The sequence below is a fragment of the Tursiops truncatus genome, chromosome 7 (genome assembly GCF_011762595.2).
Source record: "Tursiops truncatus isolate mTurTru1 chromosome 7, mTurTru1.mat.Y, whole genome shotgun sequence".
NCBI classification, from domain to species: Eukaryota; Metazoa; Chordata; class Mammalia; order Artiodactyla; family Delphinidae; genus Tursiops; species Tursiops truncatus.
Genome location: NC_047040.1, coordinates 48450180 through 48522268, shown reverse-complemented (window position 1 = coordinate 48522268; position 72089 = coordinate 48450180). Strand labels below are relative to the sequence as shown.

At 35.1% G+C, this 72089-nt stretch overlaps 1 protein-coding gene across 1 annotated transcript; it reads left to right on the top strand.

The window, feature by feature from the left end:
- The first annotated feature begins 29562 nt into the window (after positions 1-29562).
- On the top strand, positions 29563-36274 carry ZNF804A (zinc finger protein 804A). The gene is made up of 2 exons (XM_019931474.2): positions 29563-29996; positions 32316-36274. Exon 2 carries the CDS (start codon positions 32335-32337, stop codon positions 35551-35553), a length of 3219 nt encoding a protein of 1072 aa, XP_019787033.2. The 5' UTR covers positions 29563-29996; positions 32316-32334; the 3' UTR covers positions 35554-36274.
- Positions 36275-72089: the final 35815 nt, after the last annotated feature.

Sequence of the window (72089 nt, the reverse complement as noted above, 5' to 3'; positions counted from 1 at the left end):
TCCAAAAATGGGCAGAAGACCTAAATAGACATTTCTCCAAAGAAGATATACAGAGTGCCAACAAACACATGAAAGAATGCTCAACATCACTAATCATGAGAGAAATGCAAATCAAAACTACAATGAGATATCATCTCACACCAGTCAGAATGGCTATCATCAAAAAATCTAGAAACAATAAATGCTGGAGAGGGTGTGGAGAAAAGGGAACCCTCTTACACTGTTGGTGGGAATGTAAATTGATACAGCCACTGTGGAGAACAGTATGGAGGTTCCTTAAAAAGCTACAAATAGAACTACCATATGACCCAGCAATCCCACTACTGGGCATATACCCTGAGAAAACCATAATTCAAAAAGAGTCATGTACCAAAATGTTCATTGCAGCTCTATTTACAATAGCCCAGAGATGGAAACAACCTAAGTGTCCATCATCGGATGAATGGATAAAGAAGATGTGGCACATATATACAATGGAATATTACTCAGCCATAAAAAGAGATGAAATTGAGCTATTTGTAATGAGGTGGATAGACCTAGAGTCTGTCATACAGAGTGAAGTAAGTCAGAAAGAGAGAGACAAATACCGTATGCTAACACATATATATGGAATTTAAAAAAAAAAAAAAATGTCATGAAAAACCTAGGGGTGAAACAGGAATAAAGACACAGACTTACTAGAGAATGGACTTGAGGCTATGGGGAGGGGGAAGTGTAAACGGTGACAAAGCGATAAAGAGGCATGGACATATATAGACTACCAAATGTAAGGTAGATAGCTAGTGGGAAGCAGCCGCATAGCACAGGGAGATCAGCTCGGTGCTTTGTGACCGCCTGGAGGGGTGGGATAGGGAGGGTGGGAGGGAGGGAGACGCAAGCGGGAAGAGATATAGGAATATATGTATATATATAACTGATTCATTTTGTTGTGAAGCTGAAACTAACATACCATTGTAAAGCAATTATACTCCAATAAAGATGTTAAAAAAAAAAAAAAAAAAAAAAAAAAAAAAAAAGAATGGTTGAATAATAAAACTTGAAAACATGTCAAAAAAAAAAAAAAAAAAAAAAAAAAAAAAACAGAAACAGATATAAACAACAAGACAGATTCATTCAAAGAGAATTTTGCTGACTGTTTTCTCATCCAATACTAGTCTAAAAGCAGTTTTAATTCTGCAGCTAACCTTTCCCAGAAAGCTCTCAGGCTATTTAATTAAAATGATTCTGAACTAGGAGAAGGAAATGTTCTTAAAGTTTTCAACTTTCACAAAGAAACACCATGGAACTTAACTTACACCTTCATTCTCTTCCGTCCAATTTTAAAGTGTTCAGTAATCTCATTATGAAAAAGCAAGTAAATCTTAAATTTCATCTTCAGTTCAACTCCTTAATAAACGTCCTCTTCACAAAGTATATATGTTTTTACTATACACTTTATTCTATATGGACATTAAATTCCTCTTCTTTTAAATCTGTAATTCTCTATTCTTTAGGAATGTAAGAAAGGTCGATTAGAAATATACATTGTGGTAATATAAAAATGCATTGAGTTATTACTACTATGAGCATATATGATTAGAATATCAAAGAACTATAGTCTATTAAAATGAGATATTGTTCAATGCCATTTGCAATATCTTATTAATTTTCCTAAGTTTTATGCAGAATTTTGAGTGTTTGAGATAATAAAAATGACTGGATTATCAAATCAGATTCACACAAAACAGAAGTCTTATGTAGTATACATCACTACTAATTATTTCAGGAATACAAATACTCATGTACAATAGATGAAGCAGAGGTCTGGGGCCCGAAACACAGCTTCCCAGGTCCTCTATTTACATGTCAAAATGCATCCATGTCCCAAATTTATACATGAGGTCTAAGTAATATGTGCGATTCACATCACTTACACATATAGGACCATTCAGGTCATGAAACATCTTCATGTTGTACTCAGATAGTGACAGACCTTACCTGACATTTTCCAGAGAGTCATTCCTCTTAAACCAATAGATTCCTGCTTTGTTTGCCATAAGCGATACTAGACAATCAGGTATATCCTGCTAAAAGCATTCTGTAAATAAGAACTCTACTACTAATAAATACTATGAGCTTGTTTGCCAAGAGGTCTATTATTAACATGGTTTGTTTTGTTTTGTTTTGTTTTGCGGTACGCGGGCCTCTCACTGTTGTGGCCCCTCCCGTTGCGGAGCACAAGCTCCGGACACGCAGGCTCAGGGGCCATGGCTCACGGGCCTAGCCGCTCCGCGGCACTGTGAGATCTTCCCGGACCGGGGCACGAACCTGTGTCCCCTGCATCGGCAGGCGGACTCTCAACCACTGCGCCACCAGGGAAGCCCTATTAACATGTTTATAAGAAGATTTGTCTGGGTCACAAGTTCCTTTATTCTGAAAACCTACCACTTAACTATTTATTTACCGCATAGACAAAATATGATCCATCAATGACAGTTTTCATTTTTTCTTGAAAAAATGCATTTTTTTTTTCTTATCAGTCTAGCTAGTTAATAGAGTGCAGTGTGGAATAAAAGTAACCCTTACTCATAAAATACGGGAGAAACATCTAAATTCACCATTACATCTGATGTTTGCTATTAGTTTGCATTTGATACCCTTTATCAGACTAAAGAAGTATTCTTTAATTCCTTTTTGGCTAAGAGTTTTATTAAAAATGGCTGGTAAATTTTATCTGCACTTCATATTTGCTGAGATGATTATTATTTATCTCAGCTAATTTCTAAATGTACTGAGTTTTATTAATTGATTGTTTTATGTTAATTCTAACCTGAAATCCTAGAATAACTAAAATTATTCATGTGGTATTATTTTTAATATATGCTAGTAAACATTTTTTAGGATATTTTCAGCTATGTTTATGCATATGATTAGCTTGTAATTTCCTCCTTCCCCAAACTGATCTAGACAGGTTTTAGGATGGGGATGAGAAATGGTCCCTCTTTGTCTGTACTCCAGAATAATTGTACAAGATTGGAATTGTTTGTTCCTTTGATATTTGGACTTTAAAAATATACTGTTTGTTTATTAACTTATTTGTTTTATTTGTTTATGGTTTTTCATGTTTGTGAATGGCAGGGAGGGAATTTTAATTACCTACTCAATATGTTGAATAGTTATAAATCTGTTCAAACATTTATTTGCCCCAAGTTAGTTTAAGTGGCATTGCCTGAAATGTGTCCATTTTGTATACATTTCACCTGTGTAAAGCTGTTTGTAACATTTTTCTTATGACTTATCACTCTCATTTTGACAAGCTTACCATGTTTGTCAGTTCATTAGGCCTTTCAAAGAACCAGTTTTGACTTCTCTGACAACATCTCCCCACCACCCGCCACCACTGTATATTGTATGCTGCATCTTTAATTTCTTCCTACATACTTACTATTTTCTTTCTTTTGTTTTCTTGAATTTACTTTCTTTACCTTTTACCACTTTCCTAGAAAATTCTTAGAAAGTTTTAGCCTTTCTCACTTTCTAATATAGACATTTAGGTAAAAAAACTATCTTCCTGTTTTTGCTTCATACTATAGATTTTGCTACTTGTTACATAGCATTTTCATTTCATTTCTGAATATTTTCTAATAAAATTATTTTTATAATTTTATGTTATTTATATGTTTCACAATTTCTGCACATGATATATTTTCTTCTCATTATCTTTTCCCTCAACTGTTATTAATATATTTTATTCATAAACAGTTTTAGATTTACAAAGAAAATTGAGCAGATAGTACAGTGTATTCCCATATACATGCATTATTCTCACAATTTCTCCTATTATTAACATCTTACATTGGTATGGTACATTTGCTACAATTAATGAACCAATGTTGGTATATTGTTATTAACTAAAAATCTGGGCACTGGATATGCTAGTTTATTCATATTTCTTTAGTTTTCACCTAATGTTATTTTTCTGTTCCAGGGTTTGGAAATCCAAGATACCACGTTACATTTAATTGTCATGTCTCCTAGGCATCACTTGGCTGTGACAGTTTGTTAGACTTTCCTTGTTTATGGTGATCATTATAGTTTTGAAGAGTACTGATTAGGTATTTTGTATAATGCCTCTCCACTGGGATTTGCCTTATTCTTTTTTTCATGATTACACTGGGTTATGTTTGGGAGGGGCATATAACAGAGGAAAAGTGTCATTTTTGTTACATCATTTCAAGGGTACATACTATCATCATAAATTATCATGAGTTGATTTTGACTTGATCACCTGAGTGAGGTTTGTCAGGTTTCTCCAATGTAAATTTACTCTGCTTTTTCCCCTTCCTATATCTTAATTTTTTGGGTGGAATCACTCTGTGCAGCTCACATCTAATGAATGAGGTATTATGATCCGCCTCCTTGGAGAAAGTATCTACATAAATTATTTTGGAATTTTACTAGTTGGGACACTTGAGCCTTCTTCCACATTCATTTATTCAGTCATGTATTTACATCAGTATGGATATTAGTTTTATACTTTGGGTTGTAATCTAATACTATCTTATGTTCTCGCTCAAGTTATTCCAGCTTTGGCCATTAGGAACTCTTTCAGTTGGCTCTTATATTCCACTCACATACCCCCATGCTCCCTTGGTTGTTGTTTATTTTTTCGTGTGTTTCTTCCTTTGTTTTTAGCACTACCTAACCTTCTAATGGTCCATGCTTTTCTTTTATATTTACTGCCCCAGACCTAGAATCAGCCATTTGCCCCAAGGGGCCCTGATTACTTTTATTGGGGAATAGCATCAGAAAGCAAGGTCTGGGCTCTTGTTCTGCTCCTTGCCAGATGAGTGTCAATGCTCCTAGCCTTCTCAGCTGACAGAGCAAGGAGATATGTACGTATATAGTAACCCATGTTTATTTACATAAGTATAAATCCCTACACTTTTTCATACCCTTAAAAAATTTTTTTTATTAGAGTATAATTGCTTTACAATGTTGTGTTAGTTTCTGCTGTACGATGAAGTGAATCAGCTATATGTATACCTATATCCCCTTCTTCTTGGACCTCCCCCCACCCCAATCCCACCCATCTAGGTCATCACAGAGCACTAAGCTGAGCTCCCTGTGCTCTACAGCAGGTTCCCACTAGCTATCTGTTTTACACATGGTAGTGTATTTATGTCAAACCTAATCTCCCAGTTCATCCCACCCTCCCCTTCCCCCCCGTGTCCACACGTCTGTTCTCTACGTCTGCGTTTCTATTCCTGCCCTGCAAATAAGTTCATCTGTACCATACTCTCTTTATATAACCATCTGTATTTATGTTAAGCTGAATATATGTTTATGCTGCTCTCCAATTATGATCTATTAAGATGTAGATTATTCTAGACTATTCCTCTTGTTTATCTGTATATTCCCACTCCACATTGAGAAACTTGGTCGCCATTATCTGTAATCTATTTACGTAATTGCTCAATTCCAAAATACAAGTATGGCAGTGTCAGAATTGCTAACTCATACTCCGTGGGGAACTCTATTAACTAGAATACAGTACTTATGCAGTTTCTTTTACCTTTAGGCTTACAGACTTCATCAATTATCAAAGTTATTTAGGTCAGCACCTTTTCCCACACCCCTTCAGTGAGATTGTTTCATATATTTATAATACAATTAGATTTTCTTATCACAGTCTGTATTCTTCTATATCTCTAACTTCCCAAATGATTTTTTTTAATTTGCATATGTTAAGTTTTACTCTTTATGTTGTAAAGTTCTATGGGTTTTAGAAAATACACAATGTCATGTATCCACCGTTATATTATCACACAGAATAGTTCATTGCACTAAAAATCCCCTATGTGCCATCTATTCATCCCTCTCCTCCTCCCCTTGAATGCCTGGTGACCACTGATTTTTTTTACTATCTCTGTAGTTTTATCTTTTACATGTCATATAATTGGAATCAAACAGTATAAGGCCTTTTCCAACTGACTTCTTTCACTTACCAATATACATTTAAGTTTCCTCCATATTTTTTAGTGACCTGATGGCTCATTTCTTTTTATTGCAAAATAATATTCTGTTGTATGGACATAACAGTTTTTCATCCATCCAGCTAGAGAAGGGCATTTTGGTTGCTTCTAGCTTTTGGCACTTATGAGTAAAGTTCCTTACAAATATCTGTGTGCAGATTTTTATGTGGGCATATATTGCAATTGAATTGTTAAATACCTAGGAGTGTGACTGCTGAATTGTAAAGTAAGACTATGTTTAACTCTCTAAGAAACTGCAAATTATATTCCAGAGTGGCTGTACAATTGTGCATTCCCATCAGCAGTGAATAAGAGTTCCAAGTCTTTTGGCTAAATATCAAGGAACACAATTGCTGGATTGTATGCTAAGAGCGTCTTTAGTGTTATAAGAAACCACTAAACTGCCTTCCAAAGTGGCTACACCATTGTAAATTCCCACCAGCAGTAAAAAAAAGAGGTTTTGTTGTTCCATATCCTTGCCAATATTTGGTATTGTCAGTTTTTAGTATTTTAGCATTTCTAAATGGTGTGTGGTGGTGTCTCACTGTTGTTCATTTTGCAAATCCCTAATGATAAATGATGTTGAGCAATTTTCACATGCTTGTTCGTCATTCGTAGTATCTTTTTGGTGAGATGTGTTTTCAGATCATTTGCCCATTTTTTAATTCATTTGTTTGTTTTCTTCACGTAGAGGTTTAACAATTTATTGTATATTTTGGAAACAAATCATAAACTAAATGTTTTATTATTTTAATGTATTATAAAATAAGTCTGTGTTTATAGTTGAAAATGCTTACCTCTGTGTTATGCTATGGTTAATGAGCATTAGTAATACACAGATAATAAAGAAGGTAAGAGAGCATAAGGATGTCACCAAATTTTGCTATGGGGATGCTTTGCAAAGATATTTGAATATAGGTTAATTATATTCTCACACTTCACATATTCTGCAAAAAGAATATGAAGCTACACTGAGTGGATAAAGCAGTGATGAATAGTGAAGACTTTTCTATTGTTACCCTCTTCCAGTTCAATAGCTCTTTGTTTGAAATCTGTGTTGAAAATTTGCTCTACCACCTCTTTAAGGAAGATAGATTACCAGCTCCAAAATAACATTTTTTTTAATACAAACTATCTTTCCAGGTCATACCTAAACTGGACTTGGAGAGATGATAAAGGATTCATATTCAATAGAAAATTTCTCACATGGTGTAAGAAATCTTTATAGCGTGAAGAGACTGAAGAAGCATATGAGAAAATTGTTCAATTTGTTTTTATTTCACCTTATTTCAGATTGAATTTAAGTGGCTTGTAAAGATGGAATTTGAAAATACTGATAGTTTACTTTTATATAGGGTATAAGATTCTTAAGTATAGTAAGAACATTAAATTTTTGTTATTTTCTCATAGCCTAACTCTTCTTATTTCTCCCAAAGGGAGAAATACTTACAGAAAATACTTCAATGTTGAGAGTCATTTCCAGCTTTATAAATGTAAAATTTTCTCCCTTATACATTTTTTACATATATAAAAGATGGTAAAGTTCTGATTGCATACCTATTTACATGTCTATTATTAGTGGTAATTTTAATGTAATTAATTGACCTAGTGTTTATAAATGTGGTTAAACAATACACTTTTTAAACTAAATATTGGTAGGTGTTTAATTTTATATTTTTTAGATAATCATTGTTTATAGTTGTGAAATTAAGGTTACTCAATATTTTTATATAAGGTAAATCATGTCAAAAGACTTTATTTAATACATTGTGAATATTAATCATTTTAAGTGAAATTCCACTTTGTATTCTAATTAATCTATTTGCAATTTTCACTTCATAGCAATCTTTTTATGTACGTTTAATTATAAAGCATGTATGTGTGTGTGTGACTATTTGTAGGAATCAAATGTTGCCTTTTCAGTTGACGTAATATACAGAGATCACTCATCGAAGTCATTATGAGTCCCACAGATGTTAAAAGCATATAAGTGTATCTATTATTTCTAAAATTTCTTTTTTATAGGTTAGGTAAAAATAAAAATAAAATTCCTATTTGTGTTTTTGCTAAATCCAAGCAAGCAGTTTGTGAATGGATTAGTCCTATTTATTTTCCAAAAGCATGGTGTTTTTCATGGGTGTCCTAATGAAGATGGACAGGTTCTGGAGGATTAAAAATGTGTGTGTGTGTGTGTGTGTGTGTGTGTGTGTGTTTAAAATAGGGAATATTTGTTGGAACACTTTAGGTGAAACTATGTTCTGCAATCAAAAAGTAGAAAGAAAAATATATTTGCATATTGCTTTTTTTAATCCCTGGATTGAAAAGTCTGTAGGAGTGAGGAGGCTAGTTGGCCTATGCCATTTAGGGCACACTTCAAGTATAAGGGCTGGGGTAAAGCCTATCAAAACCTTAGACCTGTCATACAATTTGGCAGGGAAAAAGTAGATGCTAGATAGATGTTCAGAAATGTGCACTCTAATAGCAACTACTGCCCCTCTACTTTTTTAATAGTTCAAACAATTACTTGCTATTTACTCAAATCGTGGGTGTATTGAGTCTCCAAAAACCAGAGGCCAAATGAAAATAAATGTTTAATTGGGGAGAATAAATATATGTTTACTGGGGTAAACACCATGAAGGATATAAAGCATGGAGCCAGAGAAGGCCGGGGAAGCCTTTCAGACTGTGATACAGGTCTAGCACCTGTGAAAGAGACAGGAACAAAAGGAAAAAAGATTGTGTTAGAAGAGTCCATCAGATCCTCTGCTCTTCAGCTCTGTCAGCTCTTCCACTGTAGGAGATAAAGGCATCTTGGCTCTTATAATTTGCCTTTAACTTTTGTTAATGTATGTCAGTTTTTCTTTATCCTTCTGTAGAACTTCAATATAACTTAGTTTAACTAGCAATGATGCTGTCCTTGTAGGGATTAGTCACTCCATATCTTCAAATGCTTGAAACATTGTACTGCTAAGGGCATTCCACTTAATCAGGAAGGAAACCTTTAGCAATTAAGCTCTCACCTTGTGCTGAGAAGTATCTATACCTCCCACACTACTTACCCACCAAGCAGTGATTGAACCAGTTAGAACACTCCATCTTACCATCTGTTTTCCCAAACCACTCCTGGCAAACTTGTTCTTCTTTGGGTTTTCTATAAAGCTCACTATAAGACAGGATTAGACCTTCAAGATATTTTTTGAAACAAGTGACTATAAATGATAACGAAGAGGAAACCAGAGAAGGTAGGAGGAACCTTCAGGCCACAATGAAAATCTGAAACCTGTAAGGATGGGGGGAAAGGAAGACTAATTGGGTGGTTAGGTCTAAGACTGGAGCAGGATATAATGAAAGCTTTGGCCAGGCTTATGTGGGAACTTTAAGTCAAATTTAGGTGTTACAGAAGTCCCAGGTCTTACAGGAATGGGCCTGCATTAGTACTGATGCCATGCTCAGTAACGGACTTAAAGAAGCTGATAGAAAAAAAAAAAAAAGAAGAAGAAGCTGATAGGAAGCAGAGCCTCTGCATGAACATGGTGATCATCATGGCAAGCAGCTGGGGCCGTTGATCAATTATACTCTCCTCAGCAGGACAACTGAATGGTGAATTTTCGTGGCTATCACTCTGGGTACTAATCTCGAAAGGCATCAATAGGTTGTTATGGTATGAAAGACCTTTGTGACTTCATAAACTATCAATGACTATTTTACTCTAAATATTATCATAAACTCTAGTAAACTGTTCATACCCATGAATAATCACGGAAGTAATGAGTTTTCTTTCTCTTATTAGTTTTTTTTTTCTTTTTTATGCTTTGTTCACTACAAACCTTTGTCTTGGAACTTGTTATGTTTCTAATGCCATATTTTCAAATTAGAAGTGAGAGTTGAGGTAATTTATCCGTGTGTGTGTGCCAATGCACACACATGCAATATTGCATGACACTTTAGCTTATTTTCCATTTGTATACATATAATGATTTATTAAATATCTCCAAATTATATACACATTTGGCTACCCTTTTTCCCCCAAGTGCACTTAAAGACAGTACCAGAATGTGACTCATACAGATTTGGTCCCCTAGTCTCTGAACATACATTGTTTTGTTTTGGTGTTGTTCTTATATCTTAGTTGCCCCCATGCAGTCAGCAGTATTCTCTAGAAATAAGTCAGAGGTCCTTCATTAGGTTTATTGAAGTATTATTGACAAACGCAAGTTGTGTATATTGAGGTTCTGCAACATGGTGTCTTTAAGGTATATAACATGATGATTTAATGTAGTTATACACTGGAAATGATTACCAAATCAAGTTAATTATCACATAGATCATCTCACAGTTACATTTTTTTTGTGGTGAGAACATTTAAGATCTACTCTCTTAGCAAACTTCAAGTATACAATATAGTATTACAGTATGATTACCTATAGTCGTGCTGTACATTAGATCCTCAGAACATATTCATCCTACATAACTGAATGTTTGTACACTTTGACCAACATCTCCACATTTCCCTCACCCATCCCACCCTAGCCCCTAGAAACCAACATTGTACTCTACTTTTATGAGTTAAACTTTTTTAGATTTCACATAGAAGTAAGATCAAACAGTATTTGTCTTTCTGTGTTTGACTTACTTCACTTAGCATAATGTCCTCCAGGTTCATCCATACTGTTGCAAATGGCACTGTCATCAGGGAAATCCAAATCAAAACCACGATGAGATATCATCTCATACCTGTAAGGACAGCTATTATCAAAAAGACAAGAGGGCTTCCCTGGTGGTGCAGTTGTTGAGAGTCCGCCTGCCGATGCAGGGGACACGGGTTCGTGCCCCGGTCAGGGAAGATCCCACATGTCGCGGAGCAGCTAGGCCCGTGAGCCATGGCCGCTGAGCCTGCGTGTCCGGAGCCTGTGCTCCGCAACGGGAGAGGCCACAACAGTGAGAGGCCTGCGTACCACAAAAAAAAAAAAAAAAAAAAGACGAGAGATGACAAGTGTTGGAGAGGGTGCAGAGTGAAGGGAACCCTTGTACACTGTTGGTGGAAATGTAAATTGGTACAGCCATTATGGAAAACAAAATGGAGGTCCCTCAAAAACTAAAAATAGAACTACCATATGACCCATCAATTCCACTCCTGAGTATACATACAAAGGAAATGAAATCAGTCTTTCAGAGATATCTGTACTCCATGTTCACTGCAGCATTATTCACAGTAGCCAAGATAGGGAAACAACCTAAGGGTCCATTGACAAGTGAATGGACAAAGAAAATATAGTATATATATCAATACAATAGAATATTATCCAGCCATACAAAGAAGGAATTCTGCCATTAGGAACTATTTTCATAGGAGTTGACTACCACTAGCTATAGTTTTTCCTGACCATTTAAGTTTGTGAGTGATTTTTTAAATGTAAAACAGGTTTTAAAGGTTTAATAGAATATGTACAAATAGTTACAGCATATAGAATGGTCCAGAATTATATATAAAAATCCTGTCCTTATCTCTTCATCTCATTCCCAGACCCAAGAGATAACCGAATTTAACCATTTAAAAATTATTGGCCACAGGGCGCAGAGGACGCGGGCGGCCATGTACTGGCTCCCCGGCGTGGGCCTGGCTCTTGGTCTCCTGCGGGCGGCGGGGCGGCGGGGCCAGGCCCACCCTGCGCGCTTGTTGACGGGGCCGGCGGGAGGCCGGACGCCCGCGGCGGACGTGCAGCCGTGTCGAGGGGCGCCGCGCGGCCAGGACCCGGGCCTGCTGCCGCTGCTGGCAGCGCTGGACTGGTCCTCGAGGCCCGCCCCGGCGGAGCAGGAGCGGGAACGGCGGGGCGCAGGCGGGGCGCAGGCGAGACGGTGGCCGGGGACGCGCGGGCCGAGGCCGAGGCCGAGGCTGAGATCATCCAGCTGCGGAAGCGAGCCAAGTTGTGCATCATGAAAGATGAGCCAGCAGAGGCAGAGCTAATTTTGCGTGATGCTCGTCTTGCCTATAGGAGTGATAACAAGTAGAAAGCCTCAAAGGGCTACTTTTAACTTCTTGTGAGCTTTCTTTGATTCTTTTTGATAATACTCAACTGCTGCTGATTTTTTTTGCTCTGGCATGTTTGAAAGTATTTTTTTTTTTCCTCTCAGCATTTGCCTGAGTATATAAAATTCTGGCTTTTTTTTTTTTTTTTTTTTTGGTTTTTGGTTTTTGGTTTTCTGTCATTCAGTGTCAGTTTCCGTCTCACTTCTTTATAGGTAATGTGTTACTTTTTTTCTCAGGAAGGACTAGGATGATCAGTAGAGAGAGCTGAGTGCAGATTCTGGGCTTCGTGTTTATTGGCAAAGGATGCTTATAGGCATGTTTCCATCCAGGGTGATTTTATGGTGAATGTCCAACTAGAGGAGATGGGCCCCTCTTTCACTGCAGAAGTAGGACGTCCTTATTTTGCTGGATGAAACCCACTGGTCTAGCTATTCAGAGTCCAGTTTTTAAATTAGTCTAATAATTACATCAAGGTCCACTCATCACTTTTCTATTTCTGCACCAGCTTGCAGATTCTCAGGATTTCCCTTTGGAATCGCCACAATTACCTCAGTGTTCTGAGCTGCTATGTTCCTTATCTGTATTTCCTGTCAATCCAATCTCATTGGCCTTATAGCCTAGATTTCTTCAAACATTCAGGACCACTTCTGTCTCATTTTCTTGGTTTAGAGAGCATTTATTATTTTTCTTAATTATGTTTTGTAATCTTATTTGATCACTGGAAAGAAAAGGAAAGAAAATATTTGCTGAATCAGACATTTTTCAACTTATTTGAAATCGCTGGTTTTCTTTAAAAACTTCATAAAATACTATATAGGTGGTTTGTTGCCCCCAATTTTGTATAATTATAAAATAGAATCCAAGCATTTTAACATAATATTCAAGACTTTCTGTACTTAAAAATAAGGCATTCCTTTTCAATATCATCATTTCTTTATTCCTGTGATAGGTAGGATTCTATATGACCCTCAAGATTCCTGGCCCCTATGCACACACATCTTCTCCCTGTTATTCAATCATGATTTAATCTCTGTTCTACTGTGAAGTAATTTTGCAGATGCGATTAGGACCCCAAATTAGTTGACTTTAAGATGATCTCATTAGGCTGAACCTAATCTCATAAGCCCTTTGAAAACAGTTTTCTTTGGCTTGTCTAAGAAGAAGTCATAGATGCAAACAATAAGGGGAATTTGGCATGTGAGAGGTTCTCAGTTACGGGCTTTGAAAGTGTAGGGAGCTCTATGGCAAGGAATGCTGCAGCCTGTAATAGCTCACAGAGGTCTCTGGGTGACAGCCAGCAAGGAAACAGGTATATCAGTCCTACAACCACAAGGAACTGAATTTTGCCAACAAAAAGAATTAACTTGGAAGCAGAATTTTTCCCCATAGCCTCTGCATGAAAACTCAACTCTAACTGACACCCTGATTTCAGCTTTATCTACCCGGAGCAGAGAACACAGCCACTGTGTCTGACTTTTGACCAAAGGATCCGTAACAAAAAAGTGTGTATCATTTTAATCCCTTAGTTTGTGTGATTTTTTAGGCAGAAATAGAAAACTAATATTGGTACATTCTCTCACCATTCTACATTTGTTATGATGAACTCTAAACATTTCTTCTGTGTCTTCATGTCTTTGTTTCTGACTGAAAACTACCTGTAACATCCTTTCTTCTATATCGTAAAGTTTTTTGTTCATTGTTTTGGGGTTTTTTTGTTTTGTTTTTGACAATTATCCAAAGCTTACTTACAATTCTTCATAAATTCTTTTTGGGAAACATGGTATCTCCCTATTCTGAAAAAATATTATTTTGTATCTCATATATGATATATTTTATTCTGCCAAATATTATATTGCTGAGAGCAGGAGGCATTCCTTTGTCCACACTTTGCTTGCATAGCACTTTCAATAGTGTCTTATGCTTAGGAAGTAAGCAAACTATATTGTTAAGTTAAATTGTGACCCTCCAGGGACAAACACTGTAACAAGCTAAACACTCCTTCAAATAGATGAAAGACTTTAATAGAAAATATCATATTGTTGACTCTAAAATAAATGAATGATGATAGAGGTTTAGGCTTTCAGATTCAAATTATCAGAGGTTTCGTCATCTAAATAATAAAACAGCAATATTATATCATATAATTATATAACATTTTGTAGTTTGAAAAACATTATCATGTTTATTATTTTGATTTTCTAAAAAATTATAAAAGGTAGGAAGTTCATATTTAATAGCTGAGGACACAAACTTTTTTATAATATGATTTATAAAGTTACACAGATAACTGGTAATGAATCATATACTCCCAATCTATCTTGTAACTTAAATCGAATCTTTTCCTAAAACATCCTGTACTCCCCTGTTATGGTAAGTTTCTGCTAGAAAATAATTATTTCTTAGGTACTGTATTAATTTTCTATTGCTGCTGTAACAAATTACTATAAATTTAGTGGCTTAAAACAACACAAATTTATCTTATAGTTCTGAATGTCAGGAGTCCTGAAAGCAAGGTGTCAGCAGGGCTGTGTTTCTTCTGGAGGCTATGGGAGAGAATCAATTTTCTTGCCTTTTCCAGCTTTAAGAAGCTGCCTTCATTCTTTGGCTCATAACCCCTTCCCTCATCTTCAAAGTCAGCAACAGTATAGCATCTTTAAATTTCTCCCTTTCTCTCTCTCTCTCTCTCTCCCCCTCCCTCTCTGTTACCTCTGCTTCTGTCATCACATCTCCTCTGACTCTGACTCTCCTGCTCCCTCTTTAATTTATAAGGATGCTTGTGATCACATCTGGCCCTACCTGGCTGATCCAGGAACATATCCCCCCAGCCAGGGTCCTTAGGTTAAGGACATTTGCAAAGTCCCTTTGCCATGCAAGGTAATATATTTGCAGCTTCTGGGGATTAAGACATAAACACTTTAGGGGAACCAGTTTTCTTTCTATCACATATACCTTTGCTTAGAACTCTAAGAGAGTTATATCAATAGGTTTTATCTAGTATTAAGATTAGCAGACTTTAGGAAGACTGTTCTTTACTAAAATCACTAAATTTAAGCAGTTTCACGTGTTATAATTAAAGAGAAACTTAGTAGAAAACTATAGAAAATTTACTTTATTGAATGAACTTTGTTTACCTAGTATAATTCATGTTTCTAATAAACAGCTCTTCACAGTTTTTCCATCATGGCACAAAATTGGGTTACAAACAGAATGCAAATTGCCACTCTTTTGTTTGAATTTAAAGTGAATATTTTTTTTTAAATATTTTTTTGATGTGGACCATTTTTAAAGTCTTTATTGAATTTGCTACAATACTGCTTCTGTTTCACGTTTTGGTTTTTTGGCCGCGAGGCATGTGGGATCTTAGCTCCCCAACCAGGGATTGAACCCTCACCCCCTGCATTGGAAGGCGAGGTCTTAACCACTAGACTGCCAGGGAAGTCCCTAAAGTGAATATTTTTAAATAGATACCCAATAAAAGAGGTCAGATTAACATCGGAGTCATAAAAATAAAGGTAAAAAACATCACTTGCCTTTGTTCTATAACTGAGCAAGTTTACAGCTAATTTTAGTTTTTGGAGGTGAAATGTCATCACCGTTTTTTTTCATACTTATAATTCTATAATTTGAAAATTTTATATGATAATTCCTTTGGAAAATGCTCAAACTGATTAAAATATAAACTGCTATCTTTTAATTAGAGATTTTTAGAAGTCATCTGTGAACAATTAAATACTGTTCTATCACCACAAGTCTGTTTTCAACAGAAAACATCAGTGAAGTAATACTGGCTCAATCCCAGATGGTTTCATTAAGAAAATGTAGCAAAACTACCAGCTAAATTAAGATGAAAAATTAAATGCTTTATAGGTAGTTACTGAGAGCATTTATTTATTTATAATGATTTATACGGATAGGCAACAGAAAATATTATATGCATTTTAAAAATAATTTTATTTTTAATTTCTTAGAATCTACCTGTATGGATCATTGCTGCAAAAATATATATAAGAATCAAATTGACAAATGAAATATGATGTTGATTTTCTAAAATATAAGGTATAAAGTGCATTCTAAAATGTCTTCCCGCCCTCAGAAATTATTTAGTATCTGTATGTTACACAAGTGAAATGCATCATATTTATTAATAAAACATATTTATTTACACATTAAACTGGCTTAAATCAAAATGTTTCTGATATTTATTTCTTTACACAATTATGCCTCTTGATTAATTAGCATTTTTGAAAAAGAGGTTTTTTTGTCTAGGCTTACAAGATAAAGTAGCCTCTGAGTCAGTGAATTCCCTCTCAAGTGGGATGTGTATACAATACATAAGCTTCTACCTTTTAACTTTTGGGTTAGAATAAGGAAGAGAAAGAAACCGATATTTACTGAGTAGAAGGAAGTATATGTGCTTTAAATCATTGTTTTCTTCCCCATTTTACAAATGGGGGAAGGATCACTAAAGGTCACACGGACAGCAAATGGTGGAGTCAAATTTCATCTCTTGAAGTGTTCCCAAATTCATAATTTGTCCATTATAAACACTGTCTTCCTATAGGTTTAATTTTAATGACATAAGTTTTTAGTGGAAACTAATGTCAACATATTACCATGGAGTGTAGAATTTGGGAAATTTTCTGGATATACCTTCAATTCCAGTTTTATTCGGGATAGTAATACACAAAAATACTGAAAATCTAGCCTCCTGGAGATATCCCACATATTCCTGAGGACAAAGTGGCAGGAAAGAAAGTCCCTAAAATATGTCTGTAGCTCTTAGGAGTCTTCTGAAAACCACTAAGAAATATCTATAGTTATTAGGTTACATACTATTATAGGCATTTTAAATTACACTGGCCATAGGCCAGTAAAAAGCAATTCTTTGGAATGCACAATACTTATTTATTAAAAAGAGAGAAAGAAAACAATGTAGTAGTTTTAATGTCAATGATTTTAAATAGATCAGATTCAACTAAATGTGTAAGCCAAAACCATTTTTATTTTATGTCTATTATTACTTTCTCACATCTTTTGCCCCTCATACTTCTACATTCTCCCAACTGGCAATTTTGCTTGAGGGTCTCAAAACTAACTCATTTTGTTTTAACTAATTAAAGAAAATCTTGGATAAAATGCTGATTATATTAGAAAATATGAGAAAAATCAATGCATATTTTACTTTTTAAGGTGAAACTCACATAACATAAAATTCACCATAGTAAAGTGAGTCATTCAGTGGCATTTAATACATTCACAATGTTATGAAACTACCATCTCTATCTAGCTCCACAACATTTTCATCACCCAGAAAGAGACCCCATACCCTTTATAGAGTCACTCCCCATTTCTCCCTACACGAACCCCAAGCCACTCTGCTTTCTATATCTACTGATTTTGCTATTCTAAATATTTCATATAAATGGAATCATACAATATGTGACCTTTTATGTCTGGCTTATTTCACTTAGCGTAATATTTTTGAAGTACATCTATGTTGCACATTCCTTTTCATGGCTGAATAATATTCCATTGTATGGATATACCATAAATTGTCCATTTATTATTGATGGACACTTGGATTGTTTTCATCTTTGGGCTATTGCAAATAGTGCTTCTATGTTCATTTGTGTACAAGTATTTGTTTGAATATTTGTTTTCAAACACTTTGGGTATATACCTAGGAATGGAATTGCTAGGTTATATGGTAGTTATATGTTTAATTTTTGAGCATCTGCCAAACTATGTTCAATAACAGCTGTCCATTTTACATTGCCAACAGCAATTAACATGAGTTCCAAGTTCTCCATATCCTTGCCAACATATGTTATTTTCCTTTAAAAAAATTAGCCATCCTAGTAAATATGAAATGACATCTCATTGTACTAAGCATACTTTCTTGTCCTTGTTTGCCATTTGTATATCTTCTTTGGAGAAATGTCTGTTCAAACATTTTGTCCATTTTAAAAATTTTGTTGTTGAAATTTTACAGTTATTACAAAATATTGGCTATATGTGTTGTACAATACATCTTTGAGCCTATCTTACACCCAATAGTTTGTGCCTTCCATTCCCCGTACCCTATATCGCCCCTCCACTGCTCCCCACTGGTAACCACTAATTTGTTCTCTATATCTATTAGTCTTCTTTTTTGTTATATTCACTAGTTTGTTGTATTTTTAGATTCCACATATAATTGGATACTTGACCCTTATAAGATATTTTATTTGCAGATATTTTATCCTATACTGTAGGTTATCTTTTCACTTACTCTGATGCACACAATTATTTAATTTTAATGAATTCCCATTTATCTATTTTTTTTCTTTTGCTGCTCATGCTTTTGGTGTCATATGCAAAAACCATTGCCAAATCTGTGGTTGTGAAGATTTAGCCCTATGATTCCCTTCAGAGTTTTGTAGATTTAGCTTTTCTATTTAGTTTTTGATCCATATTGAACTAATTTTTATTAGTGTTGGGTGTCTGACATTCTTTTGCAAACTTAGCTTTTGTTGTATTGAAAACTCTGCCCTGATATACCTTTGTGCCTTACCCTTCATGTAGTTATTGTTATAAATTACATTTTTGTACATTGTATGCACAATGCATAGATTTATAATGATACGTTTACGTTTTAAATCACATAGGGGTAAAAGAGGAGCTACAAAGTAAAATACAGTAATACTGACTTTTATATTTACCTATGGAGTTACCTTTACCAGTGTACTTTATTTCTTTGTATGGCTTCAGGTTACTCTCAAGAGTCCTTTAATTTTAGCCTGAAGGGCTCCCTTTAGCATTTCTTATAAGACAAGTCTACTGGCAACAACTCCTTTAGCTTCTGTTTATTTGGTAATATCTTAATTTTACTCTTTGTTTCTGAAATATAGTTTTGCCAGTTATAGTATTCTTGATTGACAGTTTGTTTTTTCCCCAGTTAGGTAGGAAAGACAAGGGTGAATTAAAGTGCCACAAAGCTCTCCTACTGTGTTTAAGTCATCTTTACCTTGATTCAGCAATTGCTTGGTTGCTATAAACGGTTGGTTATTTTCCGGAGTTTTGACAAGTTGATTCTGATAATTTTTACTTATTTTTTTGTTTCTATGGAGGGTCAGGTTCTTGGAACTCTCTACTCTGTCATTTTCACTGACATCACACAATAATAGTTTCTAAACATTTGATATCTTCATGTAGCCATGTAACTTTAGATTCCCAACATCACATTCCTGTAATGTTTCTTCTGATGATCTAATTGTGGCCAGTGCTCATTTCTGGTTTCATAGATCCCTCTCCTTCAGACTCCCCAAGCTGATTTCATCCCAAATGCTCAAATATCACATTTATGTTTGCTCTTCTGGCTCTTGGCTGCCTGTGTCAAGATCTCCATGTTCTCAAGGTGTGAAGCAGAATTCCAGCAGCCTCCAGGATGAAGGTCTGCATCATCACCATGCCCAGCTCTGGTCTCAGTGCCTAGAGGACACAGCATACCTTGACTTGGCCCTTCCTGCCACATGTGCATCTCTGAATGATTATTCAACATTAGAATTCACTTAGAAAGTTATCGGCCAGCATCACACACCAGGTTTTTTTCTCTCCAGCAGGAGTTCTTACGTTCCCACAGCAGTTCAGGGGCTCTTTCCCTTGGCATTTCAAGTTACAATTTAGTTGCCAAGAGACGAGATCACATGGATGGATGTGGGAGCCACTGTGGCTTAGAAGTTTGTCTTATCTCACAAATAGGAGCAATTATATCTTGCAAAATGTTCTGTGGGTATAACTTCTATGGTCCTGGCAAGGGACAAACCTAGTTTGCACTCAAGGAAATCACCAGTTAGGGCTTCCCACCAAGTATTAATAAATCCTTCACACTCTTCCCAACCCAAATGCAGTTTGCGAAAGAGGAGTTATTTTCAATCATAAGCAAAATTGCCTAATAACACAACTAATATTCCATCTTTATTACATGCCTAAGAAACAGCTGTAAGTTACACCAAGTTTAAATTACTCTATAGAGAAGATGTTTGCTAACCCATTACTCATTATTTCATTACATATACATGATAAATCATTCATAATTGCATATATAAAGATAATTTTGAGAGAGAAAAAGAATATATCTATTTCTATATAATGTGATATTATATTTCTCATAGACTTTGACTACTATTGTCCCTATATATTATTTTCCCACTATACTTATGCCAAAAAGATGATTAAAATATTAACCAACCCACAATCATTCCATGTTGTTAAAGATCATGTGTGAAAAAATTCACCAGATTTATTTTATCCTTTTGTATTGGCTATAAGGATTTACTTATACATGTTTAGAGAGCTTGGCAGTATTTGGAACAGTCTAGTTATTTATTAGGCCATAAATATGAATGTGTGATAGGAAGAGCCATACAATGGTAATTTTTGTTTCAGTTTTAAAATATATCTAATTTTTATATTTCAAATTGAAATTTAAAAATCTCTTCTCAAAGTAAAACATGCTAGTGAGAAAAAAATGGCAAAATACCATATAATGGAAAACGAAAGTATAATTCTTCTGATTTTTACCTTACGAAGAGAAATATTCATTGACATTTGTGTATTTTCTAGCATTTTTAGTCTATTTCTATAGATGCAGATACATTTAATTATATTATAAAGTTATTAGCATGCTATTTTTAAAACTAGCATTATAATACAACAATATTCCTAATATTTTAAACTCTTAGCATTATTGGTAGTAGCTGCATAGTATTTTCTTATAAAATTGAACCATAATTCTTAACTATTCTTCACTTTAGGCCACTCAAGTTGTTTGTATATTTTTTAAAATAAAAGTGTCAATATTTCTTAGACTCAAGTTTCCATTGCTTTCCCTGTATACCAAAGATCTTAGTGAGATTTTTGTTAGCAAACTTTCAAAGCTTCCTATTGTATGAGGAAGTTAATCACTGCCATCCTGTGCCAATTCAATTTGAGAAGCATTCATGAGCACTTAAAATGCATGAGACACTTCTCATCCAGCACTTAAGAAAATGAACTGAATGGTTGGAAAATCAGTTTTAGACATAACACATACAGATTGCAAAGACTTTTATATTAGAACTAGAATGAGATTTTTGTCCACAAAGAGAAACTTGAGTTAATGGAATCTAAAGAATGAGAGGCCTTGGGGAAAGATATTGTTCAGATCTGATATGCCATTAAGAGATTAGATGCTTTTAAAGCTGCCAAGAGAAAAGTCCAAATGATACACATTCATGATAGTAATGGGAAAAGAAATTTAAAAAAGAATCTTCCACAGATTCACTCAGCATAAAGCCATTGATTAAATAATGACTAGAAGGAAATTACACATTGAAGTGTGATACCATTCACTTGAATAACAACCTTCCCTGAAGAAATATATTTGCTAACATTCTAATAGAACCCAGTGCATATTGTCTTCCAAGAGAGTTAAATTGATTCAAGAAATAGAGATGGTGATTTAGTTGTAATTCTTTGAAGGTATTGCTCTATGTAAGACAGAAAGCATACTTAGATTTTTCAAAAATCACTGAAAGCAATTCTTGATAGAAACAACTATTGGGAATTTAAAGGAAATTTTTAGCCTGTGGAAACAGTAATAGTGAGTAACATATTAACTTACTAAGATATATGAAAATAGGAACAGAAGTATTGGACCAATTCAAAGGAGTAATGGATTTACTTGTAGTAGAGAAAACATTTAAGAAGGTAATTATTATTAATGTTCTAAATACATATTTTATTTAGTAAAAACTAACTCCATCTTAAAAGATGACATTGAAAGCATCAATCTTAGGATGCAAAAACTAGAAGGGACTTTATACATCATCAGCATCTTCATCTGAGGAAAGGTCTAAGAATTTGATATTAATTATCCAGTCACGCATCTAGTAAGTAGGTATATAAGCCAAGATTACATTCAGCAGCAAATAAAAGTAAACTCAGATAAAGTTGACTTTTATTTATTTTTTTCCAAACTACATAGGTAATCAGTCCTAGAATAATGCAGTAATTCAATGATGCTATTGGGAATGGGGATCTTTTCATTTTTTGCTCTGCTATCTTTAGCATCTAGGCCTTCTCTGCCAAGCTGACAACCTTACGATTGAAAGATGGTTGCTTCCCACCTAAGACTCCCAATTACACATGGGTAAGAAATGAAAAACATGGTTAAAAAAACATAAAGAATTTTTCTTTAATGAGGCTTATTTTTTTGTAGACATATCCTCCTCAGAAGCACCTGCTTACAATTCAATTAGTGAGGCCTGTATCACATATCCACTCTTATTACAGGGAGGCTGAAATTTTTATCATTTTAATTGAATATCTTTCTGCCCGCCCCACCTCCCCCCAAATTGGAATTCTACTAACGAATTAGAAGGATGTAATTGATAATGTGAAGGCAATTTGCATTGTTCACCACAAACATCATAACCAGATACCCATCTTCTGGTGAAAACCTGTATTAATCAGAGTTCTCCAGAGAAACAGAGATAATAGAATATTTATTTATCTATTTATCTATCAATCTGTCTATCGCTCTATCTGTTGACTTGTTTTCAAGAATTGGCTCACACATTGTAGGAGCTGACAAGTCCAAAATCTGCAGGGCAGACTGCCAGTTTGGAAACCCAAGAAAGAGTTGATGTTGCAGTCTCAAGTCCAAAGGCTGTCTGGAGGTATAATTCTTTTTTCCTGGGGGACTTGTCTCATCTGTTAAGGCCTTCAACAGATTGAATGAGGCCCACCCACATTATGGAGAGTAATCTGCTTTACTAGGATTTAAGGAGTAAACCTGCTTACTCATCTGATTTAATGTTAGTCTCATCTAAAAATGATCTTAGATGAGATTAGCATCTAAAATCTACTGATTTAAATATTAGTCTCATCTAAAAAATTCCTTTACAGTGACATGTAGTCTGGTGTTTGACCAAATATCTGGGTATTGTGGCCTAGGCAAGTTGACACATACAGTTGACCATTATAAGTCTGTCTCTTATCAGTTTGCCATGCATAGATATCTCCTTAAACTATACTCGATCTCCAGAAAAAGACAACAACAGGCAATATGCTTCCTAACATGATACAACTATCCTGTATACAATTGAAAATGCACTGACTTGCTCCCCAGAAAAGGATACAAAGTTGTTAAGTGATGTTCACTCTTCTTGATATCCTGTCACTTAAATACTATGATGTAAATTCAACACATCGTATATGATAAGAGAATAAGAGACGAAAGAAAATATATATATATATTTTTTCATAATTAAATGAGGAAGAAATACCCATGACAATTACAGTTCTCATTTCTATAACTAGTCGTGGTCATAGTTGGTATTTATAACTGCTTTATTCCGCTACTCATTCCCTTTGCCCTCAGCAAGCACCTTATTTGGTCATGGTTCTTTCCATGATGGAGTGACTCAAACCTTCATTCCTGAGGGGTCTGGGCCATTAGTAATACTGCTTGAATTGGGTGTAGTGTTTCCATCGACTTTAATCACAGGGCATGATAACTCTAAGAGACACCAAAGGGATCTCCTGTATTTCAGACATAATCTTCCTTACCTCCACTGTGGCTACCAGTTCATTGTTTCCTTGGTAATCAGAATCAATTATCTCATCTAGCACAGTACCTCCCTTCATTGCCTGTTGATACAGTGGCATAAGAAGCCCAAAGCAGCAAGGTAGCAGATATAACTTCTGACTCAGTGGAATACTTGATGTGTCTCCTGGTGGAATTGTTCTGCAATTTGGAACTAAGGCTTCTAGTTCAGAAAAGCATACGGTTGTGGGTACAGAAAGCAAAAATTTTGCTAGTGGACCACTAGGGGTAATACTGAGTGGTGCCACCTCAATTTCCACCCCTGTATGTTTGAACCCTTCAATCCTGGTTATGAGAAAAATAGCATCATATACTGGACACTAATTCAGAGCATATACAGCCTCCTAGAGAACATTGCTCCAGCCCTGCTAGGTATTGCCACCTAGTTGAAGATATAACTGAGTCTTCCAAAGGTCATTCTACCATTCTATCAAACCAGCTACTTCAGGACGATGGAGAACATGGTAAGACCAGTGAATTCCATGAGAATGGGCCCATTTCCACATTTTTATGTTTTTGCTGTGAAGTGAGTTCCTTGATCAGAACAATGATCATAAATGTGGAGTATCATGATGGTAGAAATGGCATTGGGTAAGTCCATAGATTGTAGTTTTGATAGAAGTGTTGCATGAAAGGAAGTTAAGTTCACATCCAGAGTAAAGGTCTATTGCAGGAAGAACAAAACACTGCCTTTTTTTTTTTCAAGGAAGCTGTCCATCGTAATCAACCTGCCACCAGGCAATGGCTGATCACACCTGGGAATGGTGTCATACTGGGGGCTCAGTGTTGATTTCTGTTGCTGGCAGATTGGGCACTCAGAGAGTAGTCCTGGCTGACAATCAGTAGGAAGCTGCAGCTCTCAATCCTACAACCAGAAGGAAATAAACTCTACCAACAACCTTAGGGAGCTTGTGAGATGATTTTTTCCAAGACAAGCCTCCAGATGAGAAAACATCCTGGCTAACACCTTGACTGAGCAAAGAACAGGCATACTGACTTACAGAAACTGTGAGATAATAATGTGTGCTGTTGAAAGCTGCTAAGTTTATGGTAATTTGTTAAACAGAAATAGAAAATAAGCCTAATAGAAAAACTTACCTAATCACTCTATTTGAAATTGCTATCCCTCCCCTTACTTCCTGCACCCTCAGCTTAAGTTCATTTCATCCACAGCACTTTTCACTATCTACTATACTATACAACTTATTTACATGTTTTAATGTCCATTTCTCTCAACTATGGTGAAAATTTCATGAAACAGAGATTTTTCCTCCTTTGTCACAGATATATCAACTGTGCTTAGAATAACAGCTGACAAGTAATGGACACTCAAGGAGTACTGGCTGAAAGACAAATGAAAATCTGTATCACATCCCAATAAGCCTGTCCTAAAGAGTTAGAAAGCTTGAATAACATATACAAGAGTAAATATAGGAGATAAGTCACAGGAAGTGTTCCTGGAAATCCTGATTCCAGTCCGGTTCTACCACTTGTACGCAACTCTGAACAAGTCTAAAACTTGCTTAACTTCAGTTTTGTCATCTCTGAGTATGGACGATAATGCTAGACCTGTTTGCTCACATGCTTATTTTCAGAGTCAAAGTAATGTATATAATATTGCTTAATAAATTTTAAGGAACAATATTAATTCTAAATGAAGAAATACAGGTGGCCAATATATATGTAAAAATATTTCTGCTTCCTAGTAAACAAATGAATTATAGGCAAAACATTAATGATATATCATGTATTGACTGCCAATTAAACAAATTTAGTAGGGATGCTACCCAATATTGTGTATATTCCCAATATACTGTTGCAAAGAGTGAAATGATGGTATAAAGCTATGAATAGCAGTTCGGAAAACATCAAAAAAGTGCATGTTTATCTTTTATTCTAGCAGTTTTTCTTGTAGGAACCTGCCTTTTGGGTGTAATTAGACTAGACAGGTGTACAATATATAGATACAAGAATGTTCATAAAAGTTTTGTTTGCAATTGTAAAACAATGTAATTTACCTAAATTGTTTAAACACAAACTGATGTGTTGTTTAAATGGTATCTTTCTCTCTCTCTCTCTTTTTCTCTCTCTCTCTTTCTCACATTGAATAAACCTTTGCCACTGTCTTAACACCACCATTAACCTGAGGCTAGGATCATTATAACTTTCCCAACCATCCAACTCAATGGGTTTTCCTGAGACCATATCTGAGCGTTAATGACCTGTGTTGCCCTTGTGACATTCTGTTTCTCTATAGACTAAGAGAAGTAAATCAGTGGGAAAGTAGAGTAGACCCTCTGAAATGGTATCATAACCAAATAATATTGATTCTTTGTTTTTTCATTCCCTATCGCATATTTTCAAAGTGTACATTGAATTATATGTGAGCGTACATTATAATTTGTTTTGTAATGCAGTAGCTAGGCCACACAATTTCCTTTTAACATACTTTTAATTTTCTAATTCTTGCTGACTGTCATTCTTATCTTGACATTTATCACTAAGGATTTCTTTTGAGTGATTCTCAGTAAATTGTTGAGGAAGCTTTTGAAATAGCATTGATATTTCCATAAGCCTCACAGGTATTATCTTGTATATTCATTTGTGTGGAACTTAAGTTTTCTTTCCATTTGGCATTCTCAAAAGAATTTACTTGGTTTCTATTTTTTGCCTTTCAAAATTACTCTACTTGATATAAAATATGATGTAGGACTTTATCTTTCTGCAGAAAAATGCAAGAAAGTATATAAAGACTGATAAATGTTATCCTAAAACTGACCAGAGTATTTGACCAGGCTTATAACCTCTGCAACTAAATAGTCCCTAAATGTTAGTCAAGTTTATTTACCTTGGTATCCGGAAGTCTGTCACTGAGATAAGAAAATTATGTGTACATAGAGGGAGATTGAGATCAATAGGAACACTTGAATGTAGTTTGGTGCTCCTTGACAACCTCTACAAGACTAAAACAACATTTGCATTCTTCACTTTGCTGTATACCTGAAACTAACACAACATTGTAAGTTGACTATACTCCAATAAAATTAAAAAAAAATAAATAAATGTACACAGTTCCCTAAATCATCATTTAGGGGCCGATTCCAGCCATATCAATCACCCGGTTATATCACAGATAATACAACACTACTGGCATTTGATAATTGACAGACTCCTTGCTTTTTAACTATTATGTCAGTGGAAATGGATTAGGTCAAATCATAATGGTTAATTTGAAACAGTAAATAGTGAAATTCTTGGCGTTTCATATACTTGCTTTAGAAAAGCTTAGCTTTTTGTTAGAAGCACTGTACTTTTAACTTGCATATATATGCATGTTTATATAATAGAAATTAACATTTATTCTAAAAATTTTATTAAAAATAGTCAAGTCTCTCTTTCTTGATTGTTGTCTCCAGTTACCCAAAGAATCTAGTAGGAAAAAAAATTATGTCTGCTTCTTAAAATATCACTATTTATAAATAGAATTTTTAAAAAATCTTTGAATGTTAGTTACTTTATTGGTATTGCAACTTTCTTGCTTTATTTTACTTGGCACTTTGATTCGTTTAAATGTTTATTTTAGAGAACTAATCTTCTACTTTCTTTCAAATCCTCTGTTAGCATCCTCCTCCTAACCCAAACCCTCTCTTGATTGAATATCTGTTTCTTACAGTGGCAGGTGGTATTTCTCAGTAAAGGTAATGCATATCCTTTAGGTCACTCAATTATACGCATCCAATAAATCACTAATTTTACTTTTCTTCTCCACTGCAACTCCCTTAGAAAAGGCTTTTATTGTTTCTTACCTGGTTCATTGTGATATTCTATTTATTGGTTGCTTTGTCTTTAATCTTGTTCTATGGCAAAGTTTCATGCATACTGATGCCAAAAGAATCTTAATAAAATAAAAGTCCTACTGTGGCACTGCATTGTTTAACTCCTTCAATGTTTCCTACAGTCACATTTAGTCATATGATAGACAGGGTTCCCCATGATTTGGTTGGACCCCATAATTCATCAATTCTCCTTACTTCCACAAATACACTCTGCTCTAGCCATCCTTCTTTACATCGTGTATTTTTCTTTTAGAGTATGCATGCTTTTATTTCTATGTTTATACAAAAGGGTTTTCTTTTCCCCCAAATATCCTCTCACTTCCAACATCCAACCCTTCTTCTTCATGCTCTTTTATATCCTTTAAGACCCAGATCAGATGTGACTTTCCCCAGGTAGCCTGCCTGGGGATTGTTGGGGCACCCCTGTTCTGTCCTCGTATGGCACAATAAGAATACCTCAACCACTGATTGCCATTATCTCTTCCTGAGTGTCTTTTCTCCCTATTTCTGTAAAATGCATATAAACATACACTCACACACACTTGCCCACACATATAGTCACAGACACAGAGACACACACCAGATAAAAGTAAAAACATTTTCTTTACTCTTTGAAAACTATCCCAGCCATTTACCAGAATGACCATTGCTGGTGATCAATAAATTGTTGAATGAGTCTTGATATGACTTCAAGATTTTAGGAAATACAGATGACCAAGACTATGAATATTTAAAATCTAGAATTAAAACTTTCTTGCCATAGTATCTCTAATTCTACATATTTTTAATAACAAATAATTTAATATGTATTATAAAATTGTAGCTACATTTGTTATGATGCAATGATATATGTCAAAATTTTACTTTCTATGAAATACTAGTACAATTTAGCTATTTATGACGTGGGTTATCTTTTATTTAAATTCAACTCTAAATAAACTCCTTCACAAATATGTCAATGTAAATGATCTCAAAATATCTTTGTGCTATGTTAAAATAAATATTCTAGAGTAATCTCATACATATATAGGCATATATATGTATATATACCTTATATAAATCCCATTAATTAAAGTATTAGAGATTATTTGAAGTTTAAGTTATGGTTCTATGTAGGAGAAATTGAGCAGACACAATCTAGGTTGACCAAGAATCTAATATTATTTCATTAGCATGACTTTTTTTTTTGGCCGCACTGCACAGCTTGTGGGATCTTAGTTCCCTGACCAGATATTGAACCCGAGCCCTTGGCAGTGAAAGCATAGAGTCCTAACCACTGGACCACCAGGGAATTCCCTAGCATAACTATTTTTGAAGTAGGAAAATACTTAATTTGGAGGATCTAAGTGATTCTACGTAAATCAACAAATATTTACTGAGTAGGTCTTTTATAGATCAGGCATTGTTCTAAGACCCTGGCATACATCAGTGTATATACATAAGGCATTTATTAAGATTTTGTTCAACCACTTCATAAAAATGTGATTAGTATATGTTTTATTCTCGTAAAGCCCTATTCTAAGACTGATGTATCACGATTGCATAACAACATGAGCTCCATGAGAAGCAAACAGTACTTTAATCATTTTTAATGACTATATACTGTCTCTGTGAAAGACTATAGTGAAAATATTTGGGGCATGGGACCACTTTGGGGTATCTTAAATCATGCTACATACATGGCTATTTATCAATTCTACTCAAGTTGACATGTTCTTTTTCTGGCCTTCAGCCCCCAAACTGAGCTCCTTTGATACAGAAGAAACATATGCTCAATATAAAAAGAATTTACACAAAGACACTTAATTTTCTTCCCAGATCTTGAATTACTTGGGAAATATGCCTGGTATTTGAGGGGAGGGATTATTTTAAATCACATTAGTAGAGGGTATTTGCCTTATGGATTAACATAAGACATTTACTCTTAAAAAATATGAAAAGGATCAGATACCTTTCTAATATAGAGCACATCAAAATATGATGGAATTTATTATATATAACTGAAATACACAAGCTTAATTGAATTTATTTAAAAATTAGGGGTTTGTAAGACTCCAACACTTCGTCTAAATTAGGCAGAGAAACTTGGCAGGAAATAATAAGTAAAGAAGAAATTTTTCCTTTCCAATTTACCAGGGTATAGGTGTATCTTTTGATACAGTGTAATAACATGTTTTGGCATTTTTTACAAGCCAAAAGTGCAAGAAAATATTTTCTTAGCAGTGGATGGTCACAAATGCTGTGTTTTCCTTAGATGAGATCAAAGATGATGTACTGGAAAATTCCAACAACAACAATAGTAACTTTGACATTGCCATACACCTAAATACTGTTAATTACTTTTGTATTTTTTAATAGAGACTCAAAGAACTAAAACAAAGGGAATTTGCTCGAAATGTAGCATCTAAATCCAGGAAAGATGAAAGAAAACAGGAAAAGGCACTCCAACGCCTGCACAAGCTGGCCGAGCTAAGAAAGGAAACTGTATGGTGAGTCTACAGTAAAATGTTAAGTTTTCTTAAAACATGACAACAACAAAAAAGGAACTGAATAAAGGGCACAAATCTATCTATTTCTGTACCCAGAATAAGATGCTCACATTTTCATGGCTTTCTGTGGGCAGTAAACAGTAAATTGAATTTGAGTTTTATGCAAACACCTGTTTAATGCACATTTCAATAAAAAGCCAAATTACTATAATTTTAGTTTGTAAAAAAATTAATTTTACATTATTCTTCTCTTTAAGCTATCTTAGTTGAATGCTATTCTATTTCTTGGTGAAATTCAAAGCATTTGATTGAAGAAGAGACCAAAGCACCACCTCGTAGACTTTGTTATAAATGGAGTTTTAGGAGGAACTTATTTTTTCATTGAAAATTTGGAGAACTTTTATTTGCAATGATCTTTAGAACACATATGGAGTGAAAAAGAGAGGTTCCTTGCTCCATATGTATTCTTAATATATAAAGGTCAGGAAGGCCCTATGCATGTCAGAGGTAGGTTGAAATTAGTTTCACTGTGAATGAACTCTAACTGGACTATTAAAACTTTACAACTCTTACACTTTGACCTGCTTCTAACAGAGAGCAGCTATAAGGTTATAAATCAGAACTTAAAAATTCAGGCCAGGGCAATGTTATGAAAAGACAGCCACCCTTAGGGCACCCCCCCCCCCCATTAAATAGGCCTCTCTGATTATTGTTTAAAACAAAGCTATTTTATGCCAAATTTATTTTATACAGAATAATGTTAGGGGATATTGACATATCAAAACATTGTTTGAGGGCTTCCCTGGTGGCGCAGTGGTTGGGAGTCCGCCTGCCGATGCAGGGGACACGAGTTCGTGCCCCGGTCCGGGAGGATCCGACATGCCGCGGAGCGGCTGCGCCCGTGAGCCATGGCCGCTGAGCCTGCGCGTCCGGTGTGCTCCGCAACGGGAGAGGCCACAACAGTGAGAGGCCCGCGTACCACAAAAAAACAAAAAACAAACAAACAAAAAAAAAACCCACAAAAAAAACCAAACAAAACATTGTTTGAGATGTCAGCTTTAGAAAAGTCAAAATAAAATTCAAATATATCTTGAATCCTATAGTGAACTGTTAATATCAAACATAACCTCTGTTGAATTATACCAACCAGATAGTTTTATTCTGTGTAGTAAAAAATGAAAAATTATATAAGTGCAAGTTTACATTTCATATTATCTCGGACCTGTGTAATTTAATTCATTTGTAAATGTAAAGTCTAATATATTAAGAGAAGTAGAGCTGATAATAAGATATGTACAAAAGAAGCAAAACTTCTTATCTAAATTACTTTTCTTAGCATACATAAATATTTCACATTACACTGCTCCCCAGACACATGATTTTCCCAGTAATCTGGTGCCTCTAATGAGGTGTAAATTAAGTAGTGTTGCTTCTTAATACCAAACAAGGTAATAAAACAGTCCACTGTGTTAGATATTGAAGAAATTATTCGATTAAAAAAATTTGGACAATTTATAACTTCTGAGAAACTAACTTTTTAGAAAAGCATGGAAAATTCTGCATAGCATAATTCTTTTCAGGTAAAGATGATACTTAGGTAGTTCTTTGTTTATGTGCTGGACAGTATCATTCTTTTAATAAGAGCTCACTATTTATGGTATACTGTAATTCCAAATAAATGGAAACCACATCGTTAAGTATAGTCTTTTCCTATATTTACTCTATATAATTATGTAATGGATAACTTCAGGATAATTTTTAAATATTAAGAACAGCCATTCCAAAAGACTCAGAGCTCTCATTGAGCATATCACCTGGCCTGTGGTAGATGCTCAGTGAACACTGGTTGAATTGAATTGTTGAACTGAATTCCCAGCCCTGCTTACATCATGACTGAGAGTTTTTCTTTAACTTCCTTCATATTCTCCATATAGGATCAATGGTGTTGAGTATTTGTGAATTAAAAGTAATTTTATTTTAGAGAGTTCCGTATTCTAAAATGTCACTGAAGAGGCCATGGGGGTAAAAAAATTCTTGGTCTGGAAACAGTGGCTGAGAGCATAGAAATGTCTTTGACTGTTGCTGTTAATAGCTATAAAAGTAACTTCAAGACATCATCTCCAAGTTATCCCAAACAATATCCAATAACTAAATTAAACTGTAGTTCTATGGAAGGCAATTGCACTACATGAAAGTAATTATCTTACAAAGATTTTAAAACCTGAAAAAAATCTTATGCTGACATTTCTAAGTTGTAAGTGTTTGAGTATTTTTCCTCAAGTGTCCTTTATGAAAACACACTTTTGTTTCTTTTTGTAGTGCTCCTGGAAGTGGTCCTATGTTCAAGTCAACAACTGTTACTGTGAGAGAAAATTGTAATGAAATTTCCCAAAGAGTTGTTGTGGATTCAGTTAATAACCAGGAAGATTTCAAATGTACTTTGATTCATAGCCAAGAGAATGCTAAAGGTGTTACCACTGTTGCTACAGATCCAGAAAGCGTGAAAAGTTATACCGCCAAAAAGAGCCAACTTGGAGATCAAGCCCAGGGGATTCACAGACACAAAATTGGCTTTTCTTTTGCATTTCCAAAGAAAGCATCCGTGAAGCTGGAGTCCTCAGCTGCAGCCTTCTCTGAATACAATGATGATGCCTCTGTGGAAAAAGGATTTAGCAGAAAAAGTAGATTTGTCCCCAGTGCTTGTCATCTTCAACTCTCTTCACCAACAGATGTGCTTTTGAGTTCTGAGGAGAAAGCTAATTCTTTGCATCCACCAGAAGGAAGGTGCACTGACAAAGAAACTGCTCAAACTCAAGAGATGAAAGAAGTTTCTAGTGAAAAAGATACATTACTATTACCTCCATTTTGCCAGTTTCAACTCCCTTCATCATCTGTTGCAGATAATTGTCAAAATTCAGTCCCTTTAGCAGATCAAATTCCACTGGAAGATGTTATTATTAATGAAGACATACCTGTAAGTGGTAACACTTCTGACTTGCTAGGAAATAAATCCATAGTTCTTGATATGGCTAATGACTGTTTGTCTTTGCAAGCTACCATAGAAGAAAGAGTTAAGGACAATGATGCACCCACGACTGAAGCTGAATATAAAAATCACAGCCCTGACATGTTGGCCCCTTTAAATTCTGAAGAGGATAATATAACCCTACATAAAAAAATGGATTTATATAAAAGACCATGTGAGCCATTTGTACCCGTACTTAACAAAGATGGATCCACAGTTCTTCAGTGGCCATCAGAAATGCTGATTTACACAACTACTCAACCATCAGTTTCCTATAGCTGTAATCCTCTCTGTTTTGACTTCAAGTCCACTAAATTAAACAACAATCTAGATAAAAATAAGCTGCCCTTAAATGATCTTTCTTCTCATCAGAAGGGAGAAGACATTTGCAAGAGACCAGTTTTAGATTGCAAGGACGCATCTGTGACAGGACTTACTGATCATGAAATTGGAGGTAGCAGAAATGGATATACCCAAGTCACTCCTCTTTTTGCTGATGATACGCTCTCCAATAGCTGTGATTCTGGAAAAAATGAGAGTATGAGTCAGAGGTATAAAAATATTTCCTGTAGGATCAGAAAAACAAAAAAATATACTTTTACTAAAAATCAGATAAAACAGGATGTTCTTGGTGGCAAATACAACAAAATAAGATTGAAAGATACTAACGAACTCTGGTTCCATAAAAGTGGAAGAAAGAAAAAAAGAAGAAAGTTATGTCACCATAATTATGGAAAGAAAACCAAAGAATCAGAAACGTATTTCAAAATGGAAAGAGAAAATAGTTACACTGATAAAACTAGGAAAAATCTACTGGAAACAATTTCAGAAAAACAGTATTTAGCTACAGAGCAATTATTAGACTCACAGCAATTACCTGATAAAAGGCCCAAATCAGCATCCATATACTTAAGTGAAAATGAAGAATTGTGTAAAACCCGGAACACTGAATACAATAAGAATATTATCAGTTCTAAAAACCACTGTAAAAAGAGCTCAGTTGTTTTAAATGGACAATCCAATTCAACAATGATACATTCTGTGAAACATAATTTAACATACTCCAGAACTTACTGTAGTTGGAAAGCCAAAACGTCCAGCTGTAGTCAAGATCACAGATGCCTAGTTCTTCAAAATGAAATGAAATGCATGAGTCAGAACCAGGCAGTTAAAAGAGGTTATAATTCTCTCATTAATGGATCAGAAAGATGCCATCAAAAACGTAGACAACATTCATATTCTTATTCTTCAGATGAAAGTTTAGATCAACAGAATTATCTACCAGAAGAATTTTTGAGGCCACCCCATGCTTCTGCTCCTTGTAAACCTAAAAGGAAATGGAGGAGAAAAAGTAGATTCCACACCAGTTTTGAAGCTTTGGAACTCAAAGAGAAGACAGATTATCCCAGGAAAGGTAATTCTTTCTTACATCACCCGGATGAAATAATAAGTGAAGACAGAAAAGAGGAAATAAAACCACAAGAAACTGCAAATGTCAAAAGGAACTCAGAACAAATGGACCAAGTAGAAAATAAACTGTCTTTGCCCGCTAACAGTCCCCTTCCTTCTGAAACCAATGGTGAAACTGAACAGGTCGTAATGGAGACCACTTCTGGTGAACTGTCAGAGATTTCCAATGAACCCACCACTTCAGTCTACATAGCTAGTGCCCCAACAAAAGAAGAAATGGACAGTACCTTGCTTGAACACAAAGAAAGAAGTGAAAATACAAATATTAATGAGAAGCAAATTCCTTTCAAGATGCCTAGTATTGAAAGGAACTTTAGACAGTCACAACCTAAATCATACCTTTGTCATTATGAACTGGCTGAGGCCCTTCCACAAGGAAAGATGAATGAGGCATCAACTGAGTGGCTGTGTTTTAATTCAGGAATCCTTAATGCACAACCACCATTACCATTCAAAGAAGCACATGTCAGTGGCCATACCTTTGTAACAACGGAGCAGATCCTGGCTCCGTTAGCTTTACCAGAACAAGCATTATTGATTCCAATAGAAAACCATGACAAGTTCAAAAATCTACCATGTGAAGTCTACCAGCACATCATTCCGCCGAGCATGCTGGCCAACAAGGTCAAATTCACTTTTCCTCCAGCTGCCCTCCCACCCCCTAGCACACCTCTGCAGCCTTTGCCTTTGCAGCAGCCCTTGTGTTCTACCTCTGTAACCGCTATCCACCATACTGTTTTGCAGCAGCATGCAGCAGCTGCTGCAGCCGCAGCAGCAGCTGCAGCTGCAGGAACCTTTAAAGTGCTTCAACCACACCAACAGTTTCTGTCCCAAGTCCCAGCTCTCACCAGAACATCGTTACCTCAGATCTCAGTAGGACAAGTAGGACCAAGGCTTTGTCCTGGGAATCAGCCAACTTTTGTTGCTTCTCCTCAGATGCCAATTATTCCAGCTTCCGTTCTTCATCCTAGCCATCTGGCTTTCTCACCTTTACCCCATGCACTCTTTCCTTCACTGCTGTCCCCCCACCCATCGGTCATCCCGCTGCAGCCCCTCTTCTAGTCATCACTATGAAAGGGAAAGAAAATATTCATGTGAAAACTATTGCTCTACATGTTAATGCTCATCTAAGTGGATAATTGCCTATTTAAATGGTGGAAATAAACTAGGCAAAATATGGCCTCATTGATATGAAATCATTTACTGTAAGTGTAATGATGCAAATAAATTCTTAAGTTTCTGATATATAATATTAGTAAGGCACTGAATAGTTTGAAAATCAATATAATATATGCTGTATATTAAAATGATGTCTTAAGAGTATGTATAATGTATATAAAATATATTTATAGTACTGTAATTTATGTTGTAAAGTATGCTCTTTGTTTTTTTTTAACCTTTGTGTATTTGCACCTATTTAATGTTTAGACAAAGCTGATGGCACTATGTTTTGTACCATGTTCCTTGAAACTGTAAATTCAGTGAAAAAATCTCTCTTGCAATAAATTTTTGTTAAATATTTAAGTAAATCAAACCCTTGTTTTTAGTTGGTTTTCACTATTTTGAGACTGTATAGTAACAATAGATTTTGAATTTATATTGTTTCTTCTGTTTATTGGCATCTCTGAACCTCAGAGGATCAGCAAAATATCTTCGGCGCTCTGTCAATACTTAAACTGTAATACTATCTTTCAGAATAAGTTTAAGTCCGTTTGCTTTTCTGTTTGTCATAATGTTGCTTATACTCAAAGTTTACTATGTTTCATGAACACTTGGCCCTCTAGATAATAAACCATGGAAATTCTTGTTAAAGTAATGTTAGCATTTGGTGCAGTGGGGGGGGGGGGGGCGAATAACTACAAAACGTGCAAAGTATTTAGTGTCGTTCCGGGAACTATTAAACAGTACTAGTAGGTAAGAAATAGCAAGTAACCAATATAAGTTCTTATAACATTTTTGTATGTCAAAATTATCAAATGTATTGTGTTTATTTTCAATTGTTGCGGAGAATATACATATATAAGAATGTTGGCATGGATTAAGGAATAGGTTTAATTAATCACTAACCATTATATAACATCTTGGGAAGAATGGCATAAATACAATCTGGATATACTCTTAATTGAGAATCTGGAAGTGGGAAAGAGAGTGAATAAATAACTGTTCCTTCTGCAAATCTTTCTGGTAGTCATGTTTCTATCATATTTCCAAATCACGCAGGAACAATTAGAAAGTCTCCATCCATATCACCCTTCCAGATTCTGCTATATTTTTAATGACCACTGCATTCTTGTTCACTCAAGTGCTGCTTCTATGTGTACTAAAGAATATAATTATTTAATAGAAAACTAGGGAACATCACACTTCCCACAAGAGTTTCTAATGTGTACCTGCCTCAGTCCATGCCACTGGTTAAGACAAAGTCTGCATGCCTGGTGGAGAGGATTCAACTCACCATGTGCAAATGATAATGGATTATGGTAGCCTAGCAATGAATCCAAGCAAAAGAGAGGCCAACTGAGTCCTTCTAAAGGAAGAGCAACTTTTAAGTGATGCTGTATTGAAGAAATACTTTTTCATAAGCTTACTGTAAGAACTGGGTTTCCCTAAAAATATTGAGCATAAGCATATATTCCCATAGCAGAATAATATATTGAATTCTATTGTAAGTAGAGTAATAGGGGAAAAATCTATGTTGTATACTTTCTTGATTATGTGCCATAATAATCATTGATTTAAAGGTTTTCCTGAAAAACGGTTGTGAAAGACTGCATGATTGACAAATAAGAAGAAAAAATAATAAAAGAAGAAATTTTATTTCAAACACTAAGATAACATGTTCCAAAAATGGTAACTAGAATTGGAATGGGTGATTTTTCCCCAAGCAAAATATTTGAAACTATCTTTGAAGATAATATAGATGGGAATATCTACTGAGGAATGCTGACCCAGTTTTTTTTTTTTCCAGTTTGTTTTTAATATCAGAGCAGGATTGTTTCTGCTGTTTAAAATCAAACCAAGTGTTTCACTTTAAAATATGCAGATTTTCCCTCTTTTTTTGTCATCTTCTGGCTATCATCCCACATGTTCACCTCTTACCTCTTCTTTTTATTCTTTAACTCCTTTTTCTCCTGATCTTTTCCTTCTTAATTTCACTGTATACATCATTTGTGTGTATCCTCTGCTTCTTTCTCCATGCTATCATTACTTTTATTTTGTCTTCAATTCTGTTGCTCTCCTACATTTATTTTTGTTAAAATAATGCATTTAGGTATGCTTAACTTTTTAGTTGTAGCAGAATATACTTACTTAGTAACTATATAATAGAAATTTCTAGAAAGTTTGAGGAGGAAAGTTCTCACCTAAGAGTAATTGAAACTCAACTTGGTAGATAAATTGATTGGTTTTTGTGGATACCAGTGGCTGGACAAGAAAAGAAAGTTAGCTGAGTATGTCGAAGCCATTTTTATTACAAACAATTCATTTAAATACTTGATATCTTTGGTAAGATATTGCTCACATAGTCTGGGCATCTGTTATAAGTTCGGGACTCAAAATCAATGTATGATGATGCACTTGTTCATCTATTCTGATAACACCAACTCCAGAATCAAGGGAATCAGGCCAATGGGCTGAAGATCAATGATAAGCAGAGCAATTAGACAGGTAAGTCAGGGTGGACTCACCAAGCAATGAGGCTGTCAGAGGACCACCAGTCAAGCTCATATTAGTGGCAGCAGGAGTCAGGCCAGTGTAGCAGTCATACACTGGAAGTAGGTTTGGAGACGGCCAATGGCTTGTCCATAAATCCTGGAGCTAAAATCCCAGTCCCATCCAGATGTAAATTATTATACATTCTATATAATTGGGGAATTTAAATGGTTCTAACACTATCTCTTACCCACCATCTCTGGTCTGCTAGTTATAGGCATTGCTATAGATTTGTTATTGTAAATCTGAGTGGTTTGGAATATAGAATAAAACCTGAATGTAGAAAGTAACAAGTAACTACTGTAGCCAAGTAACAAAGGAACTCACATTGGATGACAGGAAGGAAACAAGGAAACTCATCTACTACTACTTCAACTTCTCTCTCTCTCTCTCCCACCCCCCACCCCCGCCCCCGTCTCTCTCTCATATACATGTATATCCAAGTCCTTTCATGTGTTGAAGCCCTGTATAAACTGTCCACAGGACATCTCAATCTAGATATCTGTTATGTATTTTGAACCCAAAACTCAAATCTGTGATCTTTCTTTATAGGTACCACTGAAACCTATTATTTGTCCTTTGTTTCAAAGCTCTGTGAATATCATTATAATAACAAAAAAAAATTTAAAAACTGTTCCAAGTCAGAAGCCAGGGTATTATGCCCACATAAAAATTAATCAATGAACCCATTTGGCTCCATTTCCTTAAGTTTTTCTCAGATATTTCTCACCAGTATACTCTATATAGTTCTAGTCCTAGTAGTTCATAATCTGAATTGCTGAGTTGCTGTTATAAATTAATGTCACTTTTCCCAATTTCCAATTCATACACTCTATCCTCCCCACTGCTGCCAGGGCTCCATTTTTTAAATGTAACCTTATTATGACACTCCTCTACTTTAAAATCTATTATGGGTACTCAATTATTGTCAAGATAAACATCAAAGTTCTTAGCAAGTCATGGAAAATCTATGGTGAAGTAGATGCCAGCCTCCCTAGTCAGGACCATCCATTCCAGAATTCCTCTAGGCCAATCACTCTAATCTACTTACAATCATCTTCAAGTTTGTGTGAGCATGTTCTGTTATCCTGCAATGCTTTCCTCCCTATGTTTCTTCACTTGACTAACTACTAATGAGTCACAATTCAACTAATGTCAAGTCGGTTTTTTTTAGGAATTCTTACCCAAATTCCCTCTGCCTCCAGATGTTAGCTTCCTGTCCTCTATTTTCACCTGGAATACTGTGCTCAAATATTGTTATGAAGTATTCTCTGTGTTGAATATATGGTCTGTTCTTCAAATTCACTAAATTAAGAGCTCCTTGAGTCAAAGTAGCATTTGATGCATAGTAAACACTCAATAAGTTTGTTAAATGAGAAGATAGAATGAGTTGGGAAAATGTAATTAAAAACTATGCAGATTGTATTCCAAAGTTCCAGAACTGTTAACCATTTTTACTCCAAACTTGTTCTAAATCAGTCTGAAAAAATATATAATTTTCCAAAATAATTAGGGCTTCAAAACACCATTTAGCATGAATAACTTATTTTTTAATGGTATTATGAATTATTTAAAATAGAACTCAGTGGGGGACTTCCCTAGTGGCACAGTCGTTAAGAATCCACCTGTCAATGCAGGGGACACGGGTTTGAGCCCTGGTCCGGGATGATCTCACATGCCATGGAGTAACTAAGCCCGTGCACCACAACTACTGAGCCTGTGCTCTAGAGCCTGCAAGCCACAACTACTGAGCCCATGAGCCACAACTACTGAAGCCCGTGCACCTAGAGCCCATGCTCTGCAACAAGAGAAGCCACTGCAATGAGAAGCCCACGCACCACAACGAAGAGCAACCCCTGCTCACCATAACTAGAGAAAGCCCATGTGCAGCAACAAAGACCCAACACAGCCAAAAATAAATAAATAAATAAATTTATAAAAAATAAAATAAAATAGAGCTTAGTGAGCAATCAATCATCAAAGCATGATTTGAACCCTTTCCCCTGCCCTTGGAGAAAAGCACAAGCTCCTATCTATCATCTGTCTATCTGTCTATCTATCTATCATCTATTTTTCATCTTTCCATTAGTACTTGTCACCAAACATTAGCATATTATGTGTCTGACATTAAACTAGATATTGGGATAAATGAATGAATAGAACACACCTACTACTCAGATATTCAAGTCCAGTAAAAGAGGCAGACATGCAAAATCTTATGTTTAGCTATCCAAAGTTTGCTCTTTCATTATGTATTGATTTATATTCACCAATGTCTTTTTTTCCCACACTACTGTATTCTCCATTTCTCAGTCTTGTTTCTATTTTTTTTTCCCTCCATTTATTTGCCTAGCTAAGGCACTGTCCTTGGGAGTGAAAGTTGTCACCAGGGATGCTTTCCAATAAGTTGTTTACTTTCTCTCACAAATAAGATGATAAAGGCTTAAAGCTTACGTATATTATCAGTTGAGGTTCAAGTGTTGATTTAAAGCCTGCAGTAAAATGCTATGCAATTTGTTCTAAGTTACTGAGTATGATTGAAATCTAGCTCACCAACTGGCAGCCCTGTGGATTGTGTCCCCCTCCCCCAGACCCAGCATAGGCTACACTGGTACAGAGAAAGCGACTATTTTTCCTTTGCTCAAAGACACCATTGCTCACTAAGCCAAATGCCTAGAGCAATAGCCTTTTATTTATTCTCAGAGGCATCTTACAGACTAGCACCTGCCCTGAGCTTCCAATGCTTGGGAACATAGGATATGGAATCTACTTGAACCGGAAGCTCCTGGTAGAAAACTCTGAGCATAACAAGGTTTTTCTTTTCTTTTAATCTCCTAAAATCTTATTTTTAAGTAACTGAATTATTTTTAATTTTTTTACATTTTTGTGGTAATATTTTGAATATATTATTTACATATTTTACTAATATTTCCCTTTTTTAGGATTCTAGTTTTAACTGCTACATTTTAACTTTTTATAAATTACTTCCTAACATTTTTATGGGGTATATTTTCTATGTATTTACTATCTTCAGAATATTGTATAATATATTTTAATTTTAAGAAGTAGGTCTCATAATATTCAGTGGAATTTATCATACTTTGTGGTTTAGTATTATTACCTTCCATATCTAGCTTGTATTGATTATCTCTAAGACTATTTTAATTCCCTCATTGAATATTAATTTCATTTCATTCCTCAGTATATTTATTCAAGGTACAGGCAGAAAGCATAAGTTTTTGGGAAGTGCCCACATATTAAGTAAAGGATCTTTGATGACATGCTTACATTAACCCTTCAGACTTCTCCAAAAGGTTCTCCTATTCTTTTCACTACTTAATTCCTATAACCAGGAATTATACCCAGAACTAAATTTTCATTTTACCTACAAGAACTAGGATGTAATGCTCATCTAAATAGCCCATTTCATCTTGCTTCACAGGCTTAGTTCAACAGCTGGGCTTCTAACTGGAAAACCCTCTCAATGCATAAACTCATTGGTTACCCTACTTAGTCCACGATCTCCTTTAGGACAAAACTAGATCTCAGCTCCTTCCTAGCTCTCATCAGCACTACACTGTGTTCTGGTGTTTCCCCTTTTCTGTTGCACCAATTAATTCAACATTTCATTGTTGCCTAAACTTGCTACCTGGACAGTGTCTTGATCCTCCTAGTTGTACTTGGTGAAGCTAACCTCTGTACTTGAGTTAATTATGTGGGTCCAAAATGCTTATTGACTTACATGACATGTTCCCTTCTTTGTGACAAATTCCTATTATATCCCTGGTCTGAGCCTGCCCAAATTGTGACATTTTAAATTCAAGGAGAGTGAGTTTTTAAAAATCCAACATTTCAGCTGCCTTACTCTTGTGGACTGTATTAAATTTCCCACACACTATTGAAAACAACTAAGTTTCAAATTAATGCTTTGAATTTAAGGTAATCTGCTTATCTTTTTCAACTATTTTTAATCTAAATGATTTTAAAGTGGCTCTTACTTTAACGTATATAAAGTTGGTAAGTCACTAATCTTCACATTAAACTAGTAAGCCTAAAACTAACTATAGATTTTATTAAATGGCTTCTACCTCCAGAACAGTTGTACTGAAACAAAAGTGATAGAAATATTAATATGTTCTACTGAGATGAGAAATCTATTTTCTGTCCTGAAGTGCAGCGGTCCTGACCATGACCTATGTGAAGCCATAACATTTGTTAGGTAGTGTGAAACGTAACGTAATATTTTAAATACATTTTAGACATTAGCAATTATCATTGCATTTTGCATATCCAAAGATTGCCAGGGTGCTTTCTTATCTGCTATTCTAATATGTAATAATAGTTCAACACGACCTTTTTCAATTGCCAAACAGAGATTTATTTGTAAAATTGAGAATCAGTGTTTCTCCAGTATTCATATAACATTATTTTTTCATATAAATAATCTTTGCCTAAACGTGTCAGCATAGAAAGGACTCTACAGAAATCCATTATACCGATAAATCTAGCTACAATTGGAGGTAACTATTAAAACTTATTATAGTTGTACTGTCAAGTTGTTAGAGTCCCCATCTATGTTAAGAACTGGGTTATGCATTTTGACTGCAATGATACTTTACTGACAGTAAAGATTTTTTTTAAATGGCTATGAATATAGAGTTTTAGATGGAATAGAAATATAATACTCTCTCTACATGAAAAATAATACATTATAGTATTTCCATACACAAATTTAAATTGAATCCCCCTATAAACAGTGAGCTCAGAGCTTAGTGAGGGAAAGTGTTTTTGTTTTTTCATCTCCTGCGTTGTTACTTGGAAACTTGGAAGCTATTTACAGTACTGTACTGAATGATTTTCCCTTCCCTCCCAAGATCCAGTCTCATTATACTGCATGCTAGTCACTGCCTGGAAGTCCTGGACATTGTCCCTTTGACAATGCTGCTCTCTCTTTACAGTCACAGTCAAGAGGATAAGTGGAACAGGCCACACTGCTTCTATGTCATAATGTCCCGTAATGCCTTCCAAGAAGAACACATGGAACTTTCTGAATGGAAGTATTGGGACATTTTGAGGGGGGGTGGAGGGATTACAAAGTGAGAATGTAAATGTTAAAAATCAGGCGCTGAATACAGACTTTCCTTGGTAATAAATTCAGCCATTCACAAGAAGTGAATGTTTTAGTACCCAGTCGGGCTCTTTGCACTCAGATGTGCTGCGTCCCTCTCCAACTCCCTTCAAATCTTCATCCTATTTTGAGAGATACTGTCATTCTTGCTTCAGCAAATAATACATTTTCTGAAGCCCAAATCATTCAGTTAAGATTAGCACTCGGGGAGGATACCGGCAGACCGTTTTCAGCTGGTCGTCATTCCTAATTCCACCAGAACACAGAGATTGAGACATTGGTACTCCAAATTCGAAGTCTGCAGAATGAGTTTTGTCTCTCCAGATATACTTTGTGGAACACACACACACACACACACACACACACACACACACACATATCTTCCAAGAACTGCCTAATTGTTGCTGCCTGGAATTCCTGGATGTTTTTCCCTAAACAAGATGCTACCCTCTGTCTCTCCACAGTCACAGTCAGGAGGTGGAATGGGATATATTCTCAGGTACATAGAGTCAAAGATGTGAAAAAATTTTCTTAACTGCTTGGAAAACTGTAAGATGCCTTCCTTTTCCATGTCATCATAAATCTCATGTTTCTTTAGGTCTTGCATGGAAAATGCCATGATAACTATTCTAGTAAATTATTGAATAACTGGCTAGTGAGGTGCTTGTCCTCAATTTTGATCAGCAGTGAGAGGACTGAATAAACAATTTATGGCTAATAATATAATTTCAGGCTATGACTACACTATTCTCATTTTGAGACACTCCTTCAATTTATTAACTTATTTAGGAAAACTTGTCTCATGATCATTTATGTCTACTATGTTCCAGGGTTCTACTAGGCTCTGGAGAGACAGAGCTAGAAATAAAACCTATCAATAATAAGTTTAGAATTGGGAGGAAATAGATAATTAAATTGGCAATTTTAATATGATGGGCTGCATAACATAATAAATGTGACAAACAATATGTTATGAAAGAGAATATGCCACATTAAGGAAACAAAAGCGTAAAAAGGGTTCTTTTTGATAGATGAGGCTGAGAGATTAAGCAAGACAAAAGCAGATTATTAGGACTTTATAGTTAGGATGATAGTCATTAACAGTTTTTAAATAGTGAGATGACTGGCCTTTATCAGAGTTGCAGATTACAAATATCACTAGGATTACATAAGGAAGAATTAACTAGTATGTGTGCATTTGTTTAAGAGTGTTGAGCATGTCAGAAAAATAAAAAGGAGTTTCAAGCAGAAGCAAGCAAATAAATATAATGTTGGTTTGATAATCTAGAAGTTAGATAATCTAGGGCTATTTAAGAGTAGACTTTATAGGAAAAGTTTTTGAAGAGAGTAAGAGAGGATTTAAAAATGAAATTTGAGTTTCAGGTCTGGTCCATTTGACCAATGTGATTATTTACCAATAATGAAAAGACAGAAGACAAGAATGGAAGAAAGTTTATAAAAGTTGGAAAGTTTAGGGGAATGGAAGATAATTTTTTTTATACATTAAACTTGAGGCACCTAGAATATATCCAAATAGAGTTATCTTGCAAATACATGAATATGTAGTAAAAATTCTCTTACCTGAAACAATCAGAACTGGTTTGTTGTTAGTTATTTGAATAAAGTGAGAAAGCACACATCATGGCACGTATGCACAATGGGACAGTCTAAACATTGAATATTAACTCGTTATCTTATTGTGTATTAAATTCACCAATACTGTGCTGTAAGCCCAAGGCCTTTTCTTTGAATATCTGTTTACCCATTGAAGTTGTTAGTCATCTTTTCTTATATAATCCACACTCAAATAATCTATGACTTCCAGACTTTAATTTAAAGTACACTACTGAACAAATCCAAAGAATTTTTTACTTATTTATTTTTCTCCAGTCTTACTTTGTTGCCATACCCATGCCATAGTTGACATCATTTATTTAGCAACTCAGCCTAACTGAGAATTTCTAAAGCATTAAACTTCATTGTTGTAGGAATAAACTTGATCTCCTGGTACTCATATTTCATCACTTGACTTAACACTGAATTAAATTATGTGCTTGTAGTAATAAATGCAACATGCACAAAATGATTTGAGAACAAACAAATTTGAATCTTGGCAAGCAAATTATTAACTGCAGTGAAGATAACTACAATGGCATCACACATAATAGCTCAGTAGCTTCACATTATGCCTTGGGCTTCAGTTTCATAGAAAATAAGAATTTAATCACTCTGAGATGGAAATACAGATCTTTTGAAAGAGAAACTACTGCACAGGTCTAAAGTTCAAAAGAGATATATACTAAAAAAAATTATCCTGAAATCATCACCCTGATCATTTTAATTAAAGTCTTAGAAGGCTTGAGATAAGCCCCAGGGAGAATGTATAAAGAGAGAAATGGATCCTAAAAATACAAGCAATATTTAAGCTTGGAAAGAGGAGAAAGAAACTATGGAGGACACAGAGAAGTTTCCATAGAGCTAGAGTATAAACTAGAGAATTATAGTACCATGGAAATAATGGCAAGAGATAGTTTTAAGTAAAAAGAGTATGTTAAGAGTTGTAAATATCATAAGGTAGTTAAGTAAACAAGAACTATTCATTTTTCATTTAATGACCTAAATCATTTTTGTTTATCAATTTTGACATAGTAACTTTACTAGAAAGGTGAGCCAAGAAGCCACATTTCACTGAGTTTAACAGAGAATCGTGGGCAAGAAAGTGTAAGCAAACTTTTTTAGAATATCTATGAGGTACAAAAAAAGATGCAACTATGGTTGTAAAGACTATAAAAATAGTTTTAAATTTTATAAAAGACTAAGTCCAAGACTATGGTAAATACATGAAAATTTGACAATTAGTCAATTAATTATTTGCAATTTATATTCCCTACATACTAATTTAGAGATACGAATGTATGCTCACAGCATCCCCTGTGCTCAAAGTCTGTGTTCTTGGACACTTTACAATGGCTCGTCTCCGTAGCCTTTATTCACAGAGGTACATCTATTGCAGCCTATGCAGGAAAGTTGGGAGCCTCATTAGAGGTTTTCAAAGATCATAGCTTAGGTAATCTAACATTTTCTAAAGATGAGCTCTTGCACCCCCAACTGAAGTGTATCTACACTGGAAATAAGGGGAAAAGAAGAAAAAGACAATGTGAATATAGAGCAAAAGAAAAAAAGAACACTATTGGAATATTAAAACTGAATTTACAAATATTTGACAGTACATCACTACGTTAGGATGAATTAATGTCTATTTTTTAAGTATTAATTGCAGTTCTCTTTCACCTCCTTTGACTTTCCATAATTCAGTTCCATAATGCAATTACAGTTGCCTGAAATGTATAGCATACTCATTACATCATGTGGCACATATATACAATGGAATATTACTCAGCCATAAAAAGGAACGAAATTGTGTTATTTGTAGTGAGGTGGATGGACCTAGAGTCTGTCATACAGAGTGAAGTAAGTCAGAAAGAGAAAAACAAATACCGCATGCTAACACATATATATGGAATCTAAAAAAAAAAAAAAAAAGGTCATGAAGAACCTAGGAGCAAGACAGCAATAAAGACACAGACCTACTAGAGAATAGACTTGAGGACACGGGGAGGGGGAAGGGTAAGCTGGGACAAAGTGAGAGAGTGGTAGTGTATATGGACATATATACACTACCAAATGTAAAATAGATAGCTAGTGGGAAGCAGTTGCATAGCACAGGGAGATCAGCTCGGTGCTTTGTGACGAGCTAGAAGGGTGGGACAGGGAGGGTGGGAGGGAGGGAGACAGAAGAGGGAAGAGATATGGGGATATATGTATATGTATAACTGATTCACTTCATTATAAAGCAGAAAATAACACACCACTGTAAAGCAATTATACTCCAATAAAAACAGTAAAAAAAAAAAAAAAAAAAAAAAAACCTCTGGATTTGACACCAGTGGATCTGGATTTTCTATAAGCTTTCCTCAAGAATTCCTACCTCTGTGGACCTGAGAATTCTTACATTTTCATTCACCCTAACATTTGAGGAACAGTGATTACAAACTTACTTTTAGTTGGAGTATGCAACTATAGAATAGTGTTGACCTCAGTAGCATCTGGGAAGCATTATCCATGTACATGGTCACTGCTTAAATATCTCCATGGGCATATTCTTGACTGTTAACATTTTAACGAAAAGGCTCATGAAAATATTCTTCAGAGCTGCTTTTTTAGTTCAAGACTTAAGCTCAGAAGAGTAAAAGTTAAACTAGATTTCCTAATCTCTGTAGTATTTAGACACGTAGTCTTTGGATGGCGATGGTGCCAGAACTGAGCTCTGCCACTTACTATCAATAGGACTTGGGCAAATTAATTAACCTCTTTGAACCTCTCTTTCTCCTAACTAAAATGGAATAACAATACGTACCTCACAGAGTTGTTATGAGGATGAAATCAAGGGCTTACAGAGTGTTGGAATATAATAAGCAGGCAATAGTGGTAGCTATCATTTTCTTTAATCTTTACTGCCTGTTATTGCATAGTTACTGAGAAGTAGAATCTGAAACAAGAATTTTTGTGAAAATGATTCACTAAAAAAGTGCTTTCAGGGCTTGCCTGGTGGCGCAGTGGTTGAGGGTCCACCTGCCGATGCAGGGGACACGGGTTCGTGCCCCGGTCCGGGAGGATCCCACATGCTGCGGAGTGGCTGGGCCCGTGAGCCATGGCCGCTGAGCCTGCGCGTCCAAAGCCTGTGCTCCGCAACGGGAGAGGCCCGCTTACCGCAAAAAAATAAAAGTGCTTTCAGGAGAACCTAGGAAGTTAATAGGGAAAACAGAAGAGGAAATAGAAGTTAAAAAGAATATTATTTCCAGAAAGTCCTATGGAGGGTAAATATAGCTGATCCCTCAGGGAAACGTGGAAGTGTAAGCTTCACTTCAGTGTTTTTCTTGAATAGAAACATAGTGAGCTATCAATTCAAGGACCAATCAATCACTGGCTAACAACAGCCATCAAGAAACAAACACTCAGCTTCTTGCAACTCTGCAAGTGTAGGCAAAGTGACATCAGTATCCCAAGGGAAGTTCTCTGAAGAGAATTGCTAGTGCAGACCTTTAGAAATGAAATTACAGAGAAGCCAGGGGACTGGTACACACAAAGATTAAAAGAAGAAATCCCAGTGTCTGCAACACTGGCTTTTTTTTCTTTCGTAGCTTACTTCATTAGAATCATATAACACTCTTGTTTTCAAATGGGATTTCTTTGACTTTTCCCCTCTCCACCTCCAAAAGTTACAAAAAATTCCTCTACCTTAGAAGGAGATATTAAGAAAACATTTTTATAAGGTAGAAGGTGTTGAAAGACAATTCTCCAAGTGTCTCTAACATTTCTATATGCCGTCTAAGTGAGGCACTGACTGCTTTTGGTTCTGAATTATTTTTAATAATGTTTGAATAGTGAACAGCCTTGGAAAAGAATGATAGTTTCTCTCTCTGGAAGAAAGGGTAAACACGCTTAATGTCCATCATTAAGAGAAAATTGGGCTCTCTAAGCTCAACATTCCTCTTCTTTAATGCAACAAACTATGTGCAGATGCCACCTGGTTCTTTTCATATGAACCAGCCAGAATTGGGGGTAAGAGAGCTTGCACCAAAATGCTGATACTCAGGCTAATGTTACTGTCCTGAATAAGAAGCACTGTCCTTCATCTCTAACCTAAGAGTCTCATGTCTTCTACCAGAATTCATGAACCCATGGCAGGCTAACCTGTTATCGTTTAAGTAGGTTAAATCTCAGACCCATCACAGCCCTTGACTGAAAGGATTTCATATAAAGTATTATATTGTTGGTTTACATTAATCTTGTTTATTTTAGTTAATTTCTCTGATCATCTTTGCTCCTTTTCCATGAATAAAGTACAATTAAAATAAAGGAAATATTAACCTAATATCTGATCAAAAATTAGTTCTATGTCTTAGAATACATTGCTTATTCACAACAGGAAAAAAACATACAAAAATAACTGTTCATTGAACATAACATTTTTCTTTAATTGTATTTATATGTTTATATGTAACAGGAATAATAATTCCAAGGTGTTAAGGAATGTTGAGGTCACAGCAAAAGTATTGATCCATGTAGATAAATAAGACTTTGGTGTCCACTACTACATAGAGGTTTGCAGACAGGTCAGAACAGGTTGTGCATAGGTCCTCTTTTGTAACCATTGCTTCTGAAACCTATTGGGGAGCTCTCATTTTTAAAATTCCAATAAAGACAATTAGAACAGAGACAGACAGAAAGAGGAAACAGCACATAAAAATGATGAAAGAAAGGACAGAGCACTTGAGATGTTTGGAAAGTTCCTTTACAATAAAGTTCCTTTACTGACCACAAACTAACATGTACACAAACTAACATGTATAAGAAGATAGTAGACTACAAGAAGACAGTCTTCTTGTAGGGAAACAAAAGCCTAACTTGGGTGTTGGTCAGAACATAATGTTTATTTTCTAGCTATTACAGTAATTTGGAACACGATCTTTAACAAGGACATCGTCCTGTGATTTAGAGATTTCCCCCATTATAATTAGGAAGCTGAATTAAATAATCTCTAATTAAATGAATGACCATATTTGGTAAGGAATTACATTATTTGTTCTAAATTATATCTCCATCCATCACTGTATGTCCTGGTTCTGGAACAGTTAATAAGAAATTTTAAATTGTACTCAATTTAAAATAATTGATTGAAGAGAACATATGTCTGGAATAATAACTAGTACATAATATGTATTACATTCTGGTACCCTCCAGATTCAAAATATGGGGTACCTTAGATGATTTATACACTGATGACTTGTCCAGAGTAGGTATTAAGTGATTCTTTGTTGACCATTATAGTTTATAAATTATAAATATAGAATTTAACAGTGGTTCAGTTCATCTGAAATATAAATATGTTTTCCAAAATTCTAATTTATTAACTTTGACCTGAAGCCATTTTGTACCTTGACAGTTAGTCTGGACATAAAAATATATTATGAATGAATGGGAATAATCACTTAGAAAAATGAATGTTTATAAGAAAAGCAATATAGCCTTTATGCTTTTTAGCTTCAGTCTCATGATGTTCTTAGAAAAGTAGACTGGATTTAATAATAGCGTTCTTCCTTTGCCATAAATCTCTAGTACCCCCAAATGAGATATTGCAGAAATAATATGACTGAAAATCAGATACTACTGTGTGTCAACAAAGCATTGTTCTTTCTCTGGTGGCAAAAATAGATGAGGAGATTAAAATAAAGAGCATTATAGACATTTTGACTCTACAAAGTTGTCAAGCAAGGGGCAAAATATATTCATTCTTGAGCCAGTTTTAAAACAAATTATAGCGATAAGACCATATTTCACATAACACCAAAATGTTGGATAAAACAAAAATTATTATAGGACACTTCCTGGATGTCTATCCAATAGCCATTTTTTTAAGGTGGCCACTTCTTATCCATGTAAACTCTGCTTTATGAGATAATAAATCTTCCTTATTGTTTGTATCTTATGAAATTGAGTTTTTTATTTATGGTAACTTTCAGTTGCATGAAATCCTCCTTGACAGAGTTAAATCTGTGTAATAAGTATATGGACATGTATGGAGTGAATTTACATTAACTGAAGCTCAGTAATTTTATATTCTATTACATTGATATATTTAGCATTCTTACATTTTAAATTAATCCTCATATGAAATCTGTTTTAATAATCCCATTTTATTGACAAGTAAACCACAGTTAAGGGAGTATTTGTCCATGACCACATGCTAAATAAGTAGTAAAAGATGCGTGGGGTGTGTGTGTGTGTGTTTGTATGTACTTAATTAATGGACTTTTTATAAAACGGTTAAATAATTACAGAAATATTGAGCAGGTAATTCAGAGAGTTCTCATATACATCCCTTCCCTATCATGCAATTTCCCTATTATTAACAACTTGCATTAGTGTGGTATATTTGTTACAACTGATGAATCAATATTGATACACTATCATTAACAAAAGTCCATAGTTTATAATATGGTTCATTCTCTGTATTGTACAATTCGATGGATTTTGACAAATGCAAAATATCATGTAACCACCATTACAGTATACACATAATAGTTTCAGTGCTCTAAAAATCCCATTTTTATCTATTGATCCCTTCCTCTCTCCCTCTGAACCACTGACAACTAATCTTTTTACTTTCAATACAGTTTTGCCTTTTCCAGAATGTCACATATTTGGAAGCATACAGTATGTGGCTTTTCAATACTGGCTTCTTCACAGACCCATGTGCATTTAAGTTTCATTAGTGTATTTCTGTGGCTTGATAGCTCATTCTTTTTAATACTCAATTACAGTCCATTATTTGAATATACCACAGTCTGTTTATATATTTAAGGGCATATTAGTTGCTTCCTGCTTTTGGTGATTATGAATAGAGCTGCTATAAGCATTCATGTGGAGGTTTTTATATAAACATAGGTTTTCAATTCAATTGGCTCTCTATTCTGTTCTATTGATCTATTTATCTGTTCTTTCACCAGTACCACATTATCTAGATTATCATAACTTTATAGTAAGTCTTAAAGTCAAGTAGTGTCAGTCCTCCAACTCTTTTCTTCTTCAGGATTGTGCTGACTCTCCTGGATCTTTTGCTTTCCATATAAATTTTAGAATAAGTTTGTCAATACTTACAAAATAGCTTGCTGGGATTTTGATTACAAGGTGTTGAAACTATAGATCAAGGTGGGAAAATTGACATCTTAATAATATTTTGTCTTCCTACCCATGAACATAAAAAATCTATTTATTTAGACCACCTTTGATTTTTTCAACTGGGCTTTGTAATTCCCATCTATAAATCCTGTATTTATTTGTTAGATTTATACATAAATATTTCAATTTTTATTGTGCTAATGTAAGTGGCTGTTATTGTCTCTCCAAAATTCATAGGTTGAAGCCCTAACTCCCACTGTGACTGTATTTGGAGATGGGGCCTTTAAGGAAATAACTAAGGTTAAATGAGGTTATAAGGATTGGGTCCTAATCCAATAGAATTGATGTCCTTATAAAAAAAGGAAGAAACACCAGGAGTGTGTACACAAAGAGAAAAGGCCATGTGAAGACACAAGGAGAAGACAGCTGTTTGCTAGGCAAGGAGAGAGTTCTCAGGAGAAACCAACCCTCCCGGCACCTTGATCTTGGACTTAACAGCCTCCAAAACTGTAAGAAAATACATTTCTGTTGTTTAAGCCACTCTGTGTGTGGTATTTTGTTACAGCGGCCTGAGCAGCCTAATACAATGGTGTTGTGCTCTTAATTTCAAATTCCAATCATTCATTGCTGGTATTTAGAAAAGCAATTGACTTTTATATACTAACATTGTACACCACAACCTTGCTACAATCATTTATTAGAACCAGGAATTCTTGGTGATTGTTAAGGATTTTCTACATACACAGTCATGTCATTTGTGAATAAAAAGTTTTATTTCTTCTTCCCCAAGCTTCATACCTTAACTTCCTCTCCTTGCCTTATTGCATTAACTAGAACTACTAGTACAATGTTGAATAAGAGTACTAGGAGAGGACATCCTTGCCTTGTGCCTGATCTCAGGGCAAAAGCATCTAGTTTCTCACCTTAAGTATGATGGTACCTACTTTATTTTAAATAATTGTCCCACAGTTCTTGGATATAATCTTCATTTTTTTTTTCATCTTTCATCTGTTTGCAATTCAGGTTGGAAATTTTCTATTGACAAGTTTTCAAGCTCAGTGATACTCTCTTTGGCCACATCCAGCCTGCTAATGTGCTTATCAATGTCATTTTTCATTTCTGCTAGTTTTTTTTTTTATTTTTTAGCATTTCCTTCTGATTTTTGATTTGTGGTTCCATCCCTCTGCTTACATTACCCATCTGTTTGCATGCTGCCTACTTTTTGCATGAGTACATTTAACATATTAAATTGATTTAAATTCTCTAAATGTGATTTTAAATTTTCTAAATTCATTCTAAAATCAATTTCATATCTCACTTTGGTTCTGATGCTTTGTCTCATGTCTTTTAGCATGTGTTATATTTTGTTTTTGCTGTTATTGTTGAAAACTGGGCATGATATATCACATAATGTGAGGTTTTATGTTAGTCTGGCTTGGTGTTGGACTGTGTATAATATTTTCTATAGATATAGGTGCCAGAGGCTTCAGTTTCCTCATTTGTATTTTTTTCTCCCCTGTTTTCTTTGGGTTTCCTTAAGAACTTAATCGAGTCTGTGTCTTGCAGCTCTTTCAGTTATAATCTACTGTTATTATTCTGATGCCTCCTGTTGTGATGTTAAGATATGGGGGAAGGGAAGCATTCAAATGTTTTACAGTTAAATCTCAGTTTTCATTGGCCTGAGTCACTGGGCTATGATTCAGAAACATTTCATAACCTTTTTTTTTTAACACCCCCGAGCATAAGATATAATGGATAGGGAGTCAGGAGCTATCTAATTGCTCTGCCTCCAGAGCAGATAGGGAGTCAGGAGCTGTCTAATTGCTCTGGTAAAGTCATTTCCCCTGAAGGGCAAACTTTTGTTATAGAGACAGCTCTGGGCCTATTTCCAATGCTTTCTTATTTTCTAGGTGTATTTCAAACTGGGTACTTTTCTCCTTCTCCTCACAATTGTTACAGTGGGCACCTGGTGGGGTTGCTGTAGGTAAAATTCATGAAAATTCAGGGTGACCCCTCTAAGATTGGGCTCCCAGGAGATTTTAGTTAAGCTACTGTCAAGCTAGTACACACTCAGCCTGCAGAAATTCATCGAAATGACTCTTCAAGTATTCCTACCTCAGTTGCTTCAGCTCCAGGTAACCTGATCCTGACCATGGCTGTGATTGTCTTTATCTGCCTCTCTCTAGATTTCTGGAAGGCCATTTGTCCTGTGGCCTCAATTCCCTGGAGGATATAAACAAAGTCAGTGATTTGGGGTTTGCTAAATTTTCATCTTTTTCTGAGGATGAGAGTGATGATACACACACACAAAATTAAAAGCAACCCGAACCCAACACTAAAGATGGTCATCAAACCACGAGAATTTCCAACTTTTAAATGATGGAGCTCAAGCCAGAAGTCTGTAAAAGGGTGTTTTAATCTCAGTTCTGTTTACGAATGATGAAACTATACCCAATAACTCATGAAGAAATTATATACGAGCAATGAAGTATCTAAATAATTACAATGTGAAAGATTGTGAAGAAATCTTGTACTACCTAGATGTACTTATTAAAGAAAGCATCTTTCTTTCTGTTTTGTACATTTGTTTTTGAGGGCATTTTTGTACCAATCAGGAGTTTTTCAGGTACAAATTGTAAAAAGACAACTCAGTTAGCTAGATCCAAAGGTCAATATTACTCATATGACTTGGAAGTCCCAGGGCTAATCTTATATCGGTCTTGACTGGAGTCATTGTCTCAAAAACCATAGTCAGGGATTTCTTTCTGCTATCGCAGTAGAATGGGAAGTAAAGCATGATGTTTGGCTTCCCAAAAGGACCATGTGCTTGGAACTATCAATTTATTATCTCAGCTTCAAATCCAGTGGGGTTTTTCTCCCTGTTCTGCAATAATAGAGCTGGATTCTGAGCACTTTTCCTTGGCAGAGAGTAAGATGTTTACTTTTTCAGCACAGGGTGATGTAGATATAGAACTAGAGAAAAGGGCATCTCTTCCCGTTACAGTGTAGTTCCATTTTTATTTTTTCTGCTCCTCTCACGGCTGCCAGTATTGTGTGTTGGGGAACATTCAGTTTCATTCTGCCCAGCTAGAAGCCTGGAGAAAGTAGCCCCTCAGTGTGCTTACAGCCTCGGCCTTAGCTCAGTGACAATGTCAATGAAGCTGTCCCTGAACCGACACCACACACCTAAACTACTCAGCCAGCACATGAGCTCTTGATGCTTCTATTTCTTTCCTGCATCTGCCCTCCAACCTTGGCTTGCCCTCCGGCCTGGAAGTGTTTTCTCCTTGCCAGTCTCAGCCATAAATTTCCTCCCCACTTGCATGCCAGCAACAATCCATCTATACCCTGAAAGTTGTTTCCTATTTTCCAATCAGTTTCTTGTCCACTAGCCTTGACCCAACTGCATCCTGGAGGGATATTTCCTGCTTTCTTGATAACTGCACACCAGCTCTTACCTGGAACAACTCAGAGAGCTTCCAGTGGGTCGCAGCCACACTTTTCCAATGGGACCTTTCTAGAGTACTCTCTGGCATTTCTAGGCTGTTCATTAGACCCCTACAGAAACTTCATAGTCAACTCTCACTATAGCTAATAATTGTTCATATTAAACTACCCCCATATGAATTTGTGATTTATGTCTCCTGATTGTATCCTCGTTGATACAATGTATCATGAGGATGAAGTAGTTCCTAAAGGATAAGTTCAAGGAAACTATAATGTAATTATTACATAATTCCTGATTTGAAAGTCACCATTATATGAAATTATTAGATTATATATAAAGGAATATTATATTATTTCTTTCATATATTGTTTCCCCCTCCCCATTACTATATTTTAACCATAATTCTGGTTTTTCAGTGCTAAAATCAGATGTTTTTAAATAACTCTTCTCCTGTGGATAACATGTTTAACAATGATCCTTGCTGCTGTATCCACTATAAAGAAAGAAAGAAAGAAGGGCATGCTCACAACATCTGATCAATATTTATTCATAGCTAGACATAAACATTTATGAAAGGTATGTATGGGAAGAAATAATTGAGAATCTCTAAATTTGTGAAAGTCGGCATGTTCGTATAAATCCATACCTACCTTGACAATTCTGTTGAGAATCATCTATTTATCAATTTTCACACGTTTTATTTCTTGTCACTGGTTATTCTGTTGAATAGTTTCACAAATTACTTCTCCTTAATTCCTGACAGAGTAAGCAATGGACTATTATGCCACTGCTAAATTTTTCACTGTTCTCTTTACATTTATACCAAATTTCTATTGTATGTCTAAAAACCAGCTGTTTCTTGGATTTTTTTATCATCTCATTACTTTTATTACCAGTCTAGTAATTAGATATTCTCTGGTGACCATTTTAAAATAAAGAAAATTGTGTATCCCATCCCCACCCCCATGAGGGGTGGCCTGCAGAGAGGGAGAGAATGAGGGTTGTGCCACTGTCAGGGGCTCGGTGTCGAGAATGTACGAACCTGTTGTGTTGCGCCGCTCTGTGGCGAAGGGGCAGACAGCCCGGTTGGAGGGTGGGCAGGAGACTCGGGTGGGCATTCTTCCGGGAGGGCGGGTACGTGAGGACGGCCGGCAGGTACATGGGGGAATGCTCGGCGTTGATGATTTTTGGAAAAGTTCATATTGGGGTCCCCATGGGGTACTGCCTCGCACAGGTCAAGGTGGCTGTCATCTAGGGGTCTACAGATGATAGGTGCTGGGGAGGACGGGGGTGGGGGTGGGGTCGTGCGCTGCGGGTGGAGGTGAGAACTGGTGCGGTCACTGTGGAGAGCAGTGTGGAGGTTCCTTAGAAGACTGAAGGTGAAGCTGCTATGTGGCCAGCAGTCCCACTCCTTGGTCTATATCCTGAAGGAGCAAGGACTCTACTTCAAGGGAATGCATGCGCCCTGTGGCACTGTTTGCAGTGGCCGAGGCATGGGCACAGCCCAGGTGCTCATCAGCAGATGATTTGCTGGGGAGGATGTGGTGTGGGTGTACAGTGGAATGTTACTCGGCCATGGGAAGGAATGGGATATTGCTGTTTGCAGCGGCATGTATGGACCTGGAGGGTATTTTCTTGGTGAGGTAAGTCAGACAGATAGGGACTCAGGTTGTATGATGTCGCTTGTGTGTGTGTGGTCTAGGAATGATACACATGAATGTGTGTACTGGTCAAGGGTGGACTTGGAGACGTGGAGGGCAGTCTTGTGGTTGTTAAGGGGGAGGGGGAAGGAGAGAGGGACAGATTGGGAGTGTGGGATTGACAGATGTAGACTACTATACATAAGGTGGATGGGTGGCGTGGGATTTCCTGTATAGTACAGGAAATTGTATTCAATATCTTGTGATGACCTACAATGGAGTGTGATTTGAAGAAAGAATGGCTGGGTCGTTTTGCTGTGCACTTGATGCTAGGGCAGTGCTGTGAAAATAACCTCTAAAAAAAAAGAAATTTGTGCTTTTTAATATTAAGAGCTTTCCTATGATAAGAAGTTATCACATATGTAATAATGAATTACAAACATTACAAATATGTGTAATAATGATTTATAAACGTTACTTGGGTCCCTTACAAAATCTAATGAGGAAATTCTCTGCCTTCGCTGTCCAAAGAAAGTTTACTCTGTTTAACATAGGAGGTTTTTCTTCTCCATTTCAATATCTTGTAGATTAATAGTTTCTGGGTTATTAGGCATATAGTCTTGATAGAAATAATCAAGATTCCAAGATGCTGTTTCATAAAATATTAGCAGAAACTGGCTGTCATGATGTGTGCACGGGTGTGTGTGAGAGAAAGTGATTCCTTTTGTCTCTAACTTATAGGCATTCTCCTACTCCTACAGAATGTCCACTCCAAGATGTTTTCTCACTGTAATCCAAATTCAGTAATTATCTTGCCACATGGTACAAGAATAAATTAAAATTTCAGTGGCCATCCTGGGAAGCTTTTGGCATCTTACATATAATACATCTAACAGAAGCCCTAGAGAAGAAGGGAGGGCCAATATCCAACAATAAATATTTTTTTTATTATTATGCTGAAGCCTTAAAATGAAATTCTGATTCCAGAATATCTTCCCTCAAAGACTTTCTAGTAAAGACCAAAGAAAAGAAACCACTTCCCTTTAAGTCATCTGGAACATTTCTCTCTTGTGCTCCAAGTTCTATATCCTACTTTAACTTCACCTATTTATATAGCTTATGTCCCTTCTACTCTCCTAAATACATATGGGAACAACTCTTTTACCCAAGATTTTTTACGGAATGATCCCATTTTAGCGACTGGCTTCAAAAGACTTTCAAAAAAATATTTAAAGTGTCTCTGACAGCTGATGTAAAAATAATCACTGTCCTCTGTTTTCATAAATGGACCAAGACCAGAAATTATGTATTTAACAGAAAAATGAATTGGAATGGAAATGTTCAGACTTGAATAATCAGTCTCTCTCATAAAGCCAAATATTTTCAGAGGGGTTTAGAAAACTGACAAACTAAGAACAAAATCAAACTCTGGACAACAGAAAAACAACTCTTAAATAGAAACAATATCAAAGGATCATCTTTCCAGAAACAAACATCTCCTGCTAAGGTACTTGCAAATATTGCAAGGAAAGGGCCTCAGGAAGAGCCAATACCCTATATTAGAAAAACAAAACACAAAGGTATAATGGCACAAAACCTACTGTGTAGGAAAACTCCCTGCTTCTCATTTACTCACTACTCACAGAATACTTCTGTACATTCAACACTACTTCACCTTTCATCACCAAATGTGTGGGTTTATTCCCACACCGGCCAAGTCTCAAACACCAGCCTGGTGTCTTATAATACAATTCAGTTCTGACACTAACTGGAGTTAATGAGGACCCCTAAGACTGCTCCCCTACCACTACCACTTCAGACGCCGATTGCAAGTCCAGGTTTTTATCTGTGTTTCTGACAGACTGGTTATAAATCAGAGGTTCCCACAACCCCCTACTTGGATTTGATTAATTTGCTAGAGTGGCTCAGAAAACTCAGTAAAACAGTCTACTTATTAGATTACCATTTACGGTAAAGGATATTAAAGGATATGAACGAAGAATCAGATGAAGAGATACACAGTGTGAAGTTCAGAAGGGTCCTGAACGCAGGAGCTTCTGTACCCGTGGAATTGGGGTGCACCAACCCTCCAACAAGTAGATGTGTTCACCAGCTCAAAAGCTCTCTGAACCCCCTTCTTATGGGATTTTTATGGAGGCTTCATCATGTACCCATGATCAAGCATTAACTCAACCTCCAGCTAATCTCCCCTTCACGGAAGATGGTACATTAGTTAAAGATGGTACATTAGTTAAAGAGCACTGGCGATTCAAGATTATCCAAAACCAATAACAACTAAGGGAATTTCTAGGACTGATTGGCTACTGTAGACATTGAGTACTCAATTTTTCTGAAATTGTAAAATCCTCATGTGATTTGACTAAGTAATTGTTTTACATTTTGCCCATATAATTCTAATACGCAATGTGGATGGAGAACCTCTACATTAGAATTCAACCAAAAGAGGACAGGTAAATAGAACGGTGATGCTGCAGTTCCCAAAGACAGAATTTTGCAACTATACGGTTTGTTTGTTTTGTTTTGTTTTTAATAAAAGGACAGCTATAAGTCAATTACCTAGCAGTAAACATCTGAATGTTTTCCTGTAAGACATGAGTCTTTTTGTTTGGCTCTTGGCCTCAAATTCAGCAAGTGAGTTTCTTGCGTTTGAAAGAGTTTTGAATAAGAGTATTTTGTAGAGTTTGTCTTGTGAATGAACTACAGATTTCTATAGCAAACATCATAATGATATTAGTCAGATCTATCACTTAGAAAAATAACAGTAGATTTTTTTTTAAATGGAGTTTCCTCTGGATACTTAAGAAATAGTGAGATGCCTATAATTTTACCATATACTTTTTTCCTAAATTATATTGTCATTGTAAAGATTTTCTAATTTGTTTTAGAGGTTTATGCTAGTTATTCTATATGCAGTATATTAACTATAAAATAATAATAATATTAATAATAATTAGAAGTAACACCTTCAAGCATATAAAATGTAGCTGAGTAATTTAGCTATAGTTTTTAGATTTACTTTTTGTTGTTAATGTGGCTTTTTATGATTAAAAAATTAAAAAATTAAAAATTAAAATAGATTTTCCATTTAAAATAGAAAATAAAATGTAATGGTCAAATCTTCTCCCTATCAAAACCTACCACGTGTCAAGTATTTAAGATTATTTTGTATTGTTTTTGTGTGTATATATCTATATCTGTACCTGCATATATACAAGACACACATATACATATATCTAATCTCCACAAAAAACTGCATTATTTAATTAATAGTACACTGATCTACAAATGTTTATCATATTTAATTTTACAGCAAATATCTTTTCATACTTTGTAATTTTTTTATAACTTATTTACATTTTTAATTTACTGACAAAATTTTCTCAACTACTTTCTTTGTAAATATTTTATTTTTACCTATATATGTAGTTTAATCCCATTCTCTAGCCTTAGGTAATTTGCTTTCTCTCTCTCTCTCTCTCTCTCTCTCTCTCTCTCTCTCTCTTTTCTTTCATTGGTAATGCTTTCTAAGAAGTAATGTTCATTTCAATGTAATCTCTGTGAAACTGAGCAGGACCCTCTGAGGCCCTCCTGGGCACAAAAGCCTTTCTAGGTCCCCCATTTCTTATTTCCAGGATAAAGACTTCAGCCTCCTAGACCTTCCCTGAATTCCAAAGGGCAGAGTCAAACAGCTACTGATCAGGGAAATAGGGAATGCAGAAACAAAGGAGGAACAATCAAGAAATGTTAGTGCAGAGAGTAAAGCAGGATCCTGCTTCCTCTTGAAAGGATATACATAACAATATCTTTGAGTTCTTGTGCCAGAACTAAGGCCCCCACCCAGGTGGAGGAGGGTAATTTCAGGCTGAGCTCAAGATTCATGGCGCTTCGCCCTGTTACCTCACCACCAACCAATCAGAAGAGAGTCACACACCCTGCAGCCCTCACCACAAATTTTGCCTATAAAAATTTGCTCCCCAAAACCATCATGGAGTTTGGGGGTTTTTGAGCAGGAGCCACCCGCTCTCATTGCTTGACCCTGCAATAAACCTTTCTCTGTTCCAAATGCTTAAGTTTTGGTTTGTTTGGCCTCACTGTGCATTGGATACACGAATTTGAGCTTGGTAACATCTATATCTTTTTACGACCAGCTTTAAGGATCTCTATCTCTGTCTTTTTTGTCAATTTTTCTATATATTGTAATTTGCTAGCTTTTCTTTTGTATTAATTAGTTTCATAAACTTTGATTTTTCTTTTTGTTTCTTTCATTTAAAATTTAATGAATTTATTTAAATGTTATTGTTTAGTAATAAAAACAGTTCTCATGACATATGTAAATTGGATTTAAGGCACTATAATTTCCAACTTTCTTTTTTTACTTTTGATTTATTCTTTCATTTATAAATTATTTTAGAACAATGATGTTCATTTTTTCATATATCTTTAAAGTGAACTTCACTTCTTATCACATTTTGATCAGAATGTTCTCTGCCACATGTTTATTTGGAACTTACTAAATGTGTCTTTGTGACAGTGCATTATCTTTAAATTATAAATTAAATATCAAATTCAAGACTTCTTACATGGATAATCAATTTCTAAAGCTAAGATGTACTCAATCCTACGCCAAGTCAGGCAAAACAATGTTGCGAAGGTACAATGTACAAAAATGTGGAACTCCTAACTTATGTTACCTTTATGTTGGCCAACTAGACCTTTTCACGTAAATATTGTAAACGTGAGAGATAAGAGGTGATGTTTGATAAACATTTGATCATTTTTGTGGGCTTGATATTTTCAGAAATCAGATTGTACATCTAAAGAAATAACTTGTCTCTGATTATGGCTGAAATGTTAACCTTTTCCCTCTTCTTCTCTTTGAAATATGCTTCATCAGAGAGGGACTTTCTATTAATACTAATACTGTAGATATCACTTGCCTTTTTTTTTTTTTGGTGGATAAAAGCAGTGATAATTAAGTTTAAGCTGTTCATCACCTCCCTTTATGTGTGCAGCTTCTCAAGCACCCCATTATTGGTTAACTGTCTAATGCTGGAGGATGGGAATTCCTGACACCAAGTGACATCTCATTAGCATGAACAGCTGGAGCCTGAAATGGAAGGCACCACAGGGACTAATTACCTGAAAAGATTTAAATAGCAAATACCTACCAGAAACTTTCTCACAGAAAGCAAGGCTCTGTTAACCCACATGTAAAGCCTCTGTATGCCTAAGACTAATATTTGTTTGAAATTTAAGTGTTTTAAAGTCTCTTCATTGTAATGCTGCTCTGTGACAAAATCTATACAGGCCAGTTGCCTCATTCCCTCTGTCTTATCTTGTGGTATTATGAGCTTAATCTGGCTGGTGTATTTGATGTGGCAGATCTCAGGGAAGCACATGCGTTTTCTCATCACTACTGTTGTGAGGCACAAGGAAACCATTTGAATGTGTTTGACTAGAAGATAATTAAACATTTGTCAGCCAAGTTTGAACAAGATTTCTGGTCCCAGGGTCCCTGGGCTCCAGAGGCTCTGTGAAGCTCCTGAAATTATAGGTAATATTTTCTGTGTATGTACATACGTCCATTTTTTTCAGAAGGAGTAGATTCTCTTGAATTATATGCATCCCAAAGTATTAAGATGCCCCCAAATAAGTATTACTGTCTCATACCCTACCATCCTCCAAGTATTAAGGACCGCTCACGTTGTTTCTTATTCTTTCAAATTAGAGAAAAGTTACTTGTATTTTCAAAGAAGAAAAAAATAGATGTGACATGTATTCTTGAGGGGAATGAGCGGGCTCATCTGATGGAAAGGAGGAGAGAGTGCTTACTAGTTACTAAGGCAGAATTCACCAATACAGGTCAATAATGTCAGTGGGGGAATTTTTTAGCATCCTGTGATAAAATAATACAGCGTTCTCAATTTTAAGGATTGTCTTTTAAACTGAGATTATATTTTGCTATATTTAAAATTTAAATTCTGATTTCCTTTATTGAATGATAGTGGAAATAGCTGTATAGGTTTTTTTTTTTGTTTTTGTAATCTTACATGGTAAAATTCTAAAGAAAGTCCATGCTCAATCTTTTAATCTTTTTTTCAAAAGCTATGAAACTTAACATTGGGTACTACAGCTCAATGTTCTCCCCACTCCTATAAACACCTTTCATATTGAGAGTCACTGTCTTAATCAGTCACTGGTCCTATGGTGACAAACCCTATTGTTTGCCCAGGACTGAGTGGTTTCCTGGGACACAGAATTTATAGTGTCAAGAGAAAACCACTCAGTGAAAACCTCAATGAAACCACTTAACTTTTTCACTGAGTGAAAAAAACTCAGTGAAAATCACTGAAATCCATTGACATCAACAATATAACTTGATGATTTAAATAAGAACCATCTAGGCAGTAAGTATAATGGCAATGTATAAGAAATATATATCAAAACAGCAGTATTACATAATGATATTTTGTTTTTTTCTTGAAAATTCTAAGTCATGGTTTTACCTGAGACCATCCCTATCAATTATCTTGATGATTGTTCAATCACATTACTTCTTACACCTTCACCTAGGCTGAATCCTGCTGGTTATTGAAAAAAATTAAGTAGTAACAATTTATCAAATGCCATCACAATGTAGATTCTAATGGTATACATTTCCTAAACTTTCAATGGTATTCATTTCCTAAGCTTTCAAATAGCAGATGCTTATGTTTGGGTCATTTTCATGAGAAGAGATAGAGAAGGCAGCAGTGTAGTTCTCTACAACCTTCTACTTGTGATGTTACCTATTACCTGGTCATCCAATATAGCCTGCAGTCCAACACACGTAAATGGTGCCTGGTGTCACTGTGAACAAAGCGTCTTTGTCATTTTAAGATTGTAAAGATGAACTATTTGGTTATGGCTTACAATTCACACTATTTGAATAACTAATGTGTGTAGATACACATGATTGCCATATTTATGTAATTATCTACACAGTTCATATTTAAGTAAAGGGTTTCAGAAGAGTGTGAGTGTGATGGTTAATTTTATATGTCAACTTACCTGGGCCATGTTACCAAATATTTGGTCAAACATTATTCTGGATGTTGCTGTGAAAGTGTTTGCGAGTGAGATTAACATTTAAATAGGTGGACTTTGAATAAAGGAGATTAGCCTCCATAGGTGGGTGGGCCTCATCCAATCAGATGAAGCCCTTAATAGAATATAGTCTGCTCTCTCCCAAATAAGAGGGAATTCTGCCACAAAATGCCTTTGGACTCAGACTGAAGCTCTTCCTTGAAGAGCTGAAGCTCACAATTATGCGAGCAGCCAATTTCTTAAATAAATCTCTCTATTAAAACACATTCTGTTGGTTCTCTTTCTCTGAAGAGCCTTGACTAACACAGTGAGTATATCTTTAATTCATTCTTGTTCAGAAACCATTTATCTTATCAGCATTTGTATTCCCCAACTTACACCATGTTAAAGAGTGTGGGAATTTTATAATGTACCAAATGTGCATAGTTGTAATTAAGAAATACTTTAAATTTGCTGTCCATTCACCTAAATAATAGCTTGACTGCTTCTTAAGAAGAGTGCCTGAAGAGAACTCACTAAATTTGAGAAGATAATGATTAAAAATCAAATATTAAAAAATTGGAAATCTTAGGATAAACAAGCAGTTGTTTGTTGGCACGTTAATAGCAGACAGGATTTGTGTGGACTTAACAGAGGTGTAGTTATTGAACTGCAGCAAAGATTTAAGTTGGTGTTAATCCATATGAGGCTTTAGTAATATGAAAGAAACAGAATAAGAAAAGAATCTAAAAAAAAGGGTTGGGTTCTAACAAAGTTCAAATAACAATATGTTCATTAATTATAAAAAAAAGAAGGAGTATATTTGAAGGGTGGGAATTCTCAATGATTATTCTTGAGTATAGAAACTGAAAACTAGCAAGACAGAAATTGATGCTAAAATATAATTTAAAATCAAGTAGCAATAAAGAATTGTAAATAATTTGAATAATCTCTCAATTATATTATTTTATAAGATAATGAGTATTGTAGTTTGAAAAGGGAAGTTTGTAGAGGGAAGAGATATGGGAACATATGTATATGTATAACTGATTCACTTTGTTATAAAGCAGAAACTAACACACCATTGTAAAGCAATTATACCCCAATAAAGATTTAAAAAAAAAAAAAGAAAACATTTATGGACTGTAGTTAAAAGAAATTATATCTAATTTATTAGTAAATGTGTAATAACTGGATTATAGTTAAACACATTAAAACACAAATATTACACATGACTGTGTTTTTGTAACAGGATGTCTTACACTGATTCAAGATTATTACTATGACAAAGTATTATTGATGTTCATATCATACACAAGCATCATATACATACTTGGGTTTCATATGTTGAATGTAGGCTTAATTAATTTGTATAACAGATGTGTAGAATCTCATGGCAAACAACTGAAGTTGGCAATCGACTTAAAGATGAGGAATACCTGGAAAAGATGATAGAAGAGGGAGATGATAAATGTCATTTGCATCCTCAGGACCAAATCAGGAGCAGCTACTGTAGTTCATTCTACTAAATCCCCTAATGTAAATCTGTTTTTTACATAATGTCATTAGCAGTCACCTTGGGAAATCAGTGATAAGAGGGAATGAATTTAACATGGACTGTGAATGTATCTGGGCAGTCTGAGGATTCTATCAGTTCCCTGCCATTATCAACTTGACACATCCTTTCTATGCACATCAGGTCTATTTTCCATTGCCAGACCCTGCATCTTGGGGCCATAGCAGTCAGGTTTTAACCAGAGAAGCAGAAGCAGAATACACACACACACACACACACACACACACACACACACACACACACACATATGAAAGCATTGGCTTAGTTTACATAATTGCAGGAATTGGCTAAGCAAGTCTGAAATCCATAGGGCAGGCAGAGTCAGGAAGGGAAGAACATGCTAGCTGAAACCCATGAGCAAGGATCAAAGATCTTATACACAGGAAGAATTTCTTCTGTCTCTCAGAGAAGTCTCAGGCCCATGTGTAAAGCCTTTCAACAGACTGAGTCAGGACCAGCCAGATTATCCAGGATAATCTTTACAAGTCAACTGAGAGGGACTTTAATTATGCCTGCAAAATCTCTTAATAGCAGTACTTAGATTAATGTTTGACTGAATAACCAGGGACTATGGCCTAGTTAAGTTGACATATCAAAAAAGCCTTAACAGAGGGCTTTCTTTGGTGGAAAGAGGACACCCTGTGCACTTGCGGGCCAGGCTGGCAGAGTCAGGGGATTAACAGTCCTCAACCAATGATGAATGAGTGTTGGTGGAAAGTACCACAGCCCTCTAGTAGCCTAGGCAAACTAACTCTAAGGTCTGTATCCTATGGTGGTTCTCAGTTCCTGAGTGGGATTAAGTTCTAGTTGTCTACAGGTATACTTGTTTGATAATCTACTCTTTACTGACACTTCCTATTCTTCTACTAGTTTCTCCTATGATCATCTTCCATACAAACTACTTTCACTGGAAACCTTGCCTCTAGGTATATTCTGAGGGAAAGCAAACAAAGACAGTAAGTAATATATTGCACTACTGTTTAAGAATATATTATATTTCAATATATATGTTAAGAATATATCAAGAAAATATTAGGCTTAATTTTCTTTGATCATTATATTTAATTATTGGTACCCTTCATAACTGAAAAAAAAGATAGTTCATCAATAGAAATATCAAATAGAAATTTTTGAAAATATTTTAAATTAAAATAAAAGAATTTCTAATGTAAACAAAATCATGCTTTATTCTTTCTCCTTCAATGATTAAATTAACGATGTGTGTGTCCATATGCTGAACAGCATTGATTTTCTGAGCTGCTATGCTCTGAATATGTTCTGAGCTTGAGAAGAATATATTCATGAAGACAGGAAAAGAGAGAATGTTGAAGGCTCAGCAGAACTTTTTACTGTAAATACTATATTTAAGTATTTACATGGCCAGTTCAACTTGTAAAGTCCAATCATATTTATTTACATATTTTGCTGTCTGAAATAAATTAAGGATGAGAGTAGAATGAGAAGGAGTATAAAGAGATGGGTAATTTGATTTGGTTGTCTAGTAAAAGTTGGTTAATTTCCTATTAAAGTAAGATATTTAACAAAAAAATGCAATAACTGATATTATTCCTGCTCTTTCAATATGTAATTTTAATCTATAATGTGGATCGAATGTTAAGTACACCTTTACTAAAAGCATTTTTAAATTGCTGAAGATTTGATTGCATTTTATGAAGACTTTTTTTGTTTCCTTCAACTTGAAATCCAGTCTACCTTCCCCAAAAATTACCCTCACCCCCTATCTACTGCCTTTGGGAAAACATAAGTTATTGCTCTGTATTAACTGAGAATTATAGAAAAATTCAAGACATCTTCTTAATTCCACTCTCATTACTGTGTCTGCTAAAGTAAAACTAAACCAGTACGACTACAGTTTAAGATATTCACGTTCATGTTCAAGATTATTAAAGTGTTTCCAGCAAAATGTAGCAATTTTCCTGCATTTACTTTAGTAAATTATGGGTTGTTTAATGGGTTGTTTCAGAGTAGAAAATGAAACTTATTTCTTGGAGCAATTTAATTTGCTCAATAGATTAGTATTCTTCATGATATTACATTTAGAAAAGTGTATATATTAAAGTTAGAGGAAAGATACCAAAAACCTTATAGATTTTTAAAAAATTTTTTAAAAGCAATAATACAGTCTTTGACACCCTATGCAATTATTCATATATCTATATATTTTTATTAGAACATCTGTTACATGAAAATAATAACCTACATTTGAAAATAATTCAATAGAACATTGTGTCTGAGATTCTTAAGGACAAGTGTGAAATTGTTTTATCTTCATTTTTTGGAGCTCTGGACAGCTGATAGAGATGGTACAGAGAGCATCTGCTGGAGGAGTAACTCCCGGGATACTTGTCAAATTGTGTTCAGAAAGAACTGAGACACTTAATAAAGAGAATTTCTAATAATACTGCATTTAGAATGTTGCTCAATTCTAGAAACTCAATAATTTAGATCTAAATAGCTTTCTAGACATTTTAGAGATTTTAATTAACTGATTATTCTATTAGCTCATAGAATTCTCTCCAGGTGACTGAAATACGTTTTCACCCAGGCTTTTTTCCATATGTCAAGAAATTTTTGAATAACTAACACATTGATGTATTAATTCTGATTTCATAAGCAGACTGCCATACCAAGGGCAGAAAAATAAAAGTAATTCCACTATGTTACATTTTCCTTTTAAAAGTACATTGTCAGTGATTTTGATTTGTCTGTATATGATTACACTATTTTTCAGTGACTAAAAATTCTGAATACCTTATAAGGTAATGGATTTTTCCAAGAACAATACAAATGACTTAGGCATTACAAAATTCTTTATAAATTCAAGCATATTCTATTTTTTCAAGTATATGTATATTTAGTCAGTGTATACCATTGTCATTACTTTCTTCTGTTGATTAGAAATCCTTCTTCACATAACTGTTTAGAGGTTCATACACTGTTAGAAGAAACTTGTCTAACATTTTTGCTTACTTCCTTACCATTCTAAAATCTGTCATGTCAAGAATATCAAGTATTCTGAATTATGGTTTTAAGTCATTTTGTGACATCTGCTAAGAGTTTTCTTTTCACTCACATCACTTGCAGTGAAATGAAGTACTTAGTAAGAGTGTGTTTCCGTGGATTACTGTGGGCAACATCCAGTGGCTGATCAAGCAAGTGATGAGAATGGGAGGCAAGGGCAATCCAATTCATGTGTGTTCTTCTCTAGGGTGAATTTCATCCCAATACAGATGTGAATGACTTGCAAGTATTTTAGAGCCTCCTGAATTTTCATTCCTATTTTATGTGTATACATACAGGGTGATATAGTCACTGTTGTGACTAGAGCTAAAGCAAATGATTTCTAAAACATTATTAGATATTCCTGAATACACTCAATATTTAAAATATTCTCCATTTATTTTAATAATGAGCATGTATTCTCTATTAATATATTTAACCATTAATATGTGTGACATAAGAAATAGATGTTCACATTTGGCTTAATCAATCTTTCAGATTTATTGGAAAAATAATGCTTTCACATATGGCTAGCTAAACTACACTTGCCATTCATCTTCAATGTTCATTGCCTCATCATTGATGTTACAAACTGTTAACCTAAAACAATTGACTGCCAGATATTTCTCCAGCAAAGATGGGTTTAGTTGGGATCAGCAGAGAATGGCAATTCAGTGTCTGCAACCATGATGAGCCACCTGTAAGTCCCTGCAGGGCAAGGGAAGGAGAACTCTTTTATAGAGGGAAAAAGGAAGTTGGGGAGCTGTAGTAAACAAAGGGTTTGTGGCTTTTTATTGACTTAGTCCTTGTGGGCTCTGTTATCATGCCCTGTGAGAGCTCCCCCTTCTTGTCTACTGATTCTATCTATTTGAGGTTTCTGTTTATTAATTTTTTACATACCCCAGGTTATGGTACCATGTTATATAAATGACAATTAACTCAAATTTTTCTTGCAAAGTCATGCACCATTTCTTCTGGCTAAGGAAAATGACACCAATTGCCAGTATGGTTATAGTTGTTGTACTTACTGTTTAAAGAGATCCTCTCTATTATTTTTGCATTTTCTATGTGGCCAGGTGTGAAATTAACTGGTTAGGCTACTTTGGAGGAAAATTTTTTTTCAGTTGATAAAAACTTGATTGGAAGGAAAGGAGGACAGAGCAATGATCCTGAGTGTTTGATTTACAGCATGTGTCTATAGAAAATATTCTCAGCCATATCTGTTCAAACTCCTTATTAAATTTGTCTTATGCTGAGAGTTTTCAGATATCACCTGAATGACCATAAATTGTCATATTTCACTTTCTTAAGTGCAGTATTCATGGCTTTAGTATTATCTAATACGACCTGTATTCAGAAAGAACTCTGATTTGAAAGTAAACAGACACAAAGTTCAAATTTTCATACATATACCCTTAAATGTGTTAATAAATATAAAATAAGGAAAAATAATCCTCTTTTAATGAAAATGAGTAGCAAAACTAAGATATTTGTATAACATTTCTATTTCATAGATTAGTATATCAAAATCATTGAGGAGGTCCTCTTTTGAAAATTGTTATCTCTGAGGTTAGGGAATTGAATAGGGCGGTGATTCTTAAACAGACATAAGAAATATATATATATAGTGCTTGTTAAAGCATAGATTGCTGAATCCATTTCCAGACATTCTGATTCAGAAGGGCTGGGGTTAGGGCCCCAAAATTTGCTTTTCCAGCCAGTTCCCAAGTGATGGAGATGTTGCTGGTCTGGAAACAATTGTGAGAACTATAGGCATATGGTGGAAAAAAGTTTACAGATGATTCTGATTCTATCAACATTCCCACAGTTGAAGTTAACTTAGATTTATAAAAAGCAGTAAGGAATGAGGCAAAGTTATATTCCTTATTCAATTTTTTAATATCCAGTTTGAAACAATACACCCCGGAAACCTGTGGTCATTCTTAATATGTCCTGAAGCATTTGGAAAGATAGAATATGATTAGCTTTTTGATGTAATTTCTCACACACGCACATGTACTAAGGGCTTCACACTGGTTATAAAAATATTACCAAATAATTTCATACTGGTCAGACTGGCTTTGAAATTAAATTTATGAAGTGACATATTTGAAGAGAGTCTGAAAATAAGGCCATCTGCAAAGGAAAGGTAGTGGTGTCTCCTTGATTATGATTTTACTGTAGCAAAGACTACACTAATATCTCTTAATAAAGACAATTAACCAATTACACATTCCAAAATGGTTATCTAGGGGAAAATATATTGCATGTTTAATTAATACTGACTATATAAAACTAAAAGAAGCATAATTTACAGCTGTTGAAGTTTTCCAAATATTTGAATCATAAGAAACATTGAATTTTATACAATCTGTTAGTAATTACTTAATCACGCTCACTGCACCTTTACTTATCTTAATATTTGTAAATAAAACTAAAAACCATCAAGAGTAGTTATGATATCATAAGCATATGGTAATAATATAAACTGATTTTCACACTTTCTTGTTATATTTCTGGCATCATAAAATGTGAATTCTGACTAGTCACCAAATATAGCTAAAAAATATATTATCAACTTGCTGATGGATATATTGGACAACAATTTTTCCTTAGAGCAACAGGACATATTACTTCAAAAACTAACACTTCGGCATAGCTTAATATGGTGGTGATTTACCCATGGATCACTAGACTAATCAGAAAAAAATAAGCCAGAAATAAATGAATTTGAATATATAATCAAAGTGACAAAATTTTTACGTGTTTTTCTCCAGTTTTACTGAGGTAAAATAGACAAATAAAATTGTACTATATTTAAAATGTACAATGTGATACTTTGATATAGGTATACATTGTGAAAAGATTTGCACAAATTGATAAACATCCATCACCTCACATAGTTAACTATTTTTTTTGTTGGTGAGAATGTTTAATATCCACTCTCAACAAATTTCAATCATACAATACAATATTGTCAACTATAGCTATACACTAGATCTTTATAACTTATTCATCTTATAACTGAAAATTTGTACCTTTTACTGCCTCTCCATTTTCCCCACTCCCTTGCCCCTGACAACCATGATTATACTCTCTGTTTCTATGAGTTTGACTTTTTAAATTTTAATTCCACATATATATAATACCATGCAGTATTTGTCTTTCTCTGTTTGACTCTCCACATTCATCTCTAGGTCTAGATATAGATATAGATAAAGATATAGAATCTATAGATCACTTTGG

Coding starts and splice junctions, on each gene's coding strand:
- ZNF804A (XM_019931474.2), top strand. CDS start 32,335: ATGTTCAAGTCAACAACTGTTACTGTGAGAGAAAATTGTAATGAAATT.